This window comes from Haemaphysalis longicornis, unplaced genomic scaffold, assembly GCF_048455015.1.
Source record: "Haemaphysalis longicornis isolate Haplotype H1 unplaced genomic scaffold, Haemaphysalis longicornis Haplotype H1 scaffold_6, whole genome shotgun sequence".
Taxonomy (NCBI): Eukaryota; Metazoa; Arthropoda; class Arachnida; order Ixodida; family Ixodidae; genus Haemaphysalis; species Haemaphysalis longicornis.
The window spans coordinates 192,878,143-192,950,231 of record NW_027526407.1 but is presented as its reverse complement, the minus strand read 5'-3'; the positions used below and the strand labels follow the sequence as shown (position 1 = coordinate 192,950,231).

The following is a 72,089-nucleotide window of genomic DNA, read 5'->3' as shown; positions in this document are numbered from 1 at the left end:
TGCGGTTCTTCCTGGAAGGTATTGCGACACATGGCAGATGTGATTTCCTATAGCTATTTAGAAAAACAATGTATTTATTTACTCATTTATTCGTTTATTTTTGATATTCTTTGCTTATTTGCTTGTTTGTTATTCGCAGTGAGCTTCAATGCTTTGAAGCTGCGTTATGCAGTACGCCGCAACCGTGACATAACATTGCGTTCTTTTTTCTAAGAACCAGGGAATGCACACAGGGTTAAACTAAGAAAGTGGCTTATTGCGTGCAAACGCTCAGGTTTTCGAACACATTGCTTTTTTCTTCCATATTGTCTGTAAATTTGATGATGTCACTTTTGCTTACTTCACAAAGCCAGCCGGTCTGTCTGCATGCTAACAGTAAGAATAAAAAAAACTATATTTATTTGTTATTTTTTCTGTTACCCTCATGGCCTGAGGGCGTGACAATGGGGAGTGCGAAAAATACAGTGTTTATGCACTAAAACAAAATGAGCAAACAATAAACATACAAATGACAGCATAGTGCGAAAACAGGCCCGGTATGGCTGAACGAAAACCAATCTCATTACCAATTTCAGCAACACACCCAGGAACGCCACTCCACCTTGCACACGAGCTAGATGCGAGGGAATAAGGACGCAGGTTCTTACAACACCACAGACCATGAGCTATATTGTTATAGTGAATATGCGACGACATATGAGATGGACTCGACAGCAGTTTGTTTCTTAGGTGGGTAATACATGTCTCGTGAAACAGGCATGCTTGAAAAATCTTCGACGTTCACGAAAGGGCAAAGTTTGGTTTTTTTGTCATAGATGTAACCCTAGATGGGCCGGGAAAAATGGAGTGTAAACTCGCCACGCACAATTCGGAACGATTTCTTACTCGGCCCTCAGTGACGCTGTGTTCTGGTACCAAGCTCTCGCTGCGTACTTGGGTTTCAGACCAAGGAATGTAAAATAGAGAACCAATTTCTAGAACTGATGCCCCCTTTGAACAATCGCCGGGCGTACCGAAACTTTCGATTTCCGTTGTTAGAAACATAACTATTGTGTTTCTACGACACCTAATGAAAAATATTTATTTATTTATAAAAGTACCTTTTAGAACCGAGGGCATTGAGTAAAGGGTTTACATGAAAAGCATTATATTAGAAAGCATCATTTACAAGGCGCAACAGATATATAAAGCACTCATAACTTCAATACACACAGAGTCAAAACATTTCAAGGAAGCTTGTACGCATGTGCAAGGCTTGAATGGCGAAGCTGTAGGGGAGCATTGACAGAAACAGAATTACTTTGATTGTTTATTTTTTTTGTTAGTCGTCGTCGTTGTGTGGTCATCGTACAAGTCGAAAACGTTCTCGTCTTCGCTAGTGGTGGGTGCAAAGCCACTGTGTAGCCGCTGACACGTGAGGGGAATGACCCAAAGACGGGCTCTATACAAAAGAACCGAGAGGCACAATCTATGACGTTGCTTATGGTTCAGAAAGGTGATGCGACGATTGTGGCGTGGACTTTTCTATGAAGGCTTTCCGTTGTTTAACAGGTATTGCGAAAGATCCGCAATCCCTGCGTGATAGCTTTCCTCTCGGGCACATTTCTGCAACACCAAACTTACAGCCAGTAGCAACAGCTCCTCTGTAACATCATCCTCATAGGCACACTGTGGAAAAATTAACAAAAAAATGGCACTTTGTTAAGTATAGATAAACCAAATCAATGAAAAGATACGACGCTGGCAGTGACATTTGAGGAGAGCCAATAAATTAAAAATTAACATAATTGCTTGAGCACTGAGATGTTGACACACATAAAAAAACTGAAAACGTGGAATAAAATAGGGCATGAATGGAAAACATTGCAAATCTCTTAGATCTTGTTGCCTATATAAAAAAACAAGAAGGTGGCCTAAATTATATGTGCTATTCTGAAAATTCTGTTGGAGAAGATCATTTTTACTGATTATTTTCGGGAACAAAGCTAACGGGAAGGCTATTTCACAAACGAATGGACGCAGGAAGTCCAGAGAAGTTAAACGCAGGTGTTGAATAACACATACTAGAAACACCTTATTGGTTATGCTGTTTGAGGCGTGCTGGATGCGATCTTGATGGGCAATGTGTAACGAGTGCCGTTAGAAACAATTGTGCAGCAAAAATAAAACAGGTATATTACAATGCAGAGCCAAATTCTAAAGGGAATGATGAAGCTTTTTAGATGTGGATCATCTCTTGCTCGGGGGGATGTCCCGCGTCTGTGCCCCGTCCGCAAACCCTCTGATGATGATTGCGGCACGATGCCCCTAGGGATTGGCCAACCAAAGAATCCATCACGAGATAGCTTCGCGATCCAGCACCGTCGTCGTCTTCCTGCAGGGGCACCGCTGAAGAAGAAGAAAGAGAAGAAGACAAAGCTGCAAAGAGGAGGGCGTGTACATTTCTCTCAGTCGGTGAACCAACGTCAACAACTTTTACCTCACCAACGCTGACGAAGACTGCCGATTCTACCACAAAGACGACGACATCGGCAAGAACATGATGGACGAGTTTTGGTGCCTCGAGAACCACCGCCTACTCACCGTCACACAACAGTACTTCCATGCCTTTGCCACCAGTGTGAACCCGGAATCAGAATTCCCTCTTGCACTACTAAACACGAGATCTCTCAACATAATGGCAACACAATGGAACCACACGGAACCCCCATGATGCTTCGCATCCTCATCAAGGTTCCCTACGGGAAGATGGTGTAAGTTTTTTTGTGGCTGTAATCACGTGAGATGAAGGACGAAGCTCTGCATGGAACCGATTTAATTATGTCCGTGAGATAGATAATAGGCTAATTTACTCAAATATAAATTACTGTTCGAGTACTCTAAACGAAAGTACTAAGGTTACGCTGTAAATATCTTTATGTCGACGACGCTTTTACGCAGACGGCGGTAAGATGAGATTACATTGGAAGGTTTTCAGTTAGGGGAATACCCCCATATTTGTATGTTAGTGCATGCAACAATTCTTTATTTTTGGCGTTAAATAAAAAAATGGCGGATATTGTTTTGAAGCACTTGTTGGTCGTCAATAACACAATACACCGGAAAAATGCGCCTGCAACACAAAGTGCTCAGTAGAAACTAGCATATGCAAATAAGAGCTATGGCTCCAGAACGCCGCCATGGGGAATACCTGATGTAACGTATGTTTGAGATAAAGCAAAATTGTTAACTGCTCTGAGCAGTTGACGATAGGGAACGAAATTTTGAAGCCATATTAGTGGGAAGAATTCAATTCAAGGAGTGGTTAATTTTGTAATGAGGCGATATTAGACAACCCAATCAAAACATTTAGATAAGTCCAGAAAAAATGCAATAGCGTGGAATGTTACAATTGCGCTGTTTATGTAAAACAAACAGGTGGCTAGTCATGAATTCAAGTACCTGTGTTTCGCATGATAAGCTTTTTAGAAACCATGTTGACAATGAAAAAAACATTAACCTGGTGTAGTTGATTTGAAACATGGGAAGCTGTTATAAGTTCGATACGCTTGGAGCAAGTGCAGGTAAATTATATACGGCGGTAGTTTTTCGGGCTATTTCTCTTTTGCCGATTTGAGCACGCGGACACTGTTCTTTATTTCTAGTCCATGGGAAACTGTCCAGAGGATAAAGACTGCTTGAATATGAGACAAAACATATACTGGATATGATATCCTCTTTTTTATATTTTAGAAATAATAATATCTACGCCAGCTTCAGTAGATAACTCCAGAATAATTACGAGGCATGTCTCTCTCCTCTCTGACTTTATTAATTTCGATGTATTCTCTGTCGTAATCATCGACATTAGCTAAATTGGTGAGATCCTTTTAGTAAAAATCCATGAAAAGATTCGGTAAATGCAGAAGCAGAATTATTACCTGAGATGGCGGAGGTGTTGTCAGAATGCAAAGATGTCCGGTGTAAGTCGCATTCTGGGAATATTACTTGCAGAAATGTTTCGTTTCGTTTGAAGAAGAGAAGAGAAAGATCTTGTAAAGGTATTTATTTTTAGCTTCAGTTGGCACTGAACAGCATGTTTCCAAATATAGCTTGTACATGTTCCATGCAGAAGATCTTCTGATAGGTTTAGCTGTATTGTGAACACGTTTCGTTCCGTCTGCGTCCTTACGCAGCGCTTTAGTGAACAAAATGAACTGGTATAAAATGACATTAATTAAGCAACTAATTATTATTTCAGTGTTGCGTCTGAATAAAATTAGAAAATACAGAACTGTTATCACGAAAGCCGATATCTATGGTTAAATTTGGGAAAATATATCTGCCGGCCGGACTAGGGGCCAAACTATTATCCTCGGGAAGACCCTATTGAGAAAATATGGCTATAGGCCTCAAGTTTCACGTCAATAAAAGCCGTATCTGTCACACGTACGACGCAGTCTATGTGTTCTAGTTAAATTTAAAGTACGGCGGGCGTGTGACACGTGTACAGCTTCTGGGGAGGTCAACATGGAGCAAAATACTCAAGCCGTTCCACTCAATTTGAAAGCTGTCGGAAGTGCCGAGCAGTGATTCTCCATAATGGGCTATACCGCTGTTATCCGCTCACGGCTACCACCCCATACAAATTACATTTCCCGCCTTCGCAGTGCCCGCGCACCTTCTGGCTGAAACTGCGCCAGCGGGAGTTGTGTTCTATTTGTGATTTTCTCCACCGCACGTGCCGGCATTGCAATGCCACATTTTGTGCAAGTGCGAGGATTGGATTAGATTGAATTGGATTCGATTGAATTGGTTTGGCTTGGCTTGTATTGAATTGGTTTTGGCTTGGAGAGGATTGGATTGGGTTGGGTTGGATTTGGATTGTATTTGTGTTGGATGATAAGTAGCAGTAATCATATTAATCGCCTACGTCTAGACAATGAGGAAGCCTAAGAATAACCAGCCGAACCGTAGCTCACGCGACGAATATCCTGGCATAGCCGAGCTAAGCCACTGCTAACCGCTAGTGGTTCACGAGTTTCGAGCGCTTATGACTACATAAACCGCTTGGCTTTCTAAGCATCTCGGTTACGCCGCCGTGAAGGGACCATGACAGGCTACACCGTAACGCCCTGGCGATATGCGTGGTTTCAGCTAGCGAGCTAGGACGACAAGGTGAGCGCCTAAAGTGCTCTGGCCTTAAAACATGACGTAATGGGCATCCAGCAAGGTGCACTTGCGCCGCACGCTGGACGGTAGTGCTCAGCTTCGCCCGTGTACGCAATTACAGTTTCGCGTATGTTACTAACTATACCTGGTTGATTGATGGTCTACAAAAGTTTACGTGTTTTAATCCCCCACCCTACAGGAATCACTAAAAATAATTACAAATACTAGATATGGTTTTCCTAAAAATCATTTGAACTCGTTTTTTAGCGCCTACAACGGCCAAAGGTAATTTCCCTCCAAATAATCAGTTGGACATCACAAAGACCTTTTCTTTAAAATTTACTGGGGCTTGGTCGTAGATAGCTCTTCCGAATCGAAATATACTTTTAACCTTATATTCTCACGCAGAAAAACAACGAAGTGTCTACTCACGCGGCAGAAAAAAAATACGGATCATGAAGTGGCCTTCCATATTCAAAGGATAGCTTCTATACACGTTCCGAACTTGAATTGCCTTAATTTAGAGCAGAAACTGGTGCCGCACTGAAATAGAAAACAGTACTGATGGTTTAATACAGGACAGTACTTAGCTTTCAATACCTATACACTATAAAAATGAATTATCTAATTTTCATAGGTACTGTTTCAACTTACGAAATCGAAAATATGCATCCAATATACCACGTTTGAACCAACGGGTAAAGTGATCCTCAAAAGGTTTTGAGCACACTAAATGCACCAGCGCAATCATTAGGTTGGGTGGTCAACGTAATCCTGGGCAAATATACATCTTTGGTGTCCTGTGAAAACCTCACAATTTTGTTGCAAAATTTTTTCCCAGTTGTCCGCCATCTTGTCGCCATCTTTCTGCATGTACGTCTTCAATTCTCCCGTGTGGGTCATGAAGAAGATATTTTATAAATCCACGGATTCGTATCTCAATCCCGCCGAGGAAAAGCGTCGTTTTGCTCGGCATCGACTTGTTCCGGTTGTGCCTTTGTTTCATTAGCGCTTCCTGCAGTACGCTTAACAGCGTCCAGTTAGTTCATAATTATCGATTTCACTGTATTACAATGCTTCTCCTTCAGGCACGTTCGCTGGGCCGCTACGACGACGACACGATGACGACGCCGCCTTCCGATTCGCCAGATCGTGTTTGTCATACAACGCCAGCGGAAACCCGAATATGTCGACCGATCGAAAGTCCGCGTGGTTGGACTGGCTCACTTACCGAAACGCCGCCAATAGGAATCAGCCCTTCTGGAATCAATCTGAAATCAATCTGGAATCAATCGGCAGCGAAAATTGCGCCTCCACAGTATTTGTGCCGGAAAGAATGCAGCTGTGTTCGGTTAGTACCCAGAGTGGGGTAAACATGAAGGGTCCATGAAGTTCATACAACTCAACAATAGCGCTAATGCAATCGGCATTTACGCTTACTACGTCGGTCTTTCGCTTTGGCGATAATTTGCTTGCCGGAGTTGCAATGCCGGAGTTGTATGTTCGTTGTGACTACCAACCCTTGTAGCAGATATAAGTTTTGTTATGAGCAGAAGAAGAGTTTTGGAATATATATTATGCAATAAGGAATCAATATCTACCAAGGTTGCTAGTGTAATGCTTAAAACAATATATAGAATGTATATTTATGTGTGCGTTTCTTTTCATTAAATTTCAGTGGAAGTCAGCCCTTGTTTGTCGTCTTCGACTCGTCCTTGGTCTTTTTTCGCGCTGTGTTGCTAATGGATTACCAACCAGCCGGAACCCTCACGCTTTTAGGTTAAAACAAAAGCACGGCGAGCACTATTTCCGCTTTGCGAGCTGCAGGCGCAGCGTAAACAGTGCTGTGTCTAGCAATGAGCTATGGTAGGGGCTTTATGAAAATTTACTGTGCAACAGTTATTCAGCAAATGCTCTAAAAACCAACCAGGAATACTTGAAATCAGGTAGCAAACATTGATGTGACACATAGGGTGGGTTAAATCAAGTATACAGGTTATTTCTGCACCACTTTCAACCTGTTCTTTGCTAGTGGGCTAAAGCTTCGCGCCCACTAAATCAATTTCGCGGGTTTAAATCACGGCGGAGTGCTGCTTTTTAGCACGGAAGTGTTTTATGCCGGGGTCCACCAAAACGTGCGACGTCATATCCGTCGAGGAATTGATATCGCCGGAAAAACTTCGATTCGCGTGGCTGCGCTTAGATTCGAGCCACGAAATCTTTCGCTGCAACGGGAGGTACGAAACGTGCTCCCGGCTTCGCTATGAAGTTGAACAGACCCGTGAGTAGGACAACGAACGCACCTTATGTCCCTCCTTTTAGGGTGCTTCGAATAACGTCTTTGCCGTACAGGGTGGAGAACGTATGCGTTGATGCTGCCATTTTAGGTCACTCCCTTGGCGCCGCCCCAAGTCATTGTATCAAACCCGCACTACAATAATTGCCGCAACGTGGTTTACGGGTGAAGTTAGAATCATTTGATCGGTTTTGCGTTGCTGGGTTTTGAGGCAAACTAAAAAAAAGTGCGCGTACAGAATTTTGACCCAATAGAGGTGACATGGGACCATTCAAAAGTTGCCTCCTCCTTGCACAGAGACGCTGTATGGAGGTTTCCTCATTTTCAGCAGTTTGTGCTGCCATCTGGTAACGGCGACGCGAAGTAGTGCATTATGACGCCAATGAGCGCCCAGAGTTGGCGTGTCAATGCGAGCGCCTGCCTGTACTAGGCTCATGCACCGTAAGCTGCGGAGAAGCCGACTTGATGATTTCGCGTCCTTGAAACGGTCCAATGCTCTTTTGCGGCAGCGTACCGTGTGTTCACCAAAGGATTCGCGGACAACTTCTTTGGTTTCGTTCGCACTGACGGTTTTGGAGCAACTGTTGATTTATGAAGTGATTCGGCGCGTGCAATCCAGAGTCAAAACGTTGATGTATATAACAGTGCCATCCCAACGAAATATAAATAGGGAGGGGCAAGTTCATATCGATGCACAATAAACATTCAACTGCTCCTGCGAAGGCACATTTTACTTTCGTGTTTTAGCAGTTCCTAAGGAAGAGAGAACAACCGCAGTTTCTTTTATGTTTTTCTGCCTTCTAAGGGACATGGCTTATGAATTGTGTTCCTGAATTTAAAAGAAATATTTTGGGTTCCAATACAAAAAGCTGTGGAACTACGATACCGAGTGTCAATGCATCCGAAAAGTGATAGGGATGATTTATTCATTTATGAACTCGTGCTTTGTATATAAAAATGGCAATTGTTGTTTAAGTGTACGAAAGACTGATGTGTGTATTCTGCGAAATTGGGGTGTCGTTATACAGAGTAAAAACAGTTTCATTCCAACCACTTAAGCAAGACACCAGGTAGGCTTGAGGGGCAGAGGCACAACGAGGGGGTAATAAAGGGCCGTCGCCGGCAAGCAAACCCCCCAGATATCCCAATCGGCAAGACTGAGCACTTACAAAATGAACAGACACTCAAGAAGAAAAAGGGCTCCATGCCATCAGGGAAAATATTTAGGGTAGAATATTTTTTGAACAATCATAAGGACAGTCCAACACACATGCAGGCGTGCACGGCGCCAAACGTGACACTGCTCTTTCAATGCCGCTCGTAATATAGGTTTTGTGTACCTGCGATTAGTTGATAAACACAGGGCCACGTTGAAACTTCCCGGAAAGTAATACGAGGGGGAAATTGAGTGTACGGCGCTCTCTAAACAAAGTCGCCGCTGCTGTACAATGCAAGCTGTACGCAACTTTTTTGTTACAGCTCTAAACCTTAAAAACTGATACGAATAACGAAATAAAATGCAACCGCCTTTTCACGCCCGTGCATGGCGTCATCACAACACGATCAAGCTCGACATTGGCGCGAAACACTTTACACCAGAAAACAGTCACAATGTAAATATGCATACCAAAAAATTACTCAGACTCCAAACAAGAAACCAAAACCAGGAAAAACAACGCTCGAAATACATATCAACATAGAGGAAATGAAAACACTACGACTTGCATCTGCGAAACACATGGCAGCATCTCCACTCCATGGATGATGGCCAGGCTGCAGAGAACGGGGCCTCGAAATGACATCTAAATCGCACCCCGAACTACATCCCATTTGCGTAGCGACCATCACTCAATTTGAACCATGAGTTGCACATTGATTATTCGCTAAATGAAACTGCAACTCATGGCTGAAATCGAATTTCGCATGATTTTCGCTTGATGATGGTGTGCGCACGGTTGGACGCGGACGGACATTGGGAGGTCCTAAGGTACTACGCACCGTTACAGGCGAGCGAGTAAGCCGTTTGACTCTCGTGTACTATCTCATGGTCGTAGCCCAATGGGTAAGACAAGTGACAGTAATTCTGTCTAGTTTAGCAGACATATGCTCGAATCCTGCCGGTGCCTGTGTGATTTTTTGCGATTGTAAATGCTATTCGCATGGACGCGAACTGCTAAGGAGCTCCGCACCTAAAATAGATCATTCTCGAAGAAAGACATGTAATAGCTACCTTAGTTTACATTTACAGCATTCTCGAAAAGAATTCAAACAATAATAAAAACAATGAAGTACCCGGACTTCTTCAATTACTAAAGCGAAATATGGCTCTAAAGAATTCACATTATACATCGACCGTAGCATGTTACTTAATAGAAGAAAATGTTTCTATAGTCCTCCAGATTTGTTTTGGTGGAACTCTTTTTGTCATCTAAGATTTTACTGTGATTTCTGGCTGAAATAAAAATCTTCCCATATAGGAATACGTGACAACTAATATTTTCCCCTTTTTTATATGTTAGGCAGATGCACCCGTTCTATTGATGAAAGGACGTGAATGGGAAAGGTTTGTGTATGTTGGCGAAGGGTTTTTGGCAGGTGGCGTTGAATTAAAAGAAATTTTCTGTGCGTCTCACAATCGATGCAGATGGCTTTTGACAATGTTTATATATTTGATGATCTAGCTTTGTTTTGTTTGGTCTCGATGTAACCTCGCACGTTATTTTTTGTATTCTGGTACGCGTATAGGATGTGCGGGCTGCGACACACATCAATGATGCCGATAAACGGAGCCTAGCACGAGCCCTGACAACGTTCCCAATCGGGAAGTGCAAGCGAGTTTGCTTGTGTTCAGATTCGCCGTCAGTGTATTACATTCTTTGGCTAGTGGAATTTCCACTGCCAAACACAGCCCTACTTATGTTGAATTGACAGATATTAAAAATGCATCACCTGCAAAAATGCAGCACCCAATAAAAGCCTAACGATTTTGTACTTTTAGACACTATTCTTGCGAATGAAAATTTGACATCCACCTAAATGCAACCAAACGGCTACAAAGAAAACCTATACAGCTTTCTCAGAAAACTTCGCAGTTGAAAAAAAATTCGTCCTGGTCAGAGATTCGAACCCGGGACCTCCGGGATTCCAACCGGGAACCCCCGCACTTTTAAGATTTTCTTTGTAGCCGTATGGCTGCATTGAGGTGGATGTGAAACTTTCCGTCGCCGAAAATTACTATACCTTTATGGTTTTCCCTAAATAAGGTCGATTAAACAGTGCTCTTGTATTGAAAGCAGAATTCATACCCGAGAAAAATTTTCGAACTGACAAAAGTATAAGCATGCATACAAATAATTAATTTTCTAATATTGGTGTTGTATGCCTGCTTTTTGGTCAAGAAAATTATTTTCTACGAAATATGAGAATCAGGTTTTGTCAAAACAATGTTAAACCCACATTGCCTTGTCTAATCACGTTTGCAGAAAAATAAGGAGATCGGCTGTAGACACAAATATTACCACACTGATATACTTCCAGCATGATTGCTAACATTATATTGCAATAAACTACTGCTTGTTATGCTTTCTCTCCAATTGGCTATTCAGGTAAAGCGGCTCGAACAGACCCCGGCATCCAAACCCAGGCATCCGGACATCCACATTTCAACGACGAATAATCACACCATCGGTTTCTATAAAAGGTTAACGGGGTATTCAGAAGTTTGGATGCCATCATCAAGCGTGTTAATATGCTATTCGATTGTTCGGTTGATCGTGTGAATGATGCTATTCTGTGAGAACCTACGTAATTCGCAGTCTGTAAAATGCGTTGCTTATCACACAGAGCAAAATCGTTAGGCAACTTTAGATAGTAAAAACATTCACTATGATACATGTCTTAGTATTACGGAATAATAGAACAGAAATGGGCGTAACCTAATATCCATATCATATCCGATTAAAAGGGAGTGGCGTGCGTCACATAACGAGACATTGTAATTTGCTGCTCCATGCAAGCGGTATGATTTTTAACTTCTGAAACCATGATGCTAAGACAAAACAGGCGTTGGTTGAACTGCGCGCCATTCAACTTGCTGATTGTTGACACAGCGACAAATTTTTTCTTTTACTTCTAGACACATTTATCCGAAATATTCTTATATTTTAGAGCAAGGTAGCTTCTTTTCTGAATCGATGACAGCATCTCAATGTAAACGTAGAGTGAGGCGCGCCTGACATTTTCCTCATGCACACGCTCACCTTAAGGAAGTTGATGCTTCGTTAAATAACAACATTTCATGGCCGTGTTAAAACGTTGCTACCGACCTACTGTAATCATAAACTTGTTTTACACATATAAACAGTTTTGACATATCAAAAATGGAGTTCTTATGTGGTAACATAAAATCCTCTAAAAGGACGCTTTTATTTAAAAGCGGCTGGCATTTTTTGAGATTTATGTAGTTTTACTTGGTAATACAAGTTCTCCCTAATGCATATTATGTTACTAGTCATCGTAGAAATTTCTGTTTGATCGGGGTCTCCAACCAACCCCCGGAGTGTGTGGTGGTCGCCCAAAGAGGCACATGTTCTTCCTCTGCAGTAGCGCCCTAGTGGGCATGATAAAGCCAACTTAGGGTTGCACTGAAAAACAAACATACAAGTATGTTTGTGAAGTTATAAAAACTTTCAGATATTCAGATCAGAAAATAACGAACTGAACAAAACCAAAACCAGCGGTCCCAATAAGATAGCAAAAAAAACCTACTTAGGAAATAACCGGAAAACACAAGAATATTTTAAACCCGTTTTTGTCTAAAACCCATTTTATATGTAAACACCTTTTCTGTCCACTGCAGGATGAAAATTTCACCCAGACATTCCCAACTACTCCTACCGCTAATTAAAAATGTTCGTTTATTGAACCAGAATATGTATTCCTATTCTGCCCGCCCCCAACGGTTATTGCCTTTTTATTTTGTTTCATTTTACATGCTTTTATTTTTTTACAAATAGTGTAATCTTTATTTTTCGTCCTTGAGATAGCCTCCTTGCCTACTCTCTTTCAGCTTACCGAACAAGGTTCTTTTACCACGCCTCCCCTTTCAAGCAGTACGGTGTTTTTTTTTCTTTTACGGCTGCGACTGGTTTCCCCAAGGGCCATTGCGAAATATCGGGTATATGTGACGTATTTGGCAGGAACGGAGGTTTCGGCACTAATCACCATCAGGATCACTGCCCACTTGCTGTTTACAAGATTTCCAGTTACGAAAGTACCTCACTGTAAATATTTAAAAATGCATAAATAATGCAACAAAACACTTCTCGTTTGTCCATTTCATTGCCCACAATTTAACAAACGAAGTAACAATTTTCTCAACGCGAATATAGTATTTCATCCTCCTCGTATTTTATCAGCTAAAAATAAAAACCATTGCGTTGCATGTCTTTTCTTTAGAGTGCGAATGCACTTTATAAGCGACCCCAAACCTTCCACCGCCGGCGGCGGCGGCGGAGTCCGCAGTCCTCCTCTCCCTAGCAACGGCGTGGAGCGGAGAGGAGCGTCGGTAGCAACGGCGCGGTGACGTCACTTCACCACGTGACCGCGCTCGCACCGCCTCCTCGCCGTGTCTGCGCGGGTGCGCGCCGCTCCCCGCACCGCTCCTCGCGCCGTGACGTCATGGTATGACGTCACAGCGCGCTTCCTCTCCCCAGCAGCTGCCGCGCACCTCTCTCTTCACCGTGACGTCACACTCTCTCCTCTCCCCCTCGCTCGGCTGCAGCTGCGGTGCGCCGCTGTCCCTCTCCCCTTGCGCTCGCCTCCTCTCTTCAGCCACCTGGCTCGGCGCGCTCGGCGCGGCGTACCCCCCTATATATGCAGCGATAAACTGCCAGACCTCCGTGGGTCGGCTCGCGCGCGCTCACGGGCGAATGCCAACGGATTTTAACTTTACTCCCCCTCATAGCATCACCCCGTGCATTCGCACTTAACCATGTTCACCCTCGGGGAAATGCTTGGGAGTTTTTTTGCACAAAAGGTATTGATGTCGAGCAATTTGTGCATATCTTGAAAGTAAAGTGTGCGCTTAGTTAGCGGCAGGATGCGTCCAAAAATTTACAGTGACTCACTCATTGCTAACCTATATGTGCCACTAAACTATTCAAACTATACTCCTGAACACCCCTTCTCTACAGCCTGCAAGGTATTTAGAGAGGCAGTATTTCCTCGCGGAACCGCGTTTCTTGAAAAACTCTATGCCTAATTCTGATGGAGTATTGTATACTGTTGCTCGCCTCGAAATCGTGCTCAAGGGCTGCAATAATCGAACAGTTTACTTTATTGTGCTGGCTCTTTCTTACAATTTTTGCAAGTGAAATATACGCGGAAATAGGTGAACATTGTTTACGTCCCGGTGCTCTTCAACCTTGGCTGCGAATACTGGGGGATGCAGTTATCAGCGCTCGTAATTCTTATGCCATTTCTTGTATGCTTGGTAGCTTGTTTTATCATAGTATTCAACCTTATTGGTTTTCTAATACGGAGCACAAAGCCACTTTGGATCAAACTGCACTGATTTCTTGGCATACATTTTACCTCAACATCATGTACAGTGTTGGAATTTACCTTTATATACAGCCGCCTTCTTTATGTATACATCTTCAATGCCGCTTTAGGGTAAATTTTAATGTATTTATATACTGAAGTGCATTCTAATTGGGGCTCATTTCTGTCTTGAGTGCCACCTCGGCTCTTAGAAGTTCCCTCATAAAATTTCCAACTTCGGGTTTATCACCTTCGTTCACCTATTTTCGAGAACTCCCTCGTTTAAAATGGGTTCCGAGGGGTTTTTTTTGTTTATTTTACTACCGTTTCCCCTGAAAGCAATGAATTTCTGAAGCCCCCTCCCTACCTTAGGTTGGTACGATTTGTAGCAAACGTACATTTGGTATTCCACTTACGTTGAAGAAAGGCTGAACCCCCTTAGTATACTCAAAATATTGGTGCACTTGTGACACGTTTTCACTGAGCAAGCATTAGGGACTGGTAATATGGTACTGACAACAGAAATGTTCAGTAACTTGAATATGGAAGTATGACTAAAATCTCTTGGGCCAGTACACAGAAGCCTCTACTTGATACCGGTTGAACTTTTAACGTTGAGGTCTTTCAAGTCTATCCGATGCTTGTTTAACTGAGGTAACGTTAAGACACTCTTCGGTATATTGGTGTGGCATGGCTTTTTAGACATGCACTTAAAGGGCGAAAAAAATTGTAACTATCGCTATGTGTGCGGGGTTAAAAAAGTTCCGGGAGAGAGCCCTCGATTAGATTAAAATAGTCTCTTTTTGCCATGTGACACTGTTCATAGCAAAGACCGCAGCCTGTATGGTCAACCGTTGTGACCTTGCCGTGAAGAAGTAAACTATAATCAACGGATTCAAGCTTCAAATACAGAATGCATTCTAACCCGAAACAAAATGTGGGTGAAGAAAACAATAACTATTTCAAAATAGTGCTTTGCTCTACTACAACTCGAAGCACAATTGCAGTGCTGTTCTTGCATAAATATTGAAATTAGGCAGGTGCAGGCTTTGGGGGATACAAAAGAGCACCAGCCATAGGCACCAGCCATGCAGTATCATCGAGCTGAAGGCTTTGAGAGATCAATACAAGCAGTGGCCTTCCACAAATTTGAGACTACAGACTGATTTCAGGTTGAATTTTTGCTCTGTGAATTCACGTTGTAAAAAACTTTACTGGCGCATTAACTAATCTGAAGGACCATTACGGTAAAAAAACTTAGCTTCAGAGGGAAGGAAGCAAACTTTATTAAGAAAAAAGGCCCGAAGCCGCTGGGGGAAGGAGCTTCAAACCTAAGCTTCAGATAACGTCTTTTAGAGCTCAGCGCTTCGTCGGCCCCTCCAGTGGTTTTGAGTCTTTCATCGCCGTCCTCCTTGTTGTAACCGAGGGAATGAATAGGGCATCGAAAATAGAGCGAGGAGGTAGGTGGAGGAAGAAAGTATTGCGAAATTATGAGGTGAAAGATAATATACAAAAGCCGCATCGAGAAATTTGAGCCGCGGCGGCGACGGCAGTCCGCCACACCGCAGTCTTCGGCCCTGTGTCCCAGCTAATTATTAGCAACCATGATTGAATTTAAACTCTTGCGGACTTGTCTCGGATCACGCTTGTTTTACTGATACCGCTTTCTAGTTTATTTTAGTAATTAATGTGTCCTAAACTAGGAGGTGCAATTTAAATATTTAGTGGAATCATTCCTTAAGGTGTTCACCCGATCCGTGTATATGCGATTAGCATTAAGCTGTGTTGTGGGCTTACGATATCTGTCCTAACGATGTAAAGAAAGATTTTGTTTGCCTGCTGTTCTCCCATAAGGATTGCTCAAGAAAACGCAAAAAATGTCTGCTCTGGTGAAGTAATTGTGACAGTGCTAATCTCTTGGGAGGCAAAAATAGAGTTAGCACATTTCTTAGACGTAAAATGCAAAACGTTTCCCAATGAAAAATTTGAGCATCGTTAGAGTCTGACATTGCGAGAGTACAAGATACTTTATTAGCGTGGTCAAAAATCAACTGAAAACACAGAAGTAAGGATAGCAAAAACGTATTCATGCCAACTTGCACAAAAAACAAGTTAGGGATTGCGTGCGCCTATTCTTCGGAGACATTTAAACTTCGTTCTCTGCAGCTATTATAAAACTGTGCTTTAACTGAAGTTGCACCAGGGTAATATAGAATTTGTTTTTTCTATTACGCCTGTATTGCTTTTCCAAATTGTGGTAACCAATGCTAAAAAGACACATCCATCAATTTAGGCAAGTAGTCTACAACAGCGTTCCAACTTCAATTTGCATATTTCCTTTCGTTTTGGCTCTAATATTCAATAATACTAACATAAAATGTCTCCAAATAGTGTAATGAGAACTACAAAAGATGAATTAATTACGTAAACATGTAAGCGACAGAATTATTAATACTCTCTTTTCATAAATAAACAGATGGTCATAGCTGCGGCATACTCACTGGCGCCGGCGCGTGCCCAGGTGAGAGCGAACACTCTCTCTCAACATCTGCGCGTGTGCGGCCCAGCGCTCTCTCACTCCGCCGGTGGAAGGCGCTGCGCGCGTGCTGCGCATGTGAAGCACTCTCTCTCTCCGCGGTCTCCTCTCCTACGGGCGCGCTGCGCATATAACCGGTGTGCCGCTCTCCGTCGGCCTTTCGGTCGACGGTTGCTTTCCTATTGCGCTTGAACCCACCTCAGCGTTGCTTCACACCATGGTTCCCGCGATGGGAGGTGGGCGTAATTTTTTAACGTGCGGTAATTTGGTGACTTAAGGCAAATTACAAGCTATTTCTGTTCGAATGTGCGCATTCCTCCGTGGCTAGCTTGTCTTTCATAAGGGAGATCGGGGGTTTTGAGGAGCTTTTTGCGAGTTAAATACGGGAGCTCTGGCTACATCGCTTGTAGTGTTAGCATGATGGGCTTGTTTGCAAGATCGTTGCGTAACGAACAAAGTTTATCAACGCCAGAGCTCTAGCGGTGCATTCACATTATATTCTCGGCTACCGTAGCTTGCATAGGGGGAACGATAGCACGATAGCTTTTATTGGCTTAAATAAGGGAGCTTTTGGTTACATAAACTGCAGTATTAGCATAATTGACCTCGCCCCCAAGATCAGCGCGGAAGAAACAAGCGTTAGGACTGCTGAAATGTGTCAGATACGACCCAAACGAATCCCCCGACAGCATTCGCTAGCAGCCTCTGTTAGGGTACCAAATTTTTGGGTCTAAGCAATGTTTTCCGGCGTGTTCCAGTAAATTCGAGCTTAGGTGCTGGTGTTGTGTTTTGAAAGTCTGTGGTTCGAGTCTTGGCAAAACCTGAGACATTTTTTATATTTTTCTTTGCAATTAGGGGGTCATCGGCATTTTTTTTCAAGGCAAAAAAGGGAGAGTACGTAGCATTTTAACCTACAAGTGACGTTTGACAGTAACCTCATTATCAAGACAGCCCCGAAATTCCCTTTGCTGTCACTTTGAATTCATGAAGCTTCAGTCGGTACGTAACATCAAGGTTAAATCAAGTAGCAAGTAAAGTTGTGCTTATTGCGTCTTCGTTCATCATCCTATTTTATTTTGTTCAGATTTGACGTCAATGACCCCCGCTCTCAACCCCCCATCCACCAAAAAAACCTAGAAGGCTTGCTGGCAACGTCGCTTGTAAACGAAATCTGCACTAAGTCCCTGCCTCTTTTCGTGAGGTTCGGTATTGGGTACTGTTTTGAAGGTCAAAGGTTCAAAGCAGTGGTGAATTACAATATTTGCACAAAACCCCTCGGTATAAAACCCTTACAAAACGCATACAAAACCCCTCGGTAACTTCAATGCAGTACGCCGGCTGCGAGTTTGAAAAAAAAAACGTATAGCAGATATAGCTAAAATAAATGTAACCACGATAGACATGCTCGAAGTAAAAAAACGGACATACCAGCAACATTTCAACAACGTCAGCAAAATATGTCAAAATATTGTCCCCAACTGAAGCAGCAGCAACATCGAGAGTACGTCTTTAGCAAAGTTGAAAGAACGTACGACATTAAGGTAGCAGCAACGTTATCTCAACATGCAAAAATTTTAATTAAAACAATGCACCTTGTACGGATGTTTAATAGAGATACTGCTGGCACATAGACGTTCGGATCTTTTTGGGACGTCGCAGAGATGTTAGTGGTTTAGTGGGTATTTATTGTTTTGAGACATTTATGCTTCAGTTGCTTGATTTGAGGAATGGATGTGAGTTTGTGGTCAAACACAACACCTAAAAACGTGTGCTCCTTGTTCACAGGAAGCGAGACGCCATTGAGAGTACTGTGTGGGTCCGGATGAACTCCACGCTTCCTGGATAACACAATGTAAGAGCTTTTTGCAGGATTTAGCCTTAAACCATTCTTGTCTGCTTAGCCGGCAAGTGTCTTCACGCAAAGCTGGACTTAACGTTCGCAGATTGATTTATTTGAAAATTTATAAGATATCTGGACATCATCTGCATAAACTGAACAAGAAGTGTTTGGTGGCAATGCCTACGGAGCGGGTTCATTTTTACTATGAACAGTGTGCAGCGAAAAAACACAGCCCTCAGGCACGCCCTTTACCTGAACATGTACATTAGAAATTGCACTACCAAATCTTAAACGGAAAGTTCGTTCAGACAAGCAGCTAGAAAGGATGCTAACATGTTGCCCGAAACTCTGAATGACTTCAAGTCACTCAAGATGCCGTATTGCCATGCCGTGTCGTAGGCCTCTTCCACATGAAAGAAGATTGTAACGCAGAGCTGTTTGTGAATGGAGGCATCTTTTATGTAGGATTCCAACGGTACAAGTTGATCGTTGGTGGAATGCCCGCGCTGAAGACTGCCTGGCAGGTCGGGGGGAAGACAACTGTACTCCAGGAAGTACACAAGCCAGGTATCAGCTCTGGGGCCGTTGTTTGCACCTATAAAAGTGACACTACTGTTGAAATAAAGGCAGCATTCAGAATATATGCAGGCGTCCCCGTTGTGTCTTGAATATTTAACTGCAAATCTAGTGGGGTTGCAGGGTAAAAATAATTAGGGAATATTCATAAATTTGGCTAAAAGTTGTGAATGCAACCTAATTCAATAACGCAGTGCGACTGCCAATTTTCAGAACGACACCTGACGCTTTTCATTCGTTTGCTGTTGACTAAAACTAATGACCAGAATTTTACCACTATATTCGCGTACATTATTTACCCGCCATTCAGACTTTGATGCATGTTAATTTGATGTTCCCTTTTTATTAGAAACGTAATTACGGTTCCCTTTGTTATTGAGAGGGCTGCAGTCAATAAACGAGACGTTTTTAGGCGTATTTTTGCATTAATGTTTTGGTTCGTCTAATTGATTGTACTGCAGCTAATGACTATTGATTCCTGTGGTTTCTGCGGCCGAACACGAGTGAGTTCCCCTAGTCCACTGGACAAATACAGTGCAAACCTTGCTTCCGCTCGAACCCTAAGTACGCGTGTAGCGTACTAAACCTCCAGACTCGGTGTTAGTAACAAAGTACAAAACATGAATGCCCCATGTATTGCGAAAGTATGGGCACCCCTGGGGAAAATATTAGCAGCCACACCATCAGCATGACGCCCTTAAAGCAAACATTGAAATAGATACAGTTGCTGACCCGGCGAGAAAAGCAGTGTCTGACGCTCTTCCAAGATAAGTACGTATCTCAAGCCTGTATTCTTAGTGACAGCTGCATTTCCCCGCCGCACAACGTATTTCAACAAGTGCATCACAATCAGCACTCGCGTAAATTATTTCGCAAACTATTTTCAATTGTCGTGGTCGGTGTTGAGCTGTTCTTGCTGCTTCTTGTATATCAGGTACCAGTTATTAACCGCAGTTGGTTATGTACTCCCTCACTCCGCCAGAGCGACGGGCGCAAATGTCAACTCGGCGTCTATTTTTAAATCCCATTCTGCTTAACACGTGAAATGGTCAGCTTTTTCTAACCTAGATTGCATATTGTTGCGGCAGTAAGTTAAAAGCCCTTTAAGCCATAAAAACATTCCGCAAATGAGCAGTGTTACGTAAAAATACCGGGAGTTTCTCATTTGTTTCGCCGTGCACGGAAACAGCTGGACACGGTGTTGAGGCGGCGGGACAAGCTCTATTGTCGTTCGTAATTAAGCGGTACCGAATAAAGCAATTTGTATTTTTTTGTTAGGGTACGCTGAGTTGTTGAATTCATAACGCGTTTGTTAGGTGCTGAATTATTAGAGCAATAGTTTCTTTCAACCTGCAAACTGATTTTCCTGCTGTAACGATATTTCTCTCAACCTGCAGTGCACTAGAGTTTTACTACTGCGTTTCGAATGCAAGGTACGGTCTCATTTTACTTTATTGCATGTACTGCTGTTGGCGTCCTGCCCGGTCACGTTCCGGGCAACACCAAAAATAAAAATAAATATCGATGGAAGTAGCGTTCGCCAAATGATTTTATTTTTTGCACCGGAATTTTGCCGATGCGCCTCAACTTTACGCTTTGCTTCAGCTTCCAGCATTCAAAACTCGACATTTGTGCGTCATGGGTTGGGCCATTTGCACCAAGTGGCACCGAAAGGGCAAAAGGACGCGAATAGGCCATATTTCTTCTCTACTTCTGCCGCGTCCATGTATTGGTCCTCTCGTATCAAGCGGGGACTGGGACGTCCTCTAGTGGTGGGTTGGAGATCTTGCACCAGCGCGACACTGCTATACAGGCGGAAAGGGTTGACCTAGAGCCACCCTGTAAAAGGTCTGGCAGCCAAAAATGACTGTTAAACCAACGATATAAGCGGTTAAGTGCTTGTGTGAGTGAGTAAATATTTAGAGACCAAAAAACCCTTCGTCTACTATCAGTATAATATTGATAAATGATATTGGGCCCATGCTTGTACACTCCGTTAGACAACTTCTCTTTTGACAGGCAGTAATACATTAGTTTATATTTGTGGCCATTTTAGCGCACGAAAACATGCAATGAACCCGTTCATTGAGATTAGGGGCCTTGTTTTAGTAGGTTTTATTTTGGCTTACAACCTTTTGTTGGCCATCTCGTTTACATGTAAAACTTTATTTACCAGGGAAGAGTTCTCCTGCTGCGAGTATAAATTAGAGAAAGTGAATGTCGGGCCCTAAACGTTTACGGTATTCTTCTTTATTGACTGCAGCCCTCTCAATAACAAAGGTAACCGTCATTGCGTTTCTAATAAAATCAACATCAAACGGAACATCAAAGCAAAATACATCAGTCTCAATGGTGGGTAAATATTGAACGCGAATATTGTGGTAATATTCCCGGTTATTATTTTTTAGTAAATCTTCCGTCCGTGTCATGACTTACTTCGTGAGTAGCTAGAGAATAAATGTGCTCTGAATGGCTAGAAAAACTGGCAAAGAGTGAGGGTGTAGCGCAGACCTTCTACTACAAATCTTGCTTTGGTAACCTAAAATTCTCGCCGGTAGTAGATGTCAAAATGCAATACGATGCCCGGAATCTCGACGCTAGACGGGAATACAGTAGGTCAAAAAGGTAGCCTTTAATATTTTCACAATCCAATCAACAGTACCAAATACTTCGCGGGACCATGCTGTGTTTGTGCATGTACAGTGGACTCTCGCTAAACAGAACTTCAAAGAACCTGCAAAAGATGTTCCGTTGATCAAGAGTTTTGTTTAGAGATAGAATAGACTCTGCATCGTACAATTCTTTTTACGGCAGCTGGTTACGGCGTACATTGTCGCAAGTGCCGTTTTTGTGAAGGGACCACTTTCGAAGTGGCTGATTACATCTATCTTTGCGGACAACGCAACCTCATTGTGCGGTCGTTCAAGGATTCCATTATATACTGGCTTCGCAAAAAAATGTCGCATACGACACAGCACAAACTCAGAGACACCGCATTAGGTCAGAGAAAATGAGAAACCGCCCGAGACGGAAACCCGAAAATATCCGGGACGAGAGGGGCGGAACAGTGATTCGCACTGCGATTGCTCTGCGCTTGCCCAAATAGTTGCGGTTTCGAGTGGATTTTTATTTACGTTTACTCGGTGATCAAAAAATATTTGTTGAGATTAACGATTTTTTACACACTGCCCTAATACAAAGCTAACAAATTGTAAGGCGCTTGTTCCGTTAAAACGGTAGTTCCTTTTAACCGATTTGCGTTTATCGAGATTTAACTGTACTATTTGTGATCGGTTTGTACATAAAAGCCAAACTAAATTAAAAAGTACACGTATACAGCAAATTCTAAAACAGGAATTATAAATACCCGACTGATGGCACTTGTTTGTTTTTTTAAGCAATCATTTCATAATATTGAGGTCGCCGTAAATAATTTTTCACGAATGATTTTTCAAGAAAAAGAGGTTTTGTGCTATCTTGTGCTTGAAAGTAATATGGTACAGACGGAATGTTAACTGCAGCTCTGAAATATGTAGAATTTTGAAATATTTTATTGTTGTGACCCCAAGGTGTCATTTTTCTCTATTTGCTGCATTTCGCTTGCATGGCATTTGGCTGAGCACAGCTTCAAAACAACGTTTCAGTGGAAAAGCTTGTTTTCCTTTTCATGACATTGACGTCACATTTATGTCAGAGGCGAAAACTGCGCTTGGAAAGTATTATGTCCATATGTGCTTTTTTGGTTTATTCACCTCCACATATCCAGACAAACGGACGGAGCACTTCATTGACGATGAAATGGGGTGACTGTCTTTGGGAATGAAAAGCATTTTAAGAAGAAAAAAAAATAATATGTACCGTTGACTTTACGTCATGCTACGTTAATCGGTGTGGTTTGAGTCAGACGCAACAGATGGATCAGTTTGACGAGAAATCTGGATATAAAACCTGTACATGTGTTATCAGTAAAAAATAATAAAATTTATGGCTCGGATAGGCGATTTTTTTAAAATGGCTGCTATAAGGTGTCGTAGCTATCTGTAATATTTCATTGTTATAAATCTCCTTAATGCCATCACCTAACGCTATTATTATAGATCAGAAGTGGGGACCTTCACACACTTGAATTTTTGTAACGAAAAGTGGTCGCTACAGAGAACGTTGCTCGTGTAGCATATATTTGCCTGTAAATGTATGGGGGGTGATCGCGTGCTACACTATGAATTATGAGAGGCTGCCATTGTTCATCACAAACTGCGAAATTAGAAGTTTAGTTTTAATTACACGTGGATGTTTGCACCCAGAAAGGAAAGGTTTTGTTTCTACACATGTGCGCTCCGCGTCAATAATCACATAGATCGCTTTTTGTTTTTGCGAGTTGGAGAAAGACATTGTTTAATTTATTGCTGGTTACAAACACTGCAGGCCCTACTCCTACCCACGACGGAGCCGAAATAAATACTTCGGCTTAAGGTAAATACACGATTGCATGGTACATCGATATTGCTTCATTTAGTTTTGGAACGTAGAGCCCAAACAAATCGAATACAAGAGATTGAATGGTCAAAAATGGCTACAAAAAAAAATTTGATGTGGTTTACTCTTTAAACAACATACTTCAACAAATAAATACACAAAATAACGTTTTTTACCAATGAGCGAAAGGTTTCTTGCGAGGAAAATCGGATTAAGCCATTTTTATGAACGTGCTTCTAAGCTGTTTGTATTACGAGACTGCGTAATGTGATTTTTTACCTTTATACATAACTGTGTACGCACTTTCCCATCGGGATAGAAGCAGAAGTTAGCTGAAAAAGGGAGAGACACGGGCTAGGATTGCTGCAGTGCGGTATCAATTTCGAACACTGAGCGACGCGTTCATCGTGATACGAATCAGTACAAAGTTGTTCTCGACGCCTGCGCGGCCAACCAACAGATTTCCACATAGCGACAGCAAGTATGCTTATCTTAGACTTTCGAGAGGTAAGCATCTTGTTCTTAAGCCCGCTTTTGACAAGTTCGCTATTGCGCTACACCCTGTTAGCGTGCTCGTTAGCTCAATAGGTAGAGCAGCGGCTTTAAATAGCCAGTGGTCCCTGGTTGAAATCCTGGACAGCGACCACATTTACTTCAAGAGTGGTGTTTCTGAAAAGGCTCCACGTATTCTTTCTTAGCATTAGGACTGCATTGACATGGATGTCAAGTTTTTGTTTGCAGAGACTTGATCCGTCTTGCGGATTTTCACTAAATTTATTCGTTAAACTCGGTTTCGCACTACATCAGGTATGGCACGGCGCCCTGCATAAAACTCTTCTGGTGTACCGGCGGGGCCACAGATTTACATCGCGGTCCTCCGCATCCAAACATTTGAAAACAAAGAGACACGGAGTAAGATTACTGCCGAGCGTGATCATTACAGACCGGAACAAGTAGCACAATAAATAAAAGATTTAGGCGTCTAATTTTCAGTGCCTACTGGGACTCAAAATTGTCATATAGGATCTCTTATACAAGCGAGAGGAGCTCTACATTTTGCATATAAAAGGCAGAATTTGTACGTACTTCACCAAGGTTTGACGACAAATTTCCTCAGTAGCAATAGAAACCACGCACAAATAAAAACGGTTTTTATTTTCTTCGTGAACATGCTTCATTGACGTGTCGCCATTTTGACAGATTTGCGTTAAACGTCGGTAATTGTAAATGTAAACGTTCAAAACACAAAAGAACCCTACCTAAGTTGTAAAGTTGCATACTTCAGAGAGGGTTAACACAACGGGGACAAAAAGCGAAGGAAGAAACAGCGCCTCTTGTTACCTTACTTTTTTTTCTCCGTCGTGTTATCACTCTGATAACTATTAAATGACGTGAAAAACCAGCCCTAGGGTTGTTTACGGCACAAAGTTACCTATTTTAAATCAATATGTTTGTGCAAATACAGAATGCTGAACGTCTAGTGTAGTTGCTAGAGCGCACTGGTAAATTTGAACGCTCGGGGATCTAAGTCCATTTGGAATATCAATGTTTACTGCTCATAACCTTGCAAGGCTTTTTTAGTACTGAGTATCTAGGAACTGAAAAGAAAATGTCTGAGACAGGTTTAATGTTCGCAAAGGTTCTGTCAGAAAGTTGTCTGTTGTGGATTGTGGCTGCAATATCCCGTACCTTAAAACAGAGCTCCTCATTCGGAATAAGATTGGTGCCCAAGTTTTCAGCAGCTAATAATATGAAATTAGTAAACAAATGTGCCAGGTTAGGCGTAAGTGTAGCATGGTATACAATAGTCTGGACTACAACACCGATGCTCTCGTCTGCTACAAAGCTTTTACTAACCCAGAAGTGTTCGTTTTAAAAGTCTTCCACCTGTCGAAGGTGTTCTCTTAGAGTAAGAACCGGCTTTGGTGGTAGGTGTATAATCAGTAACTGCTCCTTTACAACACCTATGAATCCCTAGTACACCTCGCCTGGCCTGCGGACAGCATGGATGAACTGCTGATGCTGCTTTTGCATGTTGTGCCGAGTTTTTTTGGTCTGGCTGCAACGAAGCTAAACTGCGGTGAGTGGAATGAATACTTCCTACCCACGCGCGAAACCTGAATGGTGAAAATGCCCATATTCTACCGACTGGGGTGACGTCACCTGAAGGGACTGAAAAAAGGAGCGGCGAGGCATGCGCATGGCTGAATCGCGGTTGCTGCTTTTGTAGGTTGGTTACCGCAATAAAATAGCCCCTTGTCGTAGTGAACATATATTCTTGTCCATCCTGCCATGTCCACCAACATTTTTGTTACAGATTTCAGTCTCCTTTGATTGCGCCTGTTATATCGAAAGACGTCGAAGAAAACCCTGGCCCTGCTATGACGGTAGAGCTTTTGGAAAATCCTAAAAACCCATGTCAAGCATGAAGCATGAACGTGATTCGAATCCTATAAAAGACCAAATATCTGAATAAAAAAAATTAAAACTGAAAAGCTAACCAGTTCGCATGTTTTATTTAATACACTGAGCCTCAGAATTTATGGTTTGGAAGCTACTCTCTGCAGAAGGCAGAAAGGCTGGCTGACTACGAGAATATAAGCTGGCGATGTAATCATTTTGTATTTGGTCTTGCTGAAAAAGGTTTACAATCAAAGTCGCTTTTCATGGCTTCGCTCGTGGACAAGATATTTAAGGAAAAGCCTGCTGTAGATGTTAAGAAGATGGAGGGAATACATCGCACGGGAAAGGTAACGCCCGGGAAGGTTAGACCAGTCATCATGAGATTCTATAACTTCCGGAAAAAGGAGTGTGTAATAAAACATTGCCAGAAGCTGAAGAGAATTTCGATAAGTATTAGTAATGACTATTCGAGTGAAACATAAATATTGCGGAAGAAGTTATGGCAAATTGCGCCTGCTGAGTGTGTTAGCAATTTGAAGGTTTCTACGAGTTACGCGACTGTAAAAATAAACGACCAGCTCTACACTTGGGATCAGAACAAAAATTGGCGTTGGGCGATTTGGAACAGCAAAGCCAAGAGACGTGGTAGAGAGAGGCTCCTGCTTCCCGCTCGACTGCCGCATCCGCATCATTTGACACTACCCCATGCACTTATAGGCCGAAAGCTTAGCCACGTCTTCTCTTAATAAGTGCTCGCACCCTTGTAGGCAAGGTCACGAACGGGGAATTCTTGTTGCTGTCACATAGCGCGCAAATTGATGCCATAGCGAAAACATGGTCGACCCTTTTATTTCCCGACGATTGTGATATTCTACCTGGGCATATATTAGTACACTGGTTGGATAGGGATACATGTGATGGTGACGTGTTCATTCTAGTGAAGTTACGTTTTACGACAGAAAGCATTAACTGCTTCTTCTCCGAAAAGATTTATGCAAAATGTTCGTCGGAAAGTGGTTTTTATTGTTGGAGCAATTTATTGGCCACCTGATACCATGCCTGATTGCCTAGACCATCTGAACAGTTTCTTCTAGAAATTTCAGAATTAACACGCAAGGTCTATACTGACTGGTAAATATCATACCACATACAAATAGGGAAACAGTCCACGTGGACATATAGATAGTCTGAGTGGTGGTAAAATGTTGGAAATAATGTTCTCTCATAATTTGACACAGATTGATAAAACAAGTAGGCGCGGCTGATATAACAAATAAGCCTGTCGGTAGAGGAGGCGCGATTGTAATCATAAATACTGTAGATTACATTCGAGAAGGAACCCGGCGACTTAATGGTTCACACTTTTACGAGCCCCTTCCGAAGAGGCCACGATTGAGTACATTGAAATTGTAACTTCAGTAAAAATGATCCCTCTGATGCGGGAAAATTCACCTCCAGTGAGCCCAGTTTAATGCGACCAGCAGAACCCCGTCCACGCCAATTTTGTCATACTTCCTATGATCCAAACCAGTTGCAACCCATGGCGCTCAATCATAGCCGAAATTGATACAACCACCGCACCTATGCCGGGCTTTATGGACCGGCTAATAATGCATATTACTAGCGTCCTGCACTCGTACATGAAGGACACCACGAATTTCCTAAGAGTGATTTCAGATATTTGTGTTCCAAAGGACTCGTTCCTGGTATCCTAAGATCCAAATTCCCTTTACACGCCCATTCTTCATGACAAACGGATATCCCCATTTATCTGCCCGTATGCGCTTCATAAACAACCAGATATCATAAACTGCCATGTGGTAGCGATATTTGCGGCACTCGTCTTGGACATGAATTCATTTGAATTCAACAATGAGTGCTTTAGGCAGGTTAGCGGAACAGCCATGGGAACCAAGATGGCGCCAAGCTGCGCCAATCTATTTATGTGGCAGCTAGAGGCACATTCCAGTTTCGATCCAACTTAAAACCCCTCATGTTCAAGCGGTACGTTGACGATGTCTTTTGTATCTGAACCTAGACCGAGAATAAGCTTCTTCACATCAGACACTGCTACAATTCTGCCCACAGGAACATTAATTTTACTCACTTCTACTATCCAGAGAGCATACACTTCATGGATATTTCAGGAAAAATTAAATTCCCCCTACCTCCCCGAGGGGGATTGTGAGGATGCAGAAATGCGAACGTCGAACGCAACGTCCTCGGGTACCATGCGAGGAAGGCACCGCACAACCTTCGATACGTCGATGGGCACGTTCACCGCCTGTCCCTTGATTCCAAACTGCCCGTTGCCTCGAGTCAGCCGCCTGATGCTCATGAAGGGGAGTCGAGGCGCGATGAGCCGCTCTTCGACCGGGTTCAGATTGGGAAGATGCGCCGGCCGAGGAGGATAACGGTAGCCAAAACTCAGGAAGCCCTCCCCTTCGCAGCTTTGTCTTCTTCTCCTTCTCCTTCAGAGGTTCCCCTACGGGAAGATGACGAAGGTGGTTGAACGCAAAGCTATCTCGTGATGAATTGTTTGGTTGGCCAATCCCTAGGAGCACCATGACACAATCATCATCATACGCGCTGCGGACGCCGGCCAAGAGACGCATGACAACCCCCGACTATAATGCATGTCTGCATAAAAAGCGGGGAGCTCTCTACAAAGTTTTATCAGAAGCCAACGGATAGCCAGCAATATCTTTATTACCAAAGCAACCAACCACGTCATTGTGAGAATAGCATTCTTTATAGCCAAGCCCACTGTTTTAAACGAATCTAATCGAAAGCGAAGGATCTTGATGCTAAGATGAAATTTTTGAAAACTATGCTGGAAAAGCAACTATATCTATCCCGTGCCACTGATGACGCCATAAAAAACCAAAGCACTAAACCGCGTGCACCTCCAACGTAGCCTCCAACGAACAAACTTATGCTCAACGTATAGCACCAAATTTTCTAACGTAAAAAACAATTTGAAGCGGCATTACAACATTCTCCATCAAATTGAACACCTAAAATTGGAGTTTCTTTCCGCTCCAGTTTCCTACCGACAATCCCGGAACCTCAAAAACTCAATAGTCAACTCCAGAGTATATTAATTGTTTCATCATTATAACTGCCGGCAATGCTTCCAACCGGGGTGAATTATGTGCAAGAAAATGCAGCAGAACAAACACTGCTCGAAGCTCAAACTCAAAGTAATCGTTATAAAGGAGCGGGAACTTTACTTGTGACACTTCTCGTGTAATTTATTTGCTTGTAAAATATATACGCCAAACACAAACCTCCGGCAGGCTCCGGTTCAATAACCACAAAACGTATGCAAAAACAGTCCTGAACCTGCCCTTTCCAAAACAACTCAGCCTCCTAGATCATTCTTTCGAAACACCATGCGTCACACGCTTACAAACGGAGTTCAAGTGAAACCGGGAACATGAACAACGTGCATAGTACCTCATATAACGATTCAACACAATTAAAAACAGTATAGGCGAATGGTGAGACTATTTTTTACCGTTAGTGACGTACATTATTTTTTTTATTTAACTACGTGAGAAAGAAAGAAAGAAAAACACGCGCCCAGAGTAGGGACCGAACCAACTCCTTTCGATTAGATCTCGAATGCCTTACCAATTCGGCTATCTGGGCGACTGTGTTCTACCTCACTTTCTGGGGTATTTATATTAGGTACAACTGTATCTGACGCTTGAGGGTGGTAGCCAGCGCCACTCAGACTACACGGGGAGAAGGGGACCTTCTTTTCAACCCCCGGGGCGTGACGCGAACGTCGACAGCCTTTCATAAGCGGTTAACTGGCGGGAAACCCTCTTATGCTACCTTGGCATCAAGGCTGCCAGAACCGAGGCCCTCGCTAAGCTTTCGCACGATAATAGGGTTTGGAAATGAGGAGCTCGTTCGGAAACATAGAAAGAAATGCCGGCAGTCTACAACGCCAAAGAACGCATGGGGGAATGGTGAGACTATTTGTTACCGTTAGTGACGTTACATTATTTTTTTTTATTTACCTACGCGAGAAAGAAAGAAAGAAAAACACGCGCCCAGAGTGGGGACCGAACCCACGCCTTTCGATTAAATCTCGAATGCCTTACCAATTCGGCTACCTGGGCGACTGTGTTCTCCCTCACTTTCTGGGGTATTTATATTAAGTACAACTGTATCGGACGCTTGAGGGTGGTAGCCAGCGCCATTCAAAAAAAAAAAATAATGTAACGTCACTAACGGTAAAAAATAGTCTCACCATTCCCCTATGCCTTCTTTGGCGTTGTAGACTGCCGGCATTTCTTTCTGTATTTATGTATATGTATATACATATATATATATATATATATATATATATATATATATATATATATTTATATATATTTATATATAGAAAGAAATGCCGGCAGTCTACAACGCCAAAGAAGGCATAGGGGAATGGTGAGACTATTTTTTACCGTTAGTGACGTTACATTATTTTTTTTTATTTAACTACGTGAGAAAGAAAGAAAGAAAAACACGTGCCCAGAGTGGGGACCGAACCCACGCCTTTCGATTAAATCTCGAATGCCTTACCAATTCGGCTATCTGAACGACTATGTTCTCCCTCACTTTCTGGGGTATTTATACTAGGTACAACTGTATCTGACGCTTGAGGGTGGTAGCCAGCGCCACTCAGACTGGCAGAAAAACGCATTCGCTTTGAATTGCACGTCACCTCACTCACCCACTATTTGAATGAATCTGCTGTTCCGAAAGGTCTCATGTTGAAATTAGAACCCGCTACGTCTGAATTGTCCCCTCATAACCAAGCTAGATGGAAAAATGTCCTAACTTCTGCATCTCTAGAATTAACCAGTATTGTTTTAGATCACTACAAATCGGAAGTTAAATCTGTGCATGAGCAAGAATCGACTTTGGTGCCTCTTCTCACCAAACATGAATCTGATTCTCTAGCTGTCTTTGAACTCAAGAAAAAGTCTTCAATAGCCACGATGAAGTCTAAAAAAATGTCTCGCGACATGGTCCCTCCTCCGAAGCAATTTGAATTACCCCCTCCTATGCCATCATCCTCTAAAATGACCGACAAGAGTGACTTCCCAACCAGTAATTTAGTGGACTTGTCCAGTGTTGTGCTGACAGAGATCGAAGTTCGCACACTATCCAAAGGCCTAAGTTTTTGTCCAGCAACGGGAGGTTTCAGCGAATTCCAGCTTCTTAAAGATTTAGACAATTTCGCTCGCAACATGAGATTGCGTGAATTCTTTCATGGGCGCCCTAACACGGACAATGCCGGCTCTTTACCCAGCTCCAAGGACTGGACGCCACCGACTCAGCGCGATAAATGTCTAGATCTATATATTAGAGCAGTACAACATGACGTGCTTGAAGCCTATAAAAAGCAGACGCCTTTTAGACCCAACCTTTCAATTAAACAGAAAGAATCACTTGAGAAGTTGGCATGTCGCCACGAAATTGTAATCAAGCCCGCTGATAAAGGTGGGGCAATAGTGATAATTAATCGAGATGATTACATCAAAGAAGCAGACCGACAATTATCCGACACATCCTTTTACAAAATTCTTCAATCTGATCCAACTTTTGAATATAAACAAATTGTCAAGGAAAACCTCGAAGCACTACTGGAGGCCAAAGAAATAGACAAAACGACGGTGCGTTCTCTGATACCACTCAGCCCAATAGCAGGCAGGTTCTACCTTATGCCTAAAATTCACAAGGCACATGTCCCTGGTCGCCCAATCGTATCTGGCATAGGCACGGTTACCGAAAATATTTCCCTCTATGTCGCAACTTAATCAACAAAATTCCCCCCAACTTTCCTTCACACATACGAGATACCAACCACTTTCTCTCTGAAATATTAGACCTTGAGATTCCCAGTGGCTGTCTGCTTGTCACCATGGACGTCACGTCACTATATACCAATATTCCCCACTCTGATGGAATACAAGCGGTGATCCACGCTTACAGTGAATCACGGGAGCCTAAGCCCGTCGAGAATTCCACATTGGCCTTATTACTGAGATTGATTCTTGAGCTAAACAATTTCGAGTTCAATGGCAAACGCTATGTTCAAGTCAGTGGTACATCCATGGGCACAAGGATAGGGCCAAATTATGCAAATATTTTCATGGCAGTCCTCGAGGAGGAGTTTCTTGCAAGCGTCGACTTGAAGCCATTTTTTTACAAGCGCTTCATCGATGATGTCTTTCTGATTTGGCCACACGGAGAATCCAATCTCCTAAGATTTATAGCCGAGTTTAACGCGGTCCACCCTAACATTTCTTTCTCACACCAGTTTTCCGCTACCAGCATCAACTTCCTCGACGTGACGGTATCTGTCTCGCAGAACAAATTAGAGACCACCCTTTACCGAAAACCGACGGACTCCCATCAATATTTGCATTTTTAAAGTATTCACATTAAGCACTGGAAAACGGGCATACCCTACAGTCAAGCGCACCGCTTCCGCCGGATATGCTCCAAGGAAACAGATTTTCTTTCCAACTGTGAGGGACTAAAAAACGATCTGCTCAAACAAAAGTACCCGCTCCAATTATTTGACGATTCCATTCGCCGAGCAGGAGCGCTGAGCCGCAATGAACTCCTTAACTCCAGGAAGCCAGCCGACCGACGCCCTTCAAGTAACCTAGTTCTCACTCACTCCGCATCTGTGCCGAATGTTTCTGCCATACTTCGAAAGCATCACAACATATTAAATCAAAGTCCTCGACTAGCATCTATATTTTCCGAACCACCACGTGTTGTTTATAGGCGAAACAAAAACCTGCGCGACATTCTGACATCTTCGAGGCTCAGCCATTCACCAGTGACCGGTTGTGGGCCCTGCAACAAGCCTCGTTGTCAGGTATGCCCCCACATGACGAAACAAAAACCGCCTCTAGCACCGCCTCGCACTTCTCTCTAAAACTGAAGGGAAATTTTAACTGTGACAGCGCCAACGTAGTTTACCTGCTCGAGTGCAATACCTGCCACCTGCAATATATTGGCCAGGCGGCGAACGCTTTTAGATTAAGGTTTAACAATCATAGGGCACACGCCAAGTCTCTTCCTAACCTTCCTTTGTCCCGTCACGTCGGAATCCCGGGTCATTCATTTAATAATTTGAAGGTAACAATAATTGAATCCAATTTCAACAGCAACCACGCAAGCGAAGTTCGCGAATCATATCTCATATTTAAGTTCAAAACCGCATCCTCTGGGCTGAACGAAGGCGTGGGCGCGTTGACATGTTTGCCACAATAAATACTCGCCTTTCTTCCGTTCGCTTCTTGCGTGACCAATCCTCTTTTGAGGCATACCAGCGCCGGCTTTATCCCTCCAGGTTCACTCAATTAGCCTCTTAGCGCCGGCTTAGCCACAAAGCGCCGGCTTCACGTGACACATTCCTAAGACGAAAAGCGAAGGCGCGCTGACGCGTGCTCCCCAGTTCCTTATCTCGTTCTGCCGCTTTCACCCCGCTTCTTCTGTTGACACATCCCTAAGACGAAAAGCGATGACGTGCTGACGAGCGTTCCCCACTTCCTTATCTCGTTCTGCCGCCTTTACTCCCTTGTCTTCCCCGCCCCCGCTTTTTCTGTTAATTCCTATGAGGAGAGGCGCCAATTTACCTCCTTCCTAGACGCCCCTTTGCATTTTTCTTTTATCTTTGTTGTACCACTTGCCAATAACTACTTCTAAACAGGGCGCATTGTAGCGCACCTTTTCTCCCAAAAAAGAGGGAGGGCAGTGCATTCCCTCTCATGTGTATGTCTTGCGTGTTTTCTTGTTTTGCTGAATGATGACGTATGATTTCTTTCAAAGAGGGCGCACTGTAGCGCAACTTCCTCCTCTCTCCACACGCACCTATAAAAGCGTTCTGCAGTGTACTGTAAATGTTACTCCGATGAAGACTGGACCACCAGTCGAAACGTTAGTAAACATGTTTGTTTTTGTTTTTTGAGACTTGCGTCGGACTCTACTTTTTGATATTTTTTCTTTACCATTGGAAACTTCTTTTGTTCGACTCTATATATATATATATATATATATATATATATATATATATATATATATAACCTGGAAAAATAAAAACTCACACAGAGCGCGAAAAAATAAGGTACTCTGAAGAAAGGAAGTCCTCTTCCTGAAACGTCAGTAAACCTCTTTTTATTTTCTTCGTCTTTCTCGTGTGTCTCTGTCTCTACTAATCTTATATATCTATATATAAATATTGTGAGGCCATAGGTAGGAGGCGACCATACCGTGCCTTCATAGCTCCTTTATTCGGAGGCGAGTCGAAGAGAACCCAAGATGGCGATCAAGCCCAAGCGCTGATGATGATCTCCGAAGAAGCGGGATCGTCGATGATGACGAGTATGTACAAGAAATGAAGAAGTGATCGCCTCAAGCCGGTGGTGATGATAGTGAGCAATTGCTGCCTACGGTGGCAGACAAGCTGTAGCCTCAAACAAAGCTCACACTAATGCCTGCTCTGGGAAAAGTGGCCGCCGGGCCGCGGGTTATGCAGGATCACGACGATTGAAGGCCTTAAGCCGGGACACGCGTACAATCTCTGTACCGCGACGACGGTGGTCCGACGTTCCACAGCCTGGGGTGACGCGATAATTTACGGCTGAGATCGCCTCAAGAATCTTGTAAGGACCAAGGAAGCGGTGTGAAAATTTCTAGCAGAGGCCTGGAACGCGAAAAGGTGTCCAGATAAAGATTTCGTCACCAGGGGAGAAGTAAACAGATCGATGAGCAGTGTCATAGTGCTGTTTGCGGTCCTGTTGACTGGCTTGAGTGCGCATACGAGCAAGCTGGTGGCTGTGTGCGAGGCGAGAAACGAATTGTTCGGGAGACGATGCAGAAGGGGAAGCCGGAGCGGTGAAGAAGCAGGTATCCAAAGTGTGTGAAGGGTGCCGACCATACACAAGGTCGAATGGGGTGTATCCTGTGGTGCTTTGAACTGCGGTGTTGAAGGCAAAAGTAACATAATGTAGGATAGTGTCCCAATTTCTGTGATCAGGCTGTATGTACATCGAGAGCATGTCGGAAATAGTGTGGTGAAAGCATTCCGTAAGGCCGTTAGTTTGGGGATGGTAACTCGATGTCATTCTGTCAGAGGTGTTAGCAGCTTGAAGTACATCGGAGAGGCCCTGCGACAGAAAGCTATTGCCCCGGTCACTTAGTAGGACGCGAGGTGCACCGTGGCGAAGTAAAATATTGTGCAAGAAAAAGTGGGCGACATCAGCAGCGCTGGCCGAACGAAGTGGAGCCGTCTCCGCGTAGCGAGTTAGATGGTCAACGGCCGTGACGATCCAGCGGTGACCAGTGGCCGTCATAGGCAATGGACCGTAAAGGTCAAAACCGACCACTTCAAACGGTGTGCTGGGCATGAAACCGGCTTCAATTGACCGGCGGGTGGAAACGTAGATCTCTTTCGATATTAACAGGGCGCGCAGGAGGCGACGTATTTGGCGACTCTAGTAGACAGTCCGGCCAAATAAAGCGACCTCGAATGCGTTTGTAGGTTTTGTGAAATCCAAGGTGGCCAGCGGTTGTGTCATCATGGAAAGCTTGCAAGATGCTTGAACGAAGGGAACGAGGCACAACTAGAACCCATCCGGCACCATCGGTGTGGTGATTGATACGGTGCAGCGCGCCATCAACCAACCGGACATTTCGTAGTTGCCGACGTAGGCGGCTATTAGGTGGTTGCATTGAACCAGTGAGCCGATCGATTATATTTCGGCACTAGGTGTCGGCGCGTTGACAGGCAACCAAGTCGCGAAAGTCGGAAGACGTGACATCTATAGGTGCAACGGGCAGGTGGGGCGCATGGGTGGGTGACACCAAGTCGTCCTACGACTGCGTGAGAGGGCACCGTGAAAGCGCGTCTGCGTCGAGGTGCTTGCCTCCAGACTTGTACGTAACCGTAAAGTCGTATTCTTGCAAGCGCAGCATCCACCGTCCAAAGGTCCAGACAGGTTCTGTAAGGAAGACAGCGAACATAATGCGTGATGGTCTGTAACGACAGTGAAATGTCGGCCGTAGAGATATGGCCGGAATTTTCGTACAGGCCATACAAACGCCAGACAATCTTTCTCAGTGATTGTATAGTTCTGTTCTGTGTGTGCCAGAGAGCGGCTCGCTTAAGCTACGACTCTTTCACGCAACTGGGAATCTTGTTGTAGCAAAACGGCACCGAGTCCTCTCCTACAAGCATCGGTATGGAGTATGACTGGTTTCGTGTCATCGAATTGACATAGTACTGGTCCGGAAGTAAGTGCCTGCTTGAGATTTTGAAACGCTTTTTCGCAGTCACTAGTCCAGACGAAGAAGGCTCCGAAATTCAGTAGTTGGTTGAGGGGAGAAGCCAGGGTGGAAAAAGTACGGACGAAACGACGAAAATATGATGCTAGACCGAGGAAACTGCGAAGGGCTTTTTGGTGTTGGGGGCGAGGAAAATTGGCGACTGTGGAAATTTTGTCTGGGTAGGGCCAGGATACCGTCCTTGCTGACTACGTGACCGAGAACCTTGATAGATTTTCGGGCGAAGTGACATTTCTTGGTGTTCAAAGTCAGGTTGGCATTAGCGAGACTAGTCAATACTTCATCAAGTCGTCATAGATGTTCAGAAAAACATGTCGAAAAAATTACGATATTCTCAAGGCAACATAGGCATGTCTTCCGTTTAAGGCCGCGAAGGACAGTGTCTATCATGCGCTCAAATGTAGCAGGGGCATTGCAAAAGCCAAAAGGCATTACGTGGTATTCGTATAAGCCATCTGGAGTTGAAAACGCCGTCTTCTGTTTGTCAGACTCGTTCATGGGGATCTGCCAATAGCCACATCGCAAGTCCAAGCTCGAGAAATATTCAGCACCTTGCAAACAGTCGAGCGCATCATCTATGCGCGGCATTGGGTAGACATCCTTTTTTGTGATCTTATTCAAAGTCCAATAATCTACACAAAAACGTACTCAACCATGCTTCTTCCTCACCAGAACGACGGGGGAAGGCCACGGGCTGGAGGACGGACGAATAATGTTCGGTTGAAGCATGTCCCTAACGTTTTCTTCAATCACTTTTCGTTCCGATGAAAACACGCGGTACGGGCTACGACGAACGAGTTGTGTCCCTTCCGTCTCAATACGATGCGCTGCCACGGATGTTTGTCCCAGTTTGCTGGAAAAGCAGTCAAAGGAGTCCTTGTGTTTTTCCAGGAGCTGAAGAAGGAGTTGTGTTTCCCTTTCTTTGAGGTCTGCGCTGGTAGTGGCCGCCAGTGGGGAAAGTGATTGTCCAGAATCTGAAGGCCGTGAAACAGGGAATACCGAGCAGAGGGGAAAAAGGGACAGGGCTTCACGATTCACAACAGAAGCAACGCTGGCGCCTTCGGGTAGCCTAATCGGCTAGGAATTGGCATTGGCAGCTAACAGCGTCGCCGAGCCTTCTGTGAACCGGACGAGACACGTTGCGATGACGAGTCCTTTGGACATAAAACGCGGAGATGGAACTATCATCACGTCACCATTCTTGATCTGCGCAGAACGAACACAAAGTAATGTCTCTTGGTCTGGATACAAAATGCAGTCGGCACTGGCCGTTAGGTGCATAGTACGTTGCCCCTTCAAAATGTTGAGATGCTCAGTATTTGTCATTGCAATTTCGGGTTGGTGACAGGAAATGACGGCGGAGGCGGAAGACAGGAAGTCCCAACCAAAAATCAAATGATAAGCACACGGCGGCAACACTGCACACTGAATATGATGGCGAAGGCCGCCTTTTTTTAATGCAGGAATAAATAATTGAAAATTCAAGTCGCCGCGGAACTAGCTCAATGGTAGAGCACCGCACGAGTTATGCGGAGGTTGTGGGTTCGATTCCCGCTTCCGGAAAAAACGGCGCATTTTTTCTCGACTTGAACTTTCAATTATTTATTCCTGCATTAAAAAAAAGCAATCATATCTCATTCGGCACTATAAAACACTGTTAAAACGCCAAACAGCACTGGCAATGAGGACTGCAACTTTGATATGTGTCCTTACGGAATCCCTCGTCTCGTACGTCTCTGTTCTATATATAAATATTTATATATATATTTATGTATATTTACATGGGTTCGGATCCCACCCGGCGGGCATTTTTTCGCCACTTTCTTTTCGACTCAAAAAATTCATCTCTTGCTATGACCCACCACAACCTCCACTTTGCTTTCCGAGGTTTTCTTGACTGCCAACCCTTAATTTCTGTCTTATTTCACGGAGCCCCTCATTTCCCATTTTGTGATTCGCTACAATTATTATATATATATATATATATATATATTTATATATATATATATATATATATATATATATATATATATATTTGAGTGGGGTTTTATAGCAAGGCCTTACTATCGCGGAGTCCAAACGCGTCCAAGCGAGCTCTCGAGTCTGGGCACCAGTCTCGCCCACAGCGCTCTCGATGGGGCTGCCTAGCCCAGTTTGAAGCACATACCCACTTGTGGTGGATTGTCCCATATCCAAGCATACGCATTGTCAGCCGCGAGACGTGCACGGCACACACCCATTTAAGAGTGGCCGTGATCTCTTCATTACAATCACCAACCGGCAAAGAGAGGAGCCATCCTGGCCACTCGGGGCGATGCGTCAACGAGGGGGTTATAGTAGGGCTCCATACACTGGACGTGCAATGTTCCACGCCCTGGGCGATGAAGATCGGTTGTGGCAGCGATCGGCTCAACGATGTAATTGACGGGGGACGTTTTCTCGAGAACTCTGTAGGGTTCATGGTAGTTAGGTTGGAGTTTCGGAGAAAGACCGGGTGTCTTTGACGGGATCCACAGCCACACAAGGGATACGGTGGCATAGGTAGGCAAGGTGGCTGAAGCGTCATGACGAGATTGTAGGCACCCTACCCGCAGCGGTGAAGGATCGAGCCAGTTGACGGCACTCTTCGGCATGCTTAGCTATCTCGGAAATCGGCCTGCACTCGGAGGCGTCGGGTCGGTAGGGCCGGATAAAGTCCAGGGTGCGGGAAGGCTCACGCCCATAAAGTAGAAAGAAGGGCGAGAAGCCCGTCGTCCTCTTTGTCGCCGTGTTATACGCATACGTGACAAATGGCAGAACTAAGTCCCAGTTTGAATGATCTGAAGAAACATACATGGTAAGCATGTCGCAAGCTTGCGGTTAGATCTTTCGGTCAATCCATTGGTTTGCGGGTGATACGCTGTAGTTTTTCTATGAACGATGTGGCACTGGGCCAACAGGGGTTGTATTACGTCCGTCAAGAAGACGTGTCCTCTGTTCCTCAGAAGCTCCCTGGGCGCACCGTGGCGTAAGACGAACCTCTGTAGGAAGAATTGTAACACGTCATGGGCTGTAACAGTGGGGATTCCGGCTGTTTCCTCATACCTGGTGAGGTGATCCACTGCAACAATATTCCAACGGTTGCCTGCAGTTGTTGCAGAGATGGGCCCGTAGATGTCGATTCCAACGCGATACAAAGCGCACGTGGGGCTTGGTAGAGGCTTCAGAGGTTCTGTGGGCTGTTGCAGCGGAGACGTGCGACGCTGGCATTCGGGACACGAGCGGATGTACTTCGTAACAGACTTCTACATCCCGCGCCAATAGTAACGGATGCGCTGCCACGGATATGTTTTCAGGACGCCAGCGTCGGCGCATTGCGCATCAGCGTGGTAGGACGAACAGATGGCAGAACGCAAATGACGGGGAATACCTAGCAGCCTATTGCGGCCCTCGGCGATATAGTTGTGCCGATAAAGGAGTTCAACACGAACGACACAATGTGAGGCCTAGCGACGCAGTGCACGGGATGCCAAAACAGTGAACGCACTTGACAGGGAGTGCAGTGTGGACGTGATCCAGAGGTCTTTACGCTGCTTTGCGGCCATGTCGTTTAAGTCAAGTGACACCAGGGCGCAGTCCGTCGAGGAAATGCAGTCATTTTCGGACTCAACGGGTCATCAAGAAAGATCATCAGCGTCCGTGTGTCTGTGGCTGGACCGGTACATTACGCGAATGTCGTACTCTTGGATGCGAAGAGCCCAACGGCCCAGTCTGCCTGACGGGTCTTTCAGTGACCACAGCCTACACAGCGCGTGATGGTCCGTGACAACGTCAAACGGACGTCCATAAATGTAGGGGCGGAATTTGAGAATCGCCCAAATGATCGCCAAATATTCTTGTTCTGTCACTGAGTAATTTGTCCCTGCCTTTGTGAAAGTACGGCTGACATAAGCAACTACGTACTCTTAAGCGCCTTCTCTGGGTTATGCGAGCACAGCGCCGAGACCGACACCACTGGCATCAGTGTGTACCTCAGTTGGCAGGAGGTGGTCGAAATGTCGCAGTATTGGGGGCGACGTAAGCGAGCCCGTAAAGACACGCAAGCTTCTTCCTGGGCAGGCGACCAGTCGACCGGTTCTTTACTGTTTCCACTGAGGCGTTTCGTCAAAGGTTCGATGATGGTGGCAAAGTTCCGGACGAAGCGCCGCAAATAGGAACATAATCCGACGAAAATTCGGAGGTCTTTAATCGTGGTTGGTTTCGGAAATTGGGCTACTGCGCGAAGCTCCTCCAAGTCGGGAAGGATGCCATCTTTTCATACGACATGACCCAAAATGGTCAGTTCGCGAGCAGCAAAGCGGGACTTCTTCAAGTTGAGCTGTAATTCAGCAGACGTGAGGCATGTCAAGACCTGCTCGGGGCGCTCCAGGTGAGTGGTGAAATCGGACGAAAATACGACAATGTTGTCTAAGTAACAAAGGCATGTTTTGCACTTGAGGCCTCGTAGAACACCGTCCATATTTCTCTCAAATGTTGCGGGCGTGTTGAAAATTCTGAATGACATGACGTCAAATTCGTAAAGTCTCTCAGGTGTCATGAAGGCAGTTTTTGAGCGATCAGATTCGGCCATGGGGAACTGCCAGTAACCTGAGCATGGATAGAGAGAAGAGAAAAATTCAGCGCCTTGACAGCAATCAAGAGCGTCATCAATACGAGGTAGTGGGTAGACGTCTTTGCGGGTAATTTTGTTAGGACGCCTATAATCGCCGCAGAACCGGATGGAACCATCTTTCTTTGTGACAGACACAACGGGCGACGCCCATGGGCTTGAAGGGGTTTTAATTAAGTTTGGCGTGAGCATGTCAGCGACGTGTTCGTCAATCACGCACGTTCGGAAGGTTACACCCGATAATGTTGCTGCCGCAGAGGGTCGTTGGATCCTGTATCTATTTCGTAGGCAACAGTCGACGTGCGACCCAAGGTGATCTGATGACTGTCGAAAGATTCACGGAAGCGATGGAGAACGGCAAGAAGTTCGTCGCGTTGTGCTGGGGTGAGATCTCCATCGATGGATCGTTGTAAAACATCGGTAGTTGCCATGCTGGGATGAGGGCTGAGGACATTCACCGAAAACGCGGATGATTCTTCCGGGACGGCCACGACCAGAATGTAGTCGAGAGCTTCGACGTACCTGAGACATTCCGCACGATATAATGTTGAAGAGCAAGACGATGGGTTGCTGACAAGAATTACACTGGACCCACATTGGACGTCGAGGACAGCTGCGGGCAAAGGTAGGCATTTCCGAGACAAAAATACACTCGGTGGCGTGAAAACAACAGTTGAATCAGGCTTGACGTCACAAGAAACAGGCACAAGCACGGAGGAATTGCACGGAAGGGGCGTGTCGTCTGTCACGATTAACCTGACGGACAGTCATTCAATGGCAGTTCGCCTGACGGACATAGTTCGATCTGAGCACAAGCACAATCAATGATGGCGTGATGACGTGATAAGAAGTGCCATCCGAGGATGATGTCGTGAGAACATCAGGGAAGGACAATGAACTCAATGACGTATGTGATGTTTTGGATGGCTACACGAGCGGTGCACATGGCTAATGGTTTATCCTCTTGCGTGGTTGCGGTTCGCAGAGTAAGGTCGAAGAGTGGTGTAGTCACTTTTCGCAATGAGCGGCAGAGGCGCTCACTTAAGACGCACACAGCGGCACCAGTATCGGCAAGCGCTAGTGCGGCTACTCCTTCAACCGTCAGTTTAATAACATTGGCGGTTGAGGAAATAGGCCGTTGGCATTTAGACGTCGTTGCAGTTCTTGCCTCGGGACCTGTAGCCATCAGTTTCCCTCGGCGGGTGGATTCTGGCGAGGGCGCATGGGGGAGAGGGAACGGGTACGCGGGGACAGGAGCGGCGGGCGAAATAGGCGGTTGGTCCGCAGCGTATCAACTCGGTGTCACACCCGTGTGCACTCGAGCGAAGTACTGCTGGGGCCGATAGTTGGGCGCTCGATGTGGGACGTCGTTAGAAAACGATGGCCGCCGGCGGCACAACTTGATCACGTGTCCTGCATTGCAACAGGCGTAGCAAATGGGGCGGTTGTCGGGCGTGCGGCAGGAGTTCGGTGTTTGAGGTGGCAGTCGGTTATACGTCATCGTCCGCTGATCTGTCGTGCGGTAGTCAGGATGGAAAGCGTCTGGCTGCACCTATCAGGCGATTGCAGCTGAACTTAACGGTATCGTTCCAGGAGAGGCAAGAGGTGAAACCAGCGGTGGCGCAAGGGGCACTGCCACTTGGTGTTCGAGAGGTGCCGCAACAGGTGGCGCGAAGGACAGCATGCAAGGTGAAGCAAACGGGGCTGCTACGACGGACGTCACAGGCGCAGGCACATGGGTCGGTTGGCCAATGGAGGGAAGCGGCTGGGCAACCTGCTTTCGGGCTAGGTGGCGCACATTCGCAGGCAATGGACACGCAGGCTCAGAAGCACTTATAAGCAGGGACAGCTGCCGCGTAACTTCTTCGCGTACGAACTGCTCAAAGTGGGGCAAAACGCACGAAAGGTAAGGAGGTAAGATTAAGTTCGATAGAGACCTTTAGAAATAAGTCATCATTCGGCGATGGACGCTGGCGTCTGAAAACGCGCTGTTTTCGCAGTTTGTCGTAGCTTAGGTCACAAATTTGTAACTTCGCTCACAGTATGCGGGTTCTTTCCCAGCAGCATCTGAAAGACATTGTCCTCCATTCCCGCAGGATTCACTCGCCTGCACTGGTCCACGGCGTCTTCTATATAGCTTGTGTATGTCTCGTTTTTTTGCTGGGCTCGCGTGCGTAGGCGTTGCTCAGCGTGAAGCTTGCGGACAGCGGTTCGAGCGAACGCTGCCAAGAATGGGCCCTAAAATCCGACCGAGTTCGCGCATCGGTTGTATGGTTACGGAACCACATTCGGGCTAATTCGTCCACATACAAGTCGACGTTGTTCAGCTTCATGCCGTCATCCCATTTATTATGAACGCTCACCCTTTTGTAGGAAGACAACCAGTCTTGTGCGTCGGTATCATCCTCGCCGCTGAAGTGGGGAGGTTCGCGTCGGGGCAAACACCGGAGCACATGATGGGCGCGGGCAGCGGCGACGCCATTTCGTGGTCGATTCCTCCAGCTGCGGCTGTAAGCACTCGCTTGCTGCGTTATTCAAGGTTGGGGACCTTGTAAGGTGTACGACCTTCACCAAAATATAGTGGGGTTTCTTGTTAGGACGTTATAGCAAGACATTACTATAGCGGAGTCCAAACGCGTTCAAGTGAGCTCTCGGGTCTGGGCACCAGTCTCGCGCACAGCGTTCTCGATGGGACTGCCTAGCCCAGATTCAAGCACATACCCACTTGTGGTGGATTGTCCCATATCCATGCACATACATCGTCTGCTGCGAGACGTGCGGGGCACCCACCCATTTAAGGAAGCGTAAAAGAAAACTTTGAACAAGGTAAAAGCACGATTGTTGCTAACGTTTCAGCAAAGAGACTTGCTTTCGTCACAGCAACCCGTCGCCTGACTGGCACGCTTTATATAGGGGTAGGTCCCCAGGAGAGAGGAGAGGGAAGTGGAATTGAGAAAGCGGATTGGTTTGGGAGTATGTAGAAGGAATATTCTAGGGAAAAGAACGTTGTATCATTTGAGCCGCGAAGTCGGTAATAGGGAAGTCAGCCGGGGGTTGATATTCTGGGAAATTCTCGGAGAGAAAGCATGAGAGGGTGTTTGTTGCTCCACGGCACGGCCTACTAAAACGTTCAGAGAAACGCCGGAAGGGGAACTGGTGGTGAGAGGAGTCTTTATCATAATCTATCTGCAAGCCTCTAAAAAAAAGGTAGAGAAGGGGCAGAGTAACTAGGTTCAGGAAAAAGAAAAAAAATGAAGAAAAACCACACACACAAAAAAAAAGCAATACCGCACAACTGAAAGCACACCTGTCGCCAACAGCAAAATTCCTGGAACAGGCCCTTGCTGAAACTCAAAAACGAAAAGATAAAATTGGAGGAACCTACGGGGCACCAAACAAAGCGGAGCAAAAAAAAGGGGGAAAAAATAAAATAGAATCCCCAAGAAAAGGTTGGCCCGATGCCTGCGTGTACTAAACCGAAAGCTAAGGAATGAAGGCAAAAGAAATTAGCAGCCCCCATATGGAACAGAGGGAGGGGTCCTATTCTTTTTATAAGGTACAAGCACGAAACTGCTAATGCTGAATTTCCTGGGAATTTCGCAACGATTCCAAGTTGCCCCTAGACGCATTTATTCCAGCAGGTTTTATCTGGTTGAATTTGGTAATAAATATGATTATCCGTATATTCCCTCCCCTAGAGACAAAGTTTCGCTGAGGTATATGCAACTTATCATCAAAACTGTCGCCTGATTGGTTTTTATGGTGCGCTACAGCTATGGAGAATTTTCTAAGAGTACCTGCCCGGTGACCGTTACGACGCAGGCTCATAGGTTGACTCGTTTTGTCTATAGACTGTTTGTGGCACATTCAGCATTCTAACATATACACAACGTTGGAGGAAGTGTGCGTAAAGCTTGAAATATTCTTGTGAACATAATTACTGGCTTTGCGTTTTACTATGCCGACGGTCCGCATGTGCCTGCATGTCTTGCACCTCGGGCGGGAGCAGCTGGCTATGAAGGGTTGCTTTGTAGACCCTGTTTTAGCATCCACTAAAATATCTTTCACATTCCTACGTCTGCGGTAGGTAACCCTTGATGCCTCCGTGAACGTCTTTTTACATCGGTCGTTACTGCCTAAAACGGGGTAGTATTTCCGCAGTATATTGTTTACGTTTGGGAGGGCGTTTGAAAACAGTTATTAGCCCTTTCATCCCTGAATTTTTTCTTTCTACTGAAAAGATTTTTTCTATGTGTTTTCTTTATATTTGTACCCTATTAGTTTACAAACAAAAAAATTGAGCTTGTGATGCATGTAATTAGCGATCTACAGACATGACCAATAATTAGGTCATTAGAAAATTAAAATTTTAAGGTCGAGTAGAAAACGTATTTTTGCTTGTTTTCCCAAATCTTGGAAATAACTTAACCCACATACAAAAATTGAAGCTGGTAGTGCAAATATGTTTTGATTGACAGCCATGTAATCTAACTATGACTTCAGTCCTTGGAGTCACCCATACGTCAATTTGGTCTTCACTGCAATGCCTTCCTCTTTCATGTGTTCAGCTAGAGCAAAAAACCAACAGTAGTTATGTCAATCAGAAGGGGCATCCTTAAAGAACTATTTCCCAGAAAACTATATGTTTTCGTTTAGTTCTCAAATTGCTAGAAGACTTTTGGTATATGTTCTAAATATAGGACACCATGGCCAAAAGTGTTAGGGCAGACGGCCTCGCGCTTCCGTTTTGCCGCTGTTTGTTGAGCACATCATCCCTTTTGAGATTAGACGCATCTTGGTACGCCTTATCGAGCGAGCTTTTGGGAAGGTTCCTTTTCATAAGGGTGGATTTGAGTTCGTCTAGATGCATTACGTAGTCCCTGTCATCATTGGATACTCTTCTAAGTCTGGTGGCTTGTCCTACAAAGATTCCCTCTTTGTCGTGTCTCGGGTTACGGCTTTTAAAATGTAGATACTGGTGCCTGTCTGTTGGCTTTGTCAAAAGCGTGGTTTGAAGTTTATTGTTGCCTACAACGACGGTAGTATCTAGAAAGTTCACTTCTTTTTCAGAATGCTGGTCGGAGAACCTAATGGCCGGATGCGACGAATTGAGATGAGATATAATCGTATAAAGCCTTGTTCTAGGAATGTTTCTGTCGGTCACACGAGATATTTCAGTTGTGCGGTTATTGCTCTTTTTGCGTGCGTGGTTTTTCTTCCTTTCTACTTTTTTTGCTGGGACTGGTCATTCTCAACCTCTACCTTTTCTTTTGGGCTGAGGCTTGCAGACACCTTCTGATAAGGACTTCTCTAACCGCCAGTTTTGCTTCCGGCGTTTCTGAGATCCTTTCGGTAGGCCATGCGTCGGGGCTACCAAAACCCTTTCATCCTTACTTTCCCGGAATATCAACTCCGGGCTGACTTTCCTCTTACCGACTTGGCTGCTCACACTATACAACGTTCTTTTCCCCTCAATATCTCTACCTACATACTCCTAAACCAATCCACTTTCTTAATTCCATTACCTTCTCTCCTCCTCTCACCTGGGGACCTACCGTATATAAAGCGTGCCAGCCAGGCGAGGGGTTGCCCTTACGAAGGCAAGTCTCTTATCTGAAACGTTGGCAACAACCATGGTTTCTACCTTGTTCGATATTACCTTTTCTTATATATATATATATATATATGTATATATATATATATATATATATATATATATATATATATATATATATATATATATATATATATATACTAAAACCAGCGTATGTCGAACAGTATCGCCGTGTGGACAAGCGAAAATATGCGAACCCGGCAAAGCGAGCAAGGGTGCGCAGCGAGTGTCGCGGACCTGAAGTTCGGTGACAGCGAACCCCGCAAACCCCAATGTGGATTTATGGGCTCCACCGGCATGAATGCGTGGAGCTGGTCCACTCGGGCACGGCCGGTTTGGACGCGCCCAGTCTCGCTTGTTAGTCGCAAGCGGCACCTGCGCCAACGCTGCGCGCATATATATTGCGGAAAACCCTGTCGCATGCCTCAGGAGAGCGAAAGAACCGGCGCGGGAGAGTTCGAAATATCCATTGTTATCAAAATCGCGTTCGATATAGGCTATAATTCGATGTATCCATGTTCACTATAAGCGTGCTTTACTGAATATATATATATATATATATATATATATATATATATATATATATATATATATATATATATATATATATATATATATATATATATATATATATATACATATATATATATATAGAAAGAAATGCCGGCAGTCTACAACGCCAAAGAAGGCATAGGGGAGTGGTTAGACTTTTTTTACCGTTATTGATGTTACATTATTTTTTTATTAATTACGTGAGAAAGAAAGAGAGAAAAACACGCGCCCATAGTGGGGACCGAACCCACGCCTTTCCATTAGATCTCGAATGCCTTACCAATTCGAATGCCTCGAATTAGATCTCGAATGCCTTACCGAATTGGTAAGGCATTGGAGATCTAATCGAAAGGCGTGGGTTCGGTCCCCACTCTGGGCGCGTGTTTTTCTTTCTTTCTTTCTTTCTCACGTAATTAATAAAAAAATAATGTAACGTCAATAACGGTAAAAAAAAGTCTAACCACTCACCTATGACTTCTTTGGCGTTGTAGACTGCCGGCATTTCTTTCTGTATTTGCTAACGAGCCCCTCATTTTCCAAACCCTAAATATATAAATATATATATATATATATATATATAAAAAGTCGGATACACTGAAAGAACAATAGCAAACAAGGGCGGTAACGGGACTTGCCTTCATCAGAGCACAGTTACATGAATTTTTGTGACAAACATTTGGAACACAATTTTTATATCGCTATGCGGAAAACTGTGAGAAGGAGCGGAAGATGTTTCGAAAACGAAGAGAATGCATGCAGTCTGTCTATGCCCACGTTACAACCACAACAAAAAGAGAAAGGAGAGAGAGAGAGAGAGAAAGGGGTCGTACTAACAAAGCAGCTCTGAAGGTTCCACCACGGCGGGCAACTTACGAGGCGTGGGCTACAAGCTCAGACAGTGTGGAAGACTGCACAATCGAGGTTTCCAAAAGCAGTGAAAAATATACAACAAGGTATTCAGGGGGTGAGGAGACTGGTTCGGATGGATCCATACAGACATGAACGAAGATTGTATTTCCCCCAGCGGATTGTATAGCGAAATACGAAGATTGTATTTCCCCCAGCGGATTGAAAGAATAGAATCAGTGCACAAGGGACCATTGCACAGTGAGCTACCAACCGAACAGGAAATAGGTGGGGTCCATAGATCACAAAGGGTTAAAAGTATGTAAGAGGGCGGAAGTCGGCCTCCTTGCCAAGGACAAATAATATTGTTGAGCAGCATTAGTCAAATAAAGCTGCTGTATTTGGAGAGTTTCTGCGAATTCTGATGACAACTCAATGGCAGGAATATTGAACAAGGTTATAAAAATTATAAGGCCGCCAGTTTTAATCAAAAGATAAGCACGTTAGTTTTCCGTAACATTTATTATAACAAGCGTCGCTGACCCAAAGTTATAAATGAGATAAAATTCCCGAACCTCGCGGTCGTGGTTGGTTTTGAAAGCGAATTTTAAAATTGTTGTTTTAAGATGTTCAAATGCATGGCCGGGACTGTTAACAAGTCTTGAAAGGGGAGCCTAATGGAAACTTTTTGCATTGAGCAGTGAATACTGAACCCTATTCGGAAGGGCGTTTCAGTTTGGTCGATATATTGTTGCCTAGAAACAGTGCACGCATGAAGGTATACGACATTAGCGGAGTCGCAGTGAAAGTTACCTTTTATATTTACGTGCAGTCTGAAGCCGCGCTGGTGGCGCGCTGTCTAGTGGTCATGTCTGGAAATACCTTACATCGAGGTTTATTACAGGGCATGCAGCCAGTAGTTTCCTGTCGGTTGATACAAGAGTTAGTAAGAAAGTAGCTTAAATTGTTATGACGCCGTTAGACAACACCTGGTGGTTCGGGGAATATGCTTTTTAAGGGTTCACTTTAAATTAGGATATTGGGATGTTTTCTCAGTACGGTTGACACTCTTGGAGCGAAGTGAATTTGTCAAGATTTTGTTTTTGCTTGCACTGCGTAGACCAGCTCAAATGAACACAGTTTTCTTCACTGCGTAGACTGGCTCAACTGCTACTCAGTTTTTAACTTTTATCCGGTCGATATGGTGGTAGTTATTTGGTGGAGCCTTAAAGAAGAAACACAATAACCTACGTATTACGAATACCTTCTTCTGCAAACGGGAGAGCCTGAAGTGTGCGTGGAGGAGCCAGAATAGGGAGCACAAAAATGAACTAGACTTCATATTATGCGATAACACTGGCGTCGTGCAGTAACTGGAAGTGTTCGGAAGGGTAAGGTGCAGTGACCACCGTATGGTAAGCTCTTAAAATAGTCTAGATTTGAGGAGGGACCGTAACAAGCTAGGACGAAAGAAGCCGAATAATGAGCTAACTGTAAGACCTAAAATAGGAGAATTCAGGATCGTGCCGCAGAACCGTTTTTCAGCTCTTACCGAGGAAGCAGAGTTTACGACACAAGAAGGGAGCGATAACTTTAAGCGCATTATAACAGAGTGTGCAGTAGAAGTTGGTGGGCACGATATCTAGGCAGGATACTGGTAAACTTTCCCTGGAGATGAAAGCTTTAATAAGAAACGGCAAACCATGAAAATCTCAACCCCAGCTGACAGAGTAGAACTAGCGAAGACTTTGAAGTTAATGAAAAAGAGTAAGACAGCTGACATACGGAACAATATTATAGAGAGGCTATAGTTATCTGTACAGCAGCCGGGATATCCAGCCTAATGCCGAAAGAGAAAGTAGTTCAGGTGAGATAGACATCCAACCAGTAACTACAGGAGAAGTAAGGAAGCCTTCGAAAGAAATGAAAGGGGGCAAAGCACCTGGTCAGGATCAGATAACAGCAGACCTCTTGAAGGATGGTGAAGAAATTGTACTTGAAAAACTGGTAAACCTGCATACGCAATGCCTAATGACGGCAAGTGTACCGGAATCTTGGAAGAACGCGAACATCATCATAATCCATAAAAAAGTGACATGAAGGAGTTAAAATATTACAGGCCGATCAGCTTGCTGTCAGTCATCAACAAGGTACTTACCGTGGTAATTGCTAACAGAATTTCTGAACCTTAGGTTTGTGTCAACCTAAAGAAGAAGCAGGGTTCTGTAAAGGCTGTTCACCAATGGACCATATTCACACGATAAATCAGGTGATAGAGAAGTGCACTGAGTGTACTGAACTCCTATATATAGCCTTCATTGATTATGAGAAAGGATTTGACTCGGTCGAAATCTCAGCAGTCATTAAGGCATTACGGAACAAGGGTGAAGTTGAACTTTATGTAAGAATACTAGAGGACATCTACGATGCGTCCATAGCTACCATAATCCTCCATAAGGAGAGCAGCAGAATACCTATAAGGAAGGGCATCAGAGAAGGAGACACTATCTCCCCAATGTTATTCACAGCGTGCTTAAAAGAAGTATTCAGAACGTTGCATTGGGAACAGTTGGGAGTAAGGGTTAACGGAAGATACTTGAGTAACCTAAGATTTGCTGTTGACGTTGCCTTGTTGAGTAACTCGAGGGAGGTACTGCAAAAGATGCTTACCGCACCGCACAAACAGTGTAGAACCGTGGGCCTGAAAATAATATGCAGAAAAAGAAAGCAATGATCAGTAACCTCGGGACAGCACAGCGGTTGGAGATAGGTGGCGAGGCCGTGGAAGTGGTAAGCGAATATATCTACTTAGGCCAAGTTGTGACCCGGGATCCCAACCATGAGGCAGAGATAATTCAAAAGATAAGAATGGCGTGCAGTGCATTCGGCGGGCATTCTCAGAAGGTGAATGCCAGCCTACCATTGTCCCTTAATAAAGTGTATGATAGCTGCATCTTACCGGTACTCACACACGGGGCAGAAACATGGAGGCACACTGAGAGGGTTCCACTTAAAGTGAGGACGACTCAGCGCGCAATAGAACGGAAGATGATACGTGTAACATTCAGGGACAAGAAAAGAGCGGCGTGGGTTAGGGATCAAACGCGTGTTGAGGACATATTAGTAGAAATTAGGAAGTAGAAATAAACGTGGGCAGGGGTGTAATCCGAAGGCAAGATAACCGTTCGTCATTGAGAGTAACAGAGTGGATCCCTAGAGAAGGCAAGCGTTGCAGGGGGCGGCAAAAAGTTAGAGGGGCAGATGAGATCAGGAAGTTTGCGGGAAAAGTTGGTCACAGTTAGCACTGAACCGGGGCATTCGGAGAATAATGAGAGAGGCATTTGCCCTGCAGTGGGCGTAGATAGGCTGGTGATGATGATGATGATAAAGGAAGAAAAAGTGCCACGCGCGATTTGCTCGGCCGAAATAGCAGCAGTGACGTCACAAAAAGATTTTACGTGAATGGACGATGCCCAAGAATAAAATTTAAGCACGTTTTGTATTAGGTTTGTGAAACAACATTCTAGACATAAGACGATATCTTTTGACGGGCATTCTCGATATCTCAGTTACTGGCATAACGCGCTTCCGCAATGTTGTAAGTGTTTAGTGCGTTAGATAAGCATACCTGCACGGCTTGGAATCGTAGCGGTCACTAGCCGAGGAGTACGCAGTGGCTGAACGCCCTCCATGTACCTGGAGGTGCTGAAATGAGATGCTCATTCCCCCTTCCCGGGAGTTCGCCTAGCTCAATCCTGTATTGTAGAAACTGTTTTCACAATAGGCAAAGGGTCGGCTGATTCGGTACTGTGGCCGCTGCCCGCAAGAAGTCGGTGCTTATGCCAACAGCGCATAACGAGAACTGGCAAGCGTGTCAGTGTCAGTGTGCGTGCGTTCTGCAAACTCGCTCATGTAGCAATGAACATTACAGTGCAAAACGGGGCGATTCAGTACAAAAAGTGTAGGTGATTCCTGTCATCGTAATCGGTAAAACACGAAAGTGAAATGTGCATCGAAATCAGCAGCGAAAAGAGCATGATTTGTGAGTCTGCGGCTGTCTTGTAGGAGTGCTTTGTTAGCAACGCCCTGCAGGCAGGTAGCTTCGGCAAAGGTTCAACTGTTTTCCTCCTTGGCGTGTACGGCAGGTTTTTGCGTTGTGAAGAGCTCGGCTTTTGGATCCCGTGAGCCACAGCTCGTGGTTCGGAACGTGAAAGCGTGAACTTGTTCCGCTTCCCGGTGGTGCGCCTCTCGTCGCACCATAGTGGTTGCCTTTCAGCGGCGCCTAATGCAAGATTTCTTACAAGGGGTCATCACACCAAAAAGAAAAAGAGCAGTGGAGGCGCCTTCAGTTGACGCCCACCCGCGTACATGAACGCGCGATCGAGGCGCCCACTGTCGGCGTTCATAAACGTAGTGATGCGCCGTTCAGTCTACTTTTCCTAGACGTCAGTACCATCTGAATGAGTCATAGGGAAGGATATGAGACGTCATCATAGCGCTATGTACGTCTGACATTAAAGCAAGTTAAGGCACTAAAAAGAGGTCATAATGGGTTGACAGAGTGCCTCGTACAGTCGGCAAAAGGCTTGCCTACAGTAAACCCCGCTTATATGGAACAGCTCAAGGATTGTAAAATAGTTCGATACAGCAAAACTTTGATATAGAAAGTGAAGAAAAAAAAACATACATGAAAGCAATCCTGCCGATGGAGTAATGAGGTAACGCTGAGCTCTTACCACACTGAAGTTCCCTATTGATACGACACTTTCTCGGAAAGAAAACCATCATTTATTTGGGCGGCATAAATGTGTGGATGTAACTTGCTTCTTTCAGCGCAACGCGTTGCTGGTCACTACTTGCTCCACGGTATCTAAACATCGCCAAGCATAAGAACGCTGCCTTTAATGGCACTGCCGTATCGCCATAGCAGGGCCATGGTAGCGACGGCTTCGCTCGTGCTCGGAAGCGGTACGGAGTCCTCAGCGTCTTCGACACAGCGGAGACAAGCATAAACACAAGTGAATAACCGCGAACCCAGAGAACCGCAGCGAGTGGCCCGGACTTGAAGATCGGTGACACCGCAGCCAGCAGCGCCCAATGTGGCGCTCTCGGCGTCAACGGCATGCATGCGTGGAGCTGGCCCACTCTGCCACGCCGGTTTGGGCCCACTCCTGCTCGCAAGCGAGTCGCAAGCGACACCCGCGACACTTCTGCGGCATGCCTAAGGAGAGGGAAAAAACGGCGCAGGAGAGTTCGATATATCAATTGTGAGAGAAGTCGCGTTCGATATAAAATTTTTTTTATGCATGTAGTTTTTATTATAATTGTACAATGATTCGATATAAGCAATAATTTGATATATCCGGTTTCGGTATAAGCGGGCTTCACGGTATAACGCGCGAGCGGCGTGCTCCCGAGTGCGCGGGAGACACCTAGTGATAACGCCTGGTTTGAGATAGGTATAATGTGAGCATGCGCGGCCCGTATCAGCGTGATGGCTATGTCCCTCCTCGCTTTACCCGTCTCCTTGGCTTCCACGCCTTCTTTGACCATAATAAGCGCTGCATGCCTGCGCTGCCGGGCCGAGAAACAAAAGCTGAGATTGCCCGCCTTAGTGCGCGCTGTGCGAGTTTTTCGTCTGCAATAGCTTTGGCGCACAGCTGTTAATAGCGTTCTCGTTCCGCCAATACCTGCTTAAAACCCGTGAGCACCACAACCTGGTTTCTGAGCTCGGCTTTGCATGTCACTGCTGAAGGGCGCACGCCAGAATACTTGATGCACTGTGCAAGCGATCACCGACCAATATGTAGTCACTGTAAAACACCTGTAGCGATGCGTTTTCGGCGATTGTCGTTCCTTGTCTCGCATAGAGGAAAAACCCCTGTCTAAATCATGGTGGGCTTGCGACAAATAATCGTTGCACGTAGTTAAACGCAGCCGACCCCGCACTACCAATCGCTCTTTGCCGCTATTGTTTCCCGGCACGGCAGTGCAGGCAGCGCTTCTCATGGCGAAAGAAGGTACGGAAGCCAAGGCGACGCGCAGAGCGACAAGGGATAGAGCCATCATGCTGATGCGGGTCGCGCATGGTCACAGTCTACCGGTCTCAAGCCAGGCGTTATCACTAGGTGTCTCGCGCGCAGCCCAGAGCAAGTCGCTTGCGCGTTACCGACAAGCCTTTTGCATACTGTACCACCCGTTCCAGCGAGATGGTTCCCGGGCTCGAATGCGGGTGCTGCCACGTAAATTCCACTTTTTCTGGTGATGTGATTTCAGTGACGGATATGACGTCAGTGAGATGTTGGTGAACGCTAGCATAAAAAAGTTTTCGGTAAAAATACTACAAGAAACAGAAATCAACTTAGCGTGCACTCTGGGCGATTCAAACTTGCGACTTGCAAAATAGTGTGCCAGCGCTAAAACCACTCGGCCAAGAGCCACCGCTGGTAGGGTCAGAAATATAAATTATATATTGTATGGCCAGCGTGCATTTTTATGTAGGTTTAGTATTTCAAGCAGCTTAGAATATACTTCTTCTATAACTCTCGTGCAGTAGCGTCCCCAGAATTCCCACAATATCGCATGTCTAGCGACTGCATTTCTTAGACAGAAAAGCGTTCGCAGGTGAGCGGTTCTTCTTCTTACCACTGTGCTTGATCCACCAGCGCAAACAAGCGCTTCCCGTATGTTGGTTTTAAGCTCTACGGTAATTGTTTCGATTTGATTTATTTTCTTAGTACCTACGACTCTTCTTCCTCCTAGTACCTATGAGTCTTCGATGACCCTTCTCCCGCCATCAATACGCCTTACATTTTTCTCGTAGCGTACCAGTCAGCGAACCGTAGAATATGCGCTTTTGAGGGGCTATTTGGACTTTGAATGTTGATACAGTTTAAAAACTAACAAAAGAACAAAAAAACTCCCCCAGGTGAGAGAAGTGTCGTGGTTTAGTTTAAAGGAAGCGAATACATTGCGACAACCTTCTGGCGGGAAACCCTCTAATGCTACCTTGGCATCAAGGCTGCCAGATCCCGCCAGTTTCCCGCCAGTTAACCGCTCATGACAGGCTGTAGACGTTCGCGTCACACCCCGGGGGTTGAAAAAGAAGGTCCCCTTCTCCCCGTGTAGTCTGAGTGGCGCTGGCTACCACCCTCAAGCGTCAGATACAGTTGTAGTAAGTATAAATACCCCAGAAAGTGAAGCAGAACACAGTCGCCCAGATAGCCGATTGGTAAGGCATTCGAGATCTAATCGAAAGGCGTGGGTTCGGTCCCCACTCTGGGCGGGTGTTTTTCTTTCTTTCTTTCTCACGTAATAAATAAAAATAATGTAACGTCAATAACGGTAAAAAAAGTCTAACCACTCCCCTATGCCTTCTTTGGCGTTGTACACTGCCGGCATTGCTTTCTGTATTTCCTAACGAGCCCCTCATTTCCAAACCCTATTATCGTGCGAAAGCTTAGCGAGGGCCTCGGATCTGGCAGCCTTGATGCCAAGGTAGCATAAGAGGGTTTCCCGCCAGTTAACCGCTCATGACAGGCTGTAGACGTTCGCGTCACACCACGGGGGTTGAAAAAGAAGGTCCCCTTCTCCCCGTGGAGTCTGAGTGGCGCTGGCTACCACCCTCAAGCGTCAGATACAGTTGTAGTAAATATAAATAACCCAGAAAGTGAAGCAGAACACAGTTGCCCAGATAGCCGAATTGGTAAGGCATTCGAGATCTAATCGAAAGGCGTGGGTTCGGTCAACACTCTGGGCGGGTGTTTTTCTTTCTTTCTTTCTCACGTAATTATTAAACATAATGTAACGTCAATAACGGTAAAAAAAGTCTAACCAATTCCCCATGCCTTCTTTGGCGTTGTAGACTGCCGGCATTTCTTTCTGTATATATATATATATATATATATATATATATATTTTACTCTACCGAAAATACTTATCCATCTAAATACTTTTATGACTCCTTCTAACAGGATATATGAAGCTTCCATTCCTGATATAACGAATTGTTTCGGGAAACACAGACATTGTAAAAAGGAGAAGTTTCCAATGTGTTTTGTCAGCACGACGCGAAATTTACCCGATATGGCAGTAAAAGAACGGAGATCTAGTTTAGTTTTCACGAAGATCTACGAGACAAACTTAGCTGTTCGTGGCCGCTGATCATCGCGTCCTAGCCAGCACACTTCCCGCAATCTTGAAGAGAAAGGAGACTATCATTTATGCTACTTCGGCTGGGATGGCGTGGAAGAAAAATGACCTGAAAACCACCCCAAATGAGATGTTGGAGGAAGTTGTATTTACGTGGTTAGTGCAAAATAAAGCAAGTGCGTTTTAGGCGTGCAGGCTCTCCAGTTCTTGGGCTACTTGTGGCTCTCAAGGGCATTAGACCTTTAGCCATGAAGGTAAGAGTGATCGAAGGTTTTCTGCGGCCTGCGTATTGAATTATATGCAAGAATTCTTTGCCCTTCTGACCTTCTACAAATGGTTCATTCTGAAGTTTGCCGTAATGCTCCAGAATCTCGCGTACTTGCTGGCTGCATAGAAAAAACTGCACACCACTTGTACTTGGCGAGCGCGCCGCGTCCGCCTTTGCCCGGCGCAAGTGGAGCTCTCTAATGCGGGAGTGCCTTTATAGCCTTTCGCCGATGCTCAGCTTCGCCTTGTTCCCGTCTCCTAAATCATGGCTTCCTTGCTTTTGACCAGTTTGTCGCTGATTTGCAGCCCCGAGGTTTCTAGAGCTAGGGACTGAAACCCGCTGAAACGACATGTTGAGCCAAGGCGTAGCGGGAATGAAGCTCTCCGTGGTACAAACCGAAGGAGAAGATTTATTTGCGTGGCACGAATTATGGGCGTTCGACGTTCGATTGCGCGAGGGGCGAGCCTTGTGCCGCGAAAAGCCAGCTCTGAGCACGAGCTATGCACTCAGCGTCTTCTTCATGTCTCGCTGCATTCCTTGTCTTCTTCAGGTAACAGGAGGAACAGGGTGATGATAGTTTCCCACACATTCCGGGCCCCGAAAAAATAAACAATGGCTAAGCGCAAATTTCAAGAGGGTAAAGTCTTTGTATGTGTCTGGCTGTCACAAGTCCACCTTGTAGCTTGATTTTGCAAGAACGGATGATACCATCGGTGCTTTTGTAAACCTCCTAAACTGTCGTTTGTTTTCACATTCGGCACAGTGTGTTTTCTTTGTACACAAACACCACGTCTCCTACTTTGACTTCAGTGGCCGCTTTCTTTGTTTTGAAGTGTGCAGATCGAAGCAGCAACAGGTATTCTTTTATTAATCTAGACCAGAAGTGTTCTGTCAAACGTTCTCGATACCAATACCACCTCACGGCATCTGTGCGTGAAAAAGTGGCTGTGGCGTATTCAGAGTCACTCTTTGTAGGCAAGTGCGTAAGTCAGCGACCAATAAAAAAGATCGAGTAGAGTGAGAGCACATGGCTCCACTCTGACCGAAAAGACAAAAATTAAGAGGTCTGGAGTTCACAACGGCTTGCACTTCGGTGAGGACGGTAGCCAGTTGTTCATAACCAAAGTTGCCGCTCCGCAGTACATTTCTGAGTGCTTGCATAACCGTCTTAACCAGCCGCTCTCCCCAATAACCCCACCACGAGGCATTAGGTGCGATGAACGCCCATGTGATCGCAGCATTGCCTAGCTGCTGAGCTACTTCTTGATCGGAGAGTAGTCGGCATACTCGTTTTACGTTCACTCAGGCTTTCTTGAAAGTTCGGGCGTTGTCTGCGTGCACAACGCTGGGTACACCCTCACGGCCAAGAATCTCCGAAAGCCGAGCAAGACGTCACCTGCTAAAATCGAAGAGACTAACTCCACGAGGAGCGCACGCGATGTGGCGTACGTGAAGAGAGCGATGTATGACATAGAGGCTCCGCTTGGTGATAGTACCTAGAGAGGCCCAGCGAAGTCCACTCCTACAGCCTCAAACGCGTTTGCAGATGGTAGGCGATTGTTCGAGAATAGGACAGTTGGAGCATCTCCGGACCTGACTCGGAACCGTGTGCACGTATGGAAGCCGTTGACCATTCGCTTCACCAAGAATCTTGCTTGGTAAATCTAGTATACCTCTCGGAGTTGGGTCATCGCGTTTCTCACGCTACCGGGTGGAGTTGAGTGTGGGCTTCATCTGCCAGGAGAGGTGAAATGGGTAATCTGCAGGTGATATGATTGGGTGCTTCTGCATGTCCGTTGTTTTCGAATGTGCTAAGCGCCCAATGACCCGAAGGATACCTTCCTCACCCATGAAATCGTTGATACCGGTTAGACTTGAAGCATAAAGAGCCCCTGAACCCGTCACAAAGTTATTTCTGTTGCGAATTTTGAACAGCACGTGCTGTTCAAAATTTCGGTGGTAGTTTTCTATGGTAGCTCCACTTCGTATCGTCTATGTCGGAAGGTGACGTTGTTACCGAAGTGCACTAAAGCTGAGGCCCTTTAGGTACCACTGCTCGCGTAATCTAAGAAGCAATTGCTTCGGACTCCCCAAAACGATCGAAGGATAACGTCGCATTGGCCTACTTTGGCCTTCAGAACGCAAACCATTGTGCGCGAAGTAGTTGCAGTCGCTGTAACCTCGGTGCTGCTACAATAAAATGTCCATTCAAGTTTTGTGTTTATAGCAATTAGAGCCTGGGTTTCTTGGGACCTCACCCATACGGCAGACATGATGGTCCACATGTGGCCCGATCCAATGAAGATGCTTATGCCACCGCGAGTAATGACGTCAGGGTGAAGCAGCTCATCAGCAATGTCCTTTCTCTATGTTTTCCAAGCCAAAACAAAGCATGAATTATTTGTCTAGTCCTCAACGTTCTGGCAGATTTGCGGTATTTTTATGGCACTCAGGTCAACTTCGATGTCGCAAAATTGGCTTTTCAGTCGACGCTTGATGATCCCACACCTCGCGGCTAGGTGACTTTTGGCGTTGGCAAAACTGCTCAGAGCTGTATAGAAGAATCTATTGCTTTTCAAATGAAGGTGATTGCAAAGTTCTTCGGTCAAGAATGTCCACTGGCTGCCATAGTCGAAAATGCCTCTGATGCAGTGGCAGGTGTTGTCACACACTGCCCACGCTTGAAACGTTTGGAGGAGAACTAATGCACGTGTATAAACTCCTGACTTCTTTCCGAGTGATGCGCCGACCTTGGTGCCTGAGCTAAGACTTCCTTCAGAATGTGTTGTTTTTTTCTCGGGCACACACGCTTGATGCACGTGTACCGGCATACGCATTGCAGGTAATCTTCCGGTGATCGTCACGTGTTCGGTGTGCTTTGAGCGTGTAGCGAAAGCGTCGTATCTAATTAGACAACATTTGCTTGTTTTCTAACGCTTGTATTTAAACTCAAGGCAGCACTCCCCACTAACCAGTCACAAGAACGTTGTTCGAACCGCCTCCCTCATCCTATAGGGCGTAAGGTCGGCATTAAAGCATCTCATTTGCAGATTAGCTGCACGGTTGCAAATCATATCCAGTTCGTCTTTTTCGAACCTGCGGCTGCGGATGGACCTTGGGAACTCTTTTACGTGGCTAGCCTCAGTCACATTTGCGATTCGATTCATTCCGCATGTCCTTCGCAGCGCGGCGACCGCTCTATTTTTGGGACCCAGGACCTCTCCTCCTGAGCTCGTGAGTTTGTATGCCGTGACGTCATCTGCCGTCCCCTTACTACCACCTAAGGCAGCCTGTACGAAGTAATTGGGCAGAAACCCTAGCCTTTAACCTTCGACCGTAGCAGCAGCCATGACCTCATTGCAACTGCCCTTTGCAGAATCCAATTACGTCGTCTCCGCTCTGTCAAACTAAGAACACCCTTCCCCGTCACAATGACCTTTTTTTCTGCACTCACGCGCTGCATCGACAAAAACACATCGGCACCCCAAATGCCTCCAGCCTTCAAGGGAGAGCAATGTAGTAACTAGCGCACCGGGGGTGCAGCACATCTAAAAATCGCGATGACGGCGAGACCTCCAGACGCACCACGAGCCCTCACGCAAGCCTGCGCGGTGCCGGGAAATACGCACGAGTTGCAAGGTCGTGGGCTCCCACGCTGTGTAAATGAGTTTGAGCAAGAACGGGAACACAATATGTGTTCGAGCACACTGAGTTTGAGCACAAATTTCGTAGAAGAGAAGCTGAAAAATAGGTTTTATTCACAGAGCATTGGCACTAATTATCTTGATTTTGGTTTGGGGCAATTGTGATGTCTGTCATAGAAGCATTGTTCCACTGGAAACATGCAAAAATCATCATTTTTAATATCTTCATATTTGGAATCGCACATTTTCTGGTACCACAGTGACATGTTCTCGTTTAAGAAATATTTTCGTAAGAATATTTGCCTATACAATGTGGCATGTCGAATTAGGTTTAAAGTTGAGCAGCTTTGTTTACTAGTAGTTAACCGAAAGTTCACAGCCTCCTTCATACATCTGCTGCGAAACCGTGGCGATGCCTTTTTGTGCGTATCACAAGCGGACCAACATTTTCGTATCGATTTTTAATATTTTGCAGCAATATATTCTAAACTTAGCCGAATAAAGGCTAGTTGGCACTCAACGACAAAGTTTAAAATAAATGTGTGGGTTACCCTTAAGTTCGTCCTGTATTTATGTCAGAGGATTCCCGTATATCAGATGAGTTTTCCACTTGTGGTCACGAGAGAAATTTTTTAACCGGTCGATGTACAACACGACATTCTCAGCCCAATGTGGTTAATTCCGGTCGCAGCTATTTTTTTGGGCACAAAATTCAACCTAAGGCATATATTGTAAAAGTTTTTTGACATCTATGTGTCCCAGGTAACACAGAAACAAGCATACTTTTAAATGATTTGTGATGTTTTTAATGAGTGCTTTGTCAAGAAAGTTTCCACATGTTTATTGAAAGGGGAAGACCAATCGGAAGAAAAAAACATTTCACAACGAATTACTTGTGAGAGTATAACAAATTACGGTTGTTAAAAATATTTATGACCATAATCCCGTCTCACTAGCCTGTACCTAGTCTGTACACATCCCATTTTGTAACTTCAAAAATACTTCGAGACATGGTGATTTGTTTAGTTTTTATTGTCACAGTGGCTGTATTGGGGTCTACAAGCCAAATCCCTGTCTGCGATTGTGCTCTTATTGCAAAACGAACATCATGCTGCAATTTTCCGTTTTACTACTGTGGAGCGCTTGCCCTTTGGCCGGAGTGAGCTAAAATCAATGAGTTAAGCGGTACACACCAGTCAATAGGTAGTGGTTGCCTTGACATCGGGCCACCGTACCTACAAGGGCGATGTGCACGACGGCAAAGCACTAACAGGCTATGGGTACGTCTAGACCAGTGTTGTACATGTTCCTCCAAAACAGGAATGAAAGCTCGTTCCTCGTTCCTTGGCAATTTTGAAATGACTTCCCGTTACAAGTTCCTTTATTGCGAAAGGAACGCGTTCCAGTTCCACTTCGAAAATTGGAACGTGTCGTTACATTAACATTACAATTAGGTTTAAATTAAAATATAGTGTCGCATAATCCTGGGTCGAAATTGAGACATTTAAAACTCACATCGAACTACGTGTATTGTGCGAATATTAACACCAACGGCAGCAGATTATCTGCAGATGAAGATAATCAAAAGAAGCGCTCCTAGGCGAATTTTTTCAGGGAGTACCGGACAAACTCCAGACGGCTCGAGGACATTTCGGTGCAGGATATTTTGGTGCGGAAATTTCGGTGTACGGACATATTGGTGCACGGACATATCGGTGTACGGGCGTTTCGGTGCACGCACATTTCAGTGTACGGACATTTCGGCGACCAAATTATCCGGTGCTTGCCTGTTTGCGACAGCCGTTATTTAACGTGGGTTATGGACAACAATCTGGAGCAGTGAATTTATTTTTTTGATTGATGCCGTGTGCAATCTTTGCCAGGTATTTTTAGAAATTCTACATTTATATATTTTTGTTTATTACCTCTTCCTAGGGACACCTGTTATGCAGCCGATTGAATTCTTTAGCACACGTTTTTTTTTTTCATTTATGATAGGTTGTTAATTTATATTCGCTCTTTTTTAGCTAAAACGATTACCCGTGTTTGCGATGGTCTACCGCCACTTTTGTATTTTTTTTATTTACACACCCTCAAATTACATAAATTACATGCACACTCCTAATATCCAAAAAGTAACAAACATTAGCTGGCCCCCCAGAATGTAGAAAACCTTATGAAGAGTATAACGTAGGCTGGGCTGCCGTGCTAATCTGAATTCGCGAACACTGGTCTAGGATATTGTCGGGGAGGAAAAATGGGTCTTTTGGAAAACAGCCGCAGGTTCTAATGTCCTCAATGCTGGTTAAGCGCGTAACGGTTGTGCATACAAATTCCACCCGTTGTGGTTGGGAGAACCAACATTCGTTTAATGTTTACAAGCCTACATTTACCACATTTTAATTCTTCGTTGTAGCACCCCCCCCCTCCTAACTCCCGCCTGTACGCTCTAATCTCGACCAGATTTCTTTTTCAGCCATATTATTTTCCGTTTCCCCTCAAAATCCTACTGGCGTGGTGGAGTTCACAGTCTCCGAAGCGTCATCGCAGTGATTTTTTATTTTTTATTTAGAACACACTGCCAGCCTCTTAGTGGAGGCTTTTGCAGGAATTGGGTGATACATTCAGAACAATGACATAGTACACTTCGCGTTTAAAAAAGAGAAAAAGCTTTATATTCAACGTGGGCGCACGAAACCTCTATAATGTGACACAAAAAGCCACCCAAAAAGCCGCTGAGAACACGATGGCCACTATCGTTTGCTGGCTACGCCATTCCGGGCGTCGCGGTCATATCGACGGCGCCCCAACTCCAGGAATCGCTCTTTCTGCGCCTTCAGTCGCCCCCTTGGGAATTAAATCGCTTCCTCCCATTATAAGGAGCAAAAAAATGAATAGGCTAGTGTGACAGCGGCAACAGTCGTCTTCAAGTTTTCGAAGTCCAGTCGACGCAATGGTGAAGCACAAGTGACACCCCTCTCTCTCTACTTAGGGGTATGATTGCCGGCGGAGCTCAGCTTTCCCCTCCCCTAAGTAACGCCACCGTAAGTGTGGCGGTTGGTTTGTTAGTTTGAAGTAGAACTGACACCGAATGCAACGAAGGCGAGATTGATTGAGAGAATAATTAAAACGAAATGCACACGCGCCTAATCGACCCCGTTTTTCTGTTGTTGTTTTTTCGCGGAAGTTTTGCTGGGGGGGCGAGCGGGGAGGAATAGACTAAAAGCAGCAGCGTCTTGCACCGTTGGGTGAAGTGAAAGGAAAGCGCTTTGGTAACACCTAAAGTATTAGGGTTGTTCATATGAATGTTAAAACAACAAAAAAATGGTTGAACGAATCCAAATCAACAACGTTAATATTTAACATCTGCTACAGAAATCTGCTACAGAAATTCCCCGCCAGGGTTTAGCGTTCGTTTCCATGAATGGTGGCACAAGCACTAGTCTCGAACGTAAAATAATATCAAGTCACGAAATTGCAATAGAGAGTTTTAGCAGTCCTTCCGTTCCGTTCGTTACGTTGTTACCGGGTTAACCGTGACGGTCTGCGCCTGCGCGCGCGGAAGGGCGAAGAGGAAGGGCGAGCAGGCGTGGAAAAAGCGAGGGCAGGCGCGCGGAACTAGTCCCCGTACCATGACGAATGACGAAGTGCCCAGACGGGTCCCTGTAAACAGGCTAGCTGCGTACGCGACGGAACGGACGGACTGCCAAAACTCTCTAATATTAAAGCTAAAATGTTCAAAGAATGCCTGGGACATCCCCTCACTCAAAATGTCTGGGCCAAGACGTCGTGCACCAAAATGTCCGCGCACATAAATGTCAAACGGAAAGTTCTGGACCGAAATGTCCAACACCAAAATGTCCGGATCCCGCTTAGCAGTCCGTCCGTTTCGTTGGCTACGTTGTTATCGGGTTGAGCGGGACCGGTCTGCTCCTGAGAAGCGCGGAAGGACGAGTAGGAAGGGTGCAGAGGCACGGACATAGCGAAGGCAGGCCCTCGGAACTAATCCCCCTACCGCGACGAATGCCCAAGTGCCCAGCCGGGTCCCGGTCAACCCAGTAACAACGCATACGACAGAACGGACGGACTGCTAAAACTCTCCATTCTTGCTCCGCCAGGGAACAATTCTATCGGCCAGACGCGCATTCTGGCCTCCCTAGACGAACGATGAAGGGTGAAAAACATTCTCGCGGCTACGCTATCCACCCGTCGAACGCCGCCTAAGCAACCAGCATTAAAGCAAGCACAAGCTGCGGCCTGCTTCGTGGTTATTCTTCTGCCTTTGACCTTCGAGGCAGCACGTACGGCTGAAGGGCGGGCAAGCTGACCATCTTATAGGAAGATAAACGCAGTAGCGCTTTGTGGATTTTTGTACTCGAGCCTTGGCATCAAAAACCGCCAAATCCTAGCGATGTAACGGCAGGAACGCCGTTCTTGCCGTTCCTTAAAAACGTAACGAGTTACCGTTACAGTTCCACCGACCCTTAATGGAACGGTGGCGTTCCTTCGTTCCTCCAAAAAGGAACTAGTTCCAGGAACGCCGTTCCTTGTAACGCCGTTCCGTACAACCCTGGTCTAGACCAGCAAAACCTCGCACCGGGAAACCTTCGTGTTTTGAAATGTTCCAACGGCTCTCGCCCAGCAACGAGCACAAGTGTTCTTTTAAGGCCAAAGAAAACGAGTCAGAATTCTCTTTTGTATGTGAAGGATCCCAGGATAGGCCATGTGCATTGCGTAAAAAGGTCGTAACGTCAGTTTTTTTGGAACGAATGGTCGGCGCTTTCCTGTAGACATGTCGCGAATGAGCTACTTTCTGTCGAGTGTGACACCTTGGAGCTCGAAGGCTGTTGGAGTTGAGGGAAGTGTAATATCATCGTCACTTGTTTGTTCAGTAGCCAGTCTCCGTACGTTGGGTGGAATGAAAGGTGACAAAGTGGAGTTGATGGCCTTCACGCAACTTAGGATATCCGCAGGTGCATCTGCACAGCCACTGATGTGTTTGATGTTTTGCCTAGTAGTCGAAAAATTACGGAAGCTTCTGGATTCATCTTGTCGTGTAAAGTGTATCGCGTCGGTCGAAGGTGTACGTCAGGGTTGTGGAGGCAGTGCAGTCGGTGAACTGGTGACACTTGAGTAGATGTTGGAAATGACGCACTGCCATGCACTTTTACAACAGCTCGCGCCGTAAATAACTACTACAGTTTTACGCTGTGCTAGGGCGTTTCTCCACTAGGCTTCAGTTCTGGAGCGGCACTTTGTTACACGCTTTCGTCCACACCATGGCACAGCCTTCGCAACATCTATACACGTGGTTTCAACCACACTAGCTTGTCGGGTGCTTAAACTTTCGATTAAGTCGATGAAAAAGCGTATTTATGAGATCTGCGTAAATATGTTGACCTATTCTGCAGTTTGTAGTCTACATACAACCTGCAGTGCTAAGCATCATTTTTAAATTTTTCCATGTCGGCAACCTTTATATCCTTTAAGTAGTATTGCTGTCATGTTGAAGAGCTTCCACAACTGCTGAAAAAATGTCCTTCATGGTCTCCCAAAGCTAAATATTCCTGACATATGAAGAAGTAGGCAAATAACTAAGTGCGCAAAATTCGTAAACAACCTTACGAATGACATTAAAAAGGGTCTGTAGTTCACGAATTGGTCTAGCGCAAAAAAAACAGACAAGGACACAGAGAGGCCACATGCACATATGCTATCTTCCAACTGAGCTTGTGGCCGTCACCTCCCTGGGTTTTTGTCCTGTTTTTGCGCTACATGAACTCATAAATTACCGCTGCCAACTAGCCCAAACCCAAACTCTGCTGATGTGTATTAAACCAAGAAATGATATCTTGACAAGAAATGTTGACGTGCAGCGCACATGGCCTGGGCCTTGATGTCATAAGGCTCATTTATTTCTATCGTTGGAATTTCTGGCGTAAAATTATTCATTCACATGGGTTCAGGAAAAGGTATCACGCACCGAGTATTAAAAATAGTTGTGATTCCCGGTTTTCTTCCAGGGTACAAGTGCTCTTTTTGAAGACTCTGCTTTACAATGGCCGACGCAGGAAACAGTATTCCAATGCAGTCGCAAACAATTGCCGCAAAAATAGGACGAAATTTGGGGGATAAGTCATCTACTGTTCAAGCTTTAGGAAAACTACTGGAAGAGCCCCATACACTTAACTACGGCTTTGTGATGCCGTTTGCTTAAGGACCGGTTTTATTAGTGTATAAAAAACACTGAAATAATCAGAACGTTTTTTACCCAACATTACGTTAGTTGTTATGCCTTGAGAGCGCAATAAACAACCTCTGATGGATTACGTACCGCAAGCACTTCAGGTTGGTGAAACCGTTTATGCTATTTTTTGAAGGTTCTCACTTTTGGGTGAATTGTGCTCTTTGTGTGTCAGGAATATTTTGTCAAAATACATTACACGGCCGTATTTCTAAATAATCACTATCTTTTAAGCATTAAACCGATAAAAATCAGTAGCCAAAACTCCAGAGCTGTGAATAGGGTCATTTTAAAGAGAACATAAAGTCTTCCCACTTATTTGGCATATACATGCGGCGCCTTTTTAGAATACAGTTACAACTTCAGGAGATTAACAAATTAAAACGTTTTAGATATATTTCTGTTAACGGCGCTGAATACCGCTACAAGTACTATTATTTTTCGTACCACTTCACGATGTTTAAATAAAGGACATACAAATTACGCAGTGCCAGACGTCCCAGATTCCCATTCATTTTCCCGCAGTATTGAAACAAAATAGCCGGGATTTGCGAGCTACTAAATCAAATATGAAAACGGGCGGCTATTACTTTGCAATATTTATTACAAGCTTTTAAACTTTATTTTTATGCATCCGGTGAGGTAAAAATAATGAGAAGAACGTTGCTATTTTCACAAACTTACTTCACTTGTTGGTTCGTGTGTTTCTAAGTTTTTTGGTGGGTAATGTAAGAGTTTTTAAGAAATGTGCGGTATATCTGAAACATACTCTCGCAAACTCCAGCACTGCTGCTGGAGTAAGCTTAGACAGGCAACTGAAGGGAGTACAAATCCGTTCTCGGAACGTATGCCTTTTGCCTCCACAATATCTATTATCAGTGCTATATGCTCCAGATACCCATCAAGAGGATTGGTTAAACAATTGCCACATATAAACCAATCTTTCTTCAGCAAGAAATCCTTTGTGAAAAACAAGGCAACACTTCAGATTTACTGTAGAGTTTCATAGTCTCTAAGAATGGCAACATAACTCTAAAATCGTGTTTTCAGATCTGCTGAAGCTGTGATAGGCAGCATAAATAGCTGAGAATTTCAGGCACTTTGTGCCATTTCGCGCCACTATGGTTGGATATCGCTTTTGTTATTTGCGACAACATCTTACCCAACCACTACATAAAATGGTTATAAAAGAGGAATTCGGGGGTAGGCCCTAAGGGCAACTCACCAGCTTTTGCATTGTCCCGCTACTAGGTAACTCACAAGATTTTGCATTGTCCCGCTACTAGGTATGCGGTCTCTTCAATTCATTTATACTCGACAGTAGTTTTGCGATTAACAAACACTTTTGTTACCAGAAGGCATGGGTCTTCTAAGCTCTCATAAACCAAGCTAAAGGGCAGACTTCTTTGGAAAATTACAACTCGCTCGTATGACCACTCCAGATTCTTCAGCCGTGGAGACCGTGACTGTTGCACAACCCAAATTTTCCTCTTTTTTTCCAGAATGGCTTTTATGCAATGCATCTTGTGCATGCTCTACCGATGCGCGCACCATTTTAGAGTGTTCGCACTGTTTTATAATGGCAACCCGTTTCTGAAATGCACCTGCACCTGATGTGCTGAAGTCTAGCAGGAACTGTGTTGACGAAAGGCTAGGTATTTCCTGTTTACGTGTACGCCAAGTAGTGATTGGACGTTTCATGCAAACCTGTAAGTCCTCCAGTGACCGAGTGCTATCGTGCCACAAACTATAGCTTCACGCTGCCCCAGTTTTGAATTGGCCTCTTGAACCACACAGGCCTTTTCTTATAGTTTGATCCCTCATAACCATGCCCTTGATAAGGCATACAATTTTCCTTTAGTGCGCAACCTAATGGCGTCTTAAATAAATGCAGCCCGTGATGTTTAACAGTATTACCATACGTTTTTCTTGTCGTCAGAAACTAAACAACTGCCGCAATCAGCCACCGGACGTGATGCTTTTTGAGCCTGGATAACTTACTTTCTTATAATGAATTAGAAAACTTTAGGTAGAAAAACCTCCTTGGCCCCACCTTAATTACGTTTTCTCTATAAAGAAAGTCATAGCAAATATTTTCTCGGTGTTCAGTAGCACGTCTAGGCTAGAGAGACGTAGGAAACTTCACATAACTGACCTTTGAATATTCAATGTTCACATTGTATTTTAAGAAAAGTTGGAAAATTAAGAAGTATCAGAACGGAAGCCTGGCTGTTGGACTTCGCGAAAAGTTTTAGGCAGGTGTGACGTCATTCTTATACTTAATTTGTTTTCAGCCGTTTTCGGTGTTGTCCAAAGCCGCAGCCCCCCCCCCCTTATTCTTCACATAATGAAGTAATGAAGACTTCTCCCAACTCGTCCACGGATCTCCACAAATGATTTACAAGATGTTACTCACCTCGATTAGCCTTTGTCACCTACTAGACGCAAGTCAATTTCGACCGAACTTGAAGGCATGTGCACTAATCTCCACGCGACCTGGCCGACCAGGCTGCTCCACAGGAGGCTAAAAATTTGAATTTATCAACATCATCTTTGATCCACCGATGTTTCAACTCGCAATGAAGAGCTCGAATATGATTAGTTGATTCATGTCTCCAAGCTATCAGCATTCGAAAATATAGAAAGCCCAATAAGCTCCGTATTCAACTACTGACAACCGACAGTCTTCTTAAAGCCCTTGCATCTCTCAAGCGATGTGCGGAACCGCTAAAAATGTAAGCAAATGCCTCCCACGCGAACAAACACTCTGCAAGAGTTGCATACCACCTTGACACCCAATGTCCCTAGCCTCTATTTTTTGCCATGATTTGTCTAACGGCCACAGCACAAGAGGCGCAAATCATAGTTCCCTCCAGTGGAGATGTAACTACTCTCAAGGACCCTTCTGTTGAGAATGCTGGATAAAATTAGGTTATTCTCCTCCTGCCGCTTCTCCACCTCACTATTTAGTCCTTTTCAACACAAGATCTCACTCAGTACGGCCCTCAGTCACGCGATATAAAATATTGCGGTCTACCCATTCGATCTGGACACCATGTTTTACACTCTTTCTCTGTTGGCTCTGGTTAAATTCACAATATATGGCTATGTGACCTATTAACAATAACTGTGTTTACCTGAATGGGATATTTTGAGAAATTAGAATGATGCCTTTGGCCAAATACATGGCTAGCTCGTTTGTTGTTGTCACATTTTATATGTGAAGCCCAGCTTTAGGAAACACCAAGAGCTTGCTTACGTGTATTTCTCCCCTGCATTGCGGGGGCGATCTTTTATGGAGTTTTATTCGTCTAAGACTCTATGCGCCTAAATACGGCCACTTATTAAAATGGGGCAGAGGCCTGACAGCAACGATTTAGGGTGAAAAAATTAGCATTCCGAATAACTTTCAACCGGTAGCACTATCTTACCTACGAGACTTAGGCCCAAAGTACGAATGGTAAGAGACAAAAAAAAACTTCTTTATTCGGCAGAGCCTTGTGGAAGCGGCGCCTTTTTACAAGTAGCCGTGTGCCGTCCTTGATGCTACCGCTCTCTCAACTGGCAGGAGCTGATCGAAAAAGAGGAAGCTGGACAGCAGCGTCTCCCGCTGCTCAGTGGAATGGGCAGGGGGTGAAGGTGGCAAATAAGGTTCTGGGTGCAATCAAGAATATTGGGCCTAAGTGTTCCTGGTAGCATACAGAATTAGGAGTGCGCTTTGTGTTGGTTTAAAAACACAAGGGGAATGAGTGCTGGGTGGAGATACGTGTTTGTTTGCACAAGTCTGAGCGTAGTTTTTTGGGGTCTTTGTTGTGGGCGGGGCAATCGAAGTATACTGTGACCGAGCCTGTAGGGTTACGTTATTTCCTGGTACGTCGTGAGAGGCATAGGTTCATGTGAGCCCTCCGTGGCCTTGCCGACGCAACCTCTCGCATTGAGGTGGGCTTGATCATTGCTCTCCATGGAGGAGTGAGGCGGCACCCACACAACATTGCCTACCCTGTATGGTGGCTTTCTTGACATATGCGGTACGTCATTGGAGCCACCCATCCCGACGTGAGACTCCTGCATACTTCTTGTGGGTCAGTAATTATGACACTTGCCTTCGTTTGTGACAGAGCTAAGGGTACTGCTAGTTCTTCCGCTTCTTGCGTTGAAGCTTGTGGTAGGGTTGCCCCGACGACGAGGTCGGTCTTCGTTGTCACGGCCGCTACTTTGGCTTGTCTTTTGGGGTATGCGGCTGAATCTGTCTGGACAAAAAAGTATGGATCTCTGTAAACAGTGGTCAACACAGAAGCAGCCGCATACGAATGGAAAAGTAGCATACTGCAGGTGAAACAATGCTTTATCTAACTTAGGTGTCTCTGTGTATAAGAACCTTATAACCTCGTAGTTTTAAAACAGTAGAATTGGTTAAAAAATAGTTTCAAGCAGGCAATATGAGATATGGAACAGACGCTGGTTTGCTCTTTTAGCTGACTCAGCGTGAATAAGTGCTATTGGATGCTCAAAAAGCTGTACGTACGGTTTACATTGCATTGGGTTCTTTGAGTATAAAAATAGACCGTAATGCAAACCCTTTGCAGCGGCGCTGGTAACGCTGGTCACTCGGCTGCACTTTTACCGCTTCTGCTATGATGTGTATAATATCATTCAGTGCTTTAAATATCTCCAGTCTTTCACCGTTTGCTTTGAAAGCACTTTATTTTATTGATCGTTCAGTTGCTCCAAGGACTCAGGCAGTTCCCCGCACGGGGCACCTTGAGCAAATCTTGGTGATGGTACTGGCGATACCGCGGACCCCGAGCCCCCAAACATACGCTGGATCTAACCGTGGCAATGTGTTTATAGGAGGAGGGTTAGAAACCACGAACGGTGGCCGTCGGAGCCTTGGTCAAGCTCCGGCCGATGGGCTCCCTGCCTGTCTACCAGGCAGGGAGCTTCGGGACCACTTTGACTACCAGGGTAAGGTCAAAGGAGAAAGTACCCCCGTCTCCCTGCTTTTTAATGTATCATATGGCATTTTCCAACCCCCCCCCCCAAACGTGATCGGCCCCCGAAAAGGGGCCACACCGAAGTATCTTTTTCTCTTTGCAATCGATCTCTCTCCCAAAGCCCGATAATTTTTCGCGCTTTCTGATCATGGAATCTATTGACAAGACAAAACCAATCACTTTGCAGTCCGTGTTTCTAATCTCCAAGTATCATGAAAGCCTTGTCGGAAAGTCCTACAAGGCTAAGAAACTCACAACGGGAGAAGTTTTTATAGAAGTAGAAAACCAACAGCAATCGTGTAACCTACTCAAGCAAACGCGCATGGTAGATGTCGACATCAAGATCACGCCTTATCGCAGTCTCAATAGCTGCCAGGGCGTGATCTCTGATCGGGATCTAATGAATGAGACTGAAGCAGATCTGCTCGAGGGCCTCCGAGATCAGGGCGTGACAGCAGTGAGGCGAATCACCATACGCCGAAATGATGAAATAATTCCTACCAAGCACATAATCTTGACACTTGACCGTTCAAACCTTCCTGAATCGGTGAACGCAGGTTTCTTGAGATGTCCAATCCGACCCTACGTGCCGAACCCACGCCGCTGTTTCAAGTGTCAGCGGTTTGGGCACGGCACAAGGTCTTGTCGTGGTAAATTGACGTGCGCAAAATGTGCAGCACATGATCATCTAACTGACAATTGTAAATCCGAGAACTTCACCTGTGCGAACTGCCAGGGACCACATGCTGCCTATTCTAGGAGCTGTGAAAAGTTCAAACAGGAGAAACAGATCATTGCCTTGAAAGTCAACGAGAACATCACCTTCCCAGAGGCGCGAAAGAGGTTCGCCTCCTTCCCTCTGGGCAGGTACGCCGACGCAGCTCGCCGGGGGGCGGAGCGGCGTCTGGTTTCGGCGGGGAGCCAGTACCGCGAGTTGGACTT

At 45.0% G+C, this 72,089-nt stretch overlaps 2 non-coding genes across 2 annotated transcripts; both read right to left on the bottom strand.

The window, feature by feature from the left end:
* Window positions 1-29,882: 29,882 nt before the first annotated feature.
* Window positions 29,883-29,954, bottom strand: Trnak-uuu (transfer RNA lysine (anticodon UUU)). Its single transcript has one exon. It is a non-coding gene; the product is annotated as a tRNA-Lys (tRNA).
* Window positions 29,955-30,348: 394 nt separating this feature from the next.
* Window positions 30,349-30,420, bottom strand: Trnak-uuu (transfer RNA lysine (anticodon UUU)). Its single transcript has one exon. It is a non-coding gene; the product is annotated as a tRNA-Lys (tRNA).
* Window positions 30,421-72,089: the final 41,669 nt, after the last annotated feature.